Source organism: Styela clava, chromosome 13 (genome assembly GCF_964204865.1).
Source record: "Styela clava chromosome 13, kaStyClav1.hap1.2, whole genome shotgun sequence".
NCBI lineage: Eukaryota > Metazoa > Chordata > Ascidiacea > Stolidobranchia > Styelidae > Styela > Styela clava.
The window spans coordinates 18,441,637-18,502,688 of record NC_135262.1 but is presented as its reverse complement, the minus strand read 5'-3'; the positions used below and the strand labels follow the sequence as shown (position 1 = coordinate 18,502,688).

The window sequence follows — 61,052 nt, the reverse complement described above, 5'->3', positions numbered from 1 at the left end:
TATCATTGATCCTCATATGGGAATTCGATCAAAATAAGATTTGTTTAACTTCCTTCACGTTCGAATCATAGAGTGAGACATCGATGCAACAAAATGAGTAATAGACGGACATATGTAACGGACTAGCAGTTTTTTTTTATTCCTTGTAAAACTATTTGTCTAGTCAGTGATCGATCATCGGGAACGGTCTTATTAATTGAAGAATAGCTGAGGAAATTGTAATTTTTGACAATAATGGCATTTGTTATATAGGCGAACCCAGAGGGTCAGCCCCGACGTCGGACCCCCATTTCAAATTTGTATGGAAATCTAAAAACTCCCTAATAAGGCGTGCTATTGATTTTGCAGGGCTAATTTTATTCTAGTCTCCGAATGTTTTGATCAACTTGACGTTGTTAAATACGCGTTATCACCAATATTATATCGGTAAACTAATTTTTTGGGAATATCAAATGTAGCCCTTTGCAAACGAAAGTTTGGTGTCACAGAGACGTCGATAATTGTTTATTTCCTTACCGGAACTCTGCTTCCGGTGTGATAATCTCGGTATTATGCAATCATCGGCAACGCGACACTAAAAGTAATTAAATGGGTGAATCGGTAACTAAAATTTTCTGACGGAAAATGAGGGAGTGAATATCAATCCTGAAAATAATGTTATAAAATATTAACATAACTTATTATTATATTTGATGCAACGAAATATAGTTTTTATCCAAATAAGCATGGATAAAAATATAAATATGCAATATATACTTATTCGCCCAAACAACCACATTTTTTTAAGAACGATATTCTCATCGGACTCTAAACTTGAATACAGTTGTATTTGAATATCCAGAAAGTGTCGTATGTACCAGTGCAAATGGTCAGTCAAATACATAAAACAGTTGCTTTATCGAATAATATTGGAGATAAATTTTGCTGGGAAATCTGTAACAGCAAGACAATTTAGGGCAGTAGTTCCCAACCTTTTATGGCTCGTGGCCCCCTTCTGGCGGCTTTTTGCACCCGTGGCCCCCCTGTTCGCAATTTCGAAAAATTAGAAGTGTTGGATTGTTTTGCGACCTTTTATGGAATTCAAAAACAAACCACAGACAAAAAAAGTCCATGCTTTTTAGTATACAATCAATGAGAATCTTGCGCTTGGGACTGTCTGACGAGGTTTTTTCTATTAGACACCGTCTTTCACATAGCTTGACGAATGTACTGTCAACATCAAGACGGTCTATAGATTTTGTTTCCTCCGACAGAAACCCGATCTTGGCCAATGTTGCTTTTTTGTCAAATCTAATGTGCTTGGCAGCCAAGGAACCGATGTCAACGTCTTTCAGTTGGGGATGATTTTTGTCACGGTGTGTTTGGAGTTTAAATGAACGTATAATTCATTGCTCCTTACATACGAGCAATTCAGGCATTGCGCATATTCTCTCTCATCTCGATTTAACTGTCGTTCCATTTTTGAATTTTAGACATCGGGAATTTACATATGTGTTTTTATGTGCATAATACGATACTGCAGGTTAGACGGCACTATTAGAACTATTTTGATTGGTAGATTTTATATTTCATTGTGATCAAACAATTCACGCACAGCATATACCCTGAGATCGCAAATAACCTATTCAGGTAATGAAACTGCGGTAAACGTCTGAACGGGGAATTTTGTTTTAAAGGAGAGTATGCGAACGAAGTCGCTTTATGATCAATTAGTCTTGTGCCGTGGCCCCCCTTGAAGTGCTTCGTGAACCCCTTGGGGGGGCCCCGGTTGAGAACCACTGGTTTAAGGGTATAAAGGTTAGGGTTGCCATGCCGTTCGGACATGTCCGGAATTTAGGGTTAAATTTTGCGTTCGGGAAGAATTTAAAAAAATGCTCAAATGTCCGGAATTTTACTGTATTTGCAATCGTACTGTGCAAACTGCTAATACTACGAGGTTGTGTGGAATTATGATGTAACAGAGCGTTTTCCTTTTCAATGATGTTCAGCACTTAGAACTTTCTGATTATTATTCGCTGACTGTTTTACCCGTTTTGTTGAGCAGCAGCTAGTTCCTTGTTAAGTTGGCTGAATACAGAAGTTTTTCACCACAAAGCTTTACTTGTGGATTTTTCTATTTGAACAAGAAGCTAGTCAGGAATTCGGGATCGAAAGTGCTAGTCCCTGAAGCCTTTTGGTTCAGTTAGTCTGGTGGTAAATTACTTTGTTTTATAGAGTATGCATCTTTAGTTGGGTTTTATTTATTGTTAATAAAAATAAGATATTATATCAGATGGCTAATTCTAAACGAAAGTACACATTCACTAACGAGATGCCAGAAAAACATCCATGTTTTAGAAAAGGCTGGAATGATTATGAGGCAGAATGCTTGATTTGCAAATCAGGAACCTATATATCTGTCGTGCACAATGGTAATGCTGATTTAAACACACATCTGCAAAAAGGGACTGTTGTATCAACGAGAATGACAAATTATTTTGTTACAGCAGGAAGCAAATGCGAAGATGAAATCACTGCCGCAGAAGGCACTCTTGCATTTCACGCCGTTCAGCATCGTCATTGCTTTTTGTCCGTGGACTGTACATCTGTTTTACTTAAAAAGATTTTCCCTATATTCTAATGTAGTGAAGAAGTTTAGTAGTGGCCGCACAAAGACAAAAAAAGGTTACTAGCGTACTTAAAAGTTTTGAAGAAAACGATATCGCGTATTTTGGCGTTGCAACAGATGGCAGCAATCACAATGAACTGAAAATATTTCCTACAATTATTCAATATTTGGACTGGAGGAAAGATGGTTTGCAATCAAGATTGATTAAGTTTACAAACAAGGCAAACGAGACCGCCGACACAATTGCCACTTATGTAAGAAACACCTTAGAAAAAATAATGCTTTGGAAAAAATGTGTGGCACTTACAGGAGACAACTGCAAATGCCCTATTGAAGAGAATTAGATCTCCAGAAAAACATGCATGATCAGAAGAGTAAATTTGTAGTGACTTGACTTACAAGTGTGTCGGTAATTTGTTTTGAGCATGTAATTGCTGTTCTTCCTTTTTGGCACAACCTAATTCTCATTATTATTTTCCACTCTGAAGTTGAGATTTATTTAGAGAGTGCTTACCCGCCTGGTGTGAGATTCTGCTTGTGACTGAAGACAATACTTTTATTTCAATAGCTGGCGCTTTAGAATAAGTATCGTACAGCGTTTGCAGCCTTAGCATTTCGGTAGAGCATATATATGGTCTCATGAAAATATGGAGCTCCTGAAGTATGTGCACCAAGATGGCGCACAACCTGAACATGGTATAGGTTGTGCGCCATCTTGGTGCACATACTTCGGGAGCGCTAAAAATACTCATGCACTGTCCGGAATTTTGCTTTTTCAAATATGGTAACCCTAAATAGGTGCATTTGGGATCATAGACATTTGCGGGGCTAGTGTACGGCATTCTGAGATTAGTAAGTTCGACTCTGACTACCGCAACAATACTGATGTAGCTTTGTTAACTTTTGTGCGGATTCAGACTAAAACGCGCATATATATATACATGTGTGTTTCCGGGTTTGAACCTGAGAAGTGTGATTCCTATGTCGACAAAGACACCAGTTGGAGCATATTATGGCTGTGGAGCGCCATTCCTAATTGTCATAATGTCGCCAGTCGTATAGAAAAATACCTTTCTGGTCTATGATCCCCTTATGCAGGTAATAACTGGTGCTACCATCGAACAATGAATACGGAGAAATATTGTGTGATTCAATGTGCGAGTAACACCAGAAACCCTTAAGCAGCCCGATCCCAAAAGACCATCCAACTTGACTTCATTGCAGTAATGGACATCAGTGGGTCAGTTTCTTCCGGCAATTCACACACTGTAATCTATTTATATGACCGTCACTCTAAATATTAGCTGAATAAACAAGAGAGCTACGCCCAAATATATGGACACGAGTCACGACAGTACAGTACGGTTTTTTTCCGTCAGATCACAGTCAACAAATATATTCACACCAAGCGAAGCGTTACAGTCGGACACAAAATGGCCTATGAACACGTCACAAGATGTCGCTATTCTTCATTCTGACACATAAAAAACAAATCTCTTGAAGTCCACAGAAATTTTTGAAATGAGTGAAAGTAATAGCCTTCTGGCAAAAAAATCAATTTTTAACCACTGAAAATTTCAAAGCAATTGGTCCAGTATTCGAAGAGAAAAGCGATTTTTTATTGATAATGACGGAAAAAAATAACAATAAACAAGAGAGCTGTGCTCAAATATATGGACACGTTAACCAGAGCGAAGCAGTATTTGCCTTTACCGCCACCGGTACCCACAAAAAATTCCGAGTTTCGCGTAGAAATAATTTACAGAATCAAACCGGACAGCCAGTGTTCCCATGGATAAAATAATACAGCGAAATTTTAGACGAAATATCAGATTTCATGCGAAATTTAGAAATAAATAAAAGTAATAGCCTTCTGACAAAAAATCAATCTTTACTCACTGAAAATTTCAAAGCAATTGGTCCAGTATTTGAAGAAAAAAGCGATTTTTTAAAAATGATGGAGACAAATAATAACAATAACAACATAATATTGAAACGATCGTTATGTCCACTAAACGTGTCCAATAACAACATAATATTGAAACGATCGTTATGTCCACTAAACGTGTCCAAAAACAAGGCATGAAAATAGGCTTTTACAGAAAACGAGATTCCATAGCTCAATGGCTGCGGTGTGCTTCCTAACAACTCAGAACAGGGTTGCCAGATCCCAGCGATCATAAAAGGCCAAATCAAGACATAAAAAAGCCAACAATTTTACCAAGTACAAAAGACCCATGATTTGTCAGATTTTAAGCCCTTGGCACAATACTGATTTAGAGCCATCAGTTCATTTAGTGAGCCACACAAATGTCTTTTCCCGATCACTCGTTTCAACTACTTCATATATTTTTTTTTATTTTTTTTTAAAGACATGGTAATACTGACCGGGTATGGGGAAATTACTAGTATCAATGTATGACTAAAAATACCTGCATAGCAGCGACACCAATATAAAATAGAAGTATTTGTGATTATGCTTCAAATAGTATTTAATCTGAGCCTAGCAACCTTGTCCGCAAATTCCTGCCCATGTATGATTATTAGAAGAGCGGATAAAATGTTCATTGACTTCCAAAATCAAATTTCTTTTCCCTCCTGCGATTTGAGTCAATTTTAGCTCATTAAACCATGGCTCTGATGAAGAAATAGCAAGGACAAATACCTATTCATTCAAACAAAAAAAGAAAAAGCGCCTTTGTTAAATGTAAAGAACCTACCTTAGTCATTTTAACTAATACGATGCGGAAAAATATATTGTGATATTCACAAAACAATTTTTAATATTAGGTTTTATGATGAATTCTGCCAACAGAGCATAATAAAAAGTACACTGTCTTGGGAGGATTATGTTTTGTACAATTGAAATCATAATCTGGAATTTAGCTATTCTGCCAATATCCAAAGAGTTTTTTGTCCGCGGCGGCGAAGGCGTTACCATGGGTTAGCATAGCCAAACCTTGCATTAGGATCCAATGAGAAATGACTATAGTCTATTGTCATAAAGTGGAACCACGTAGAATTTTCATATCGATGTGACAGGTTCGGGGTTTTAACTCCATGCAACGAATACGTATTGATTTTGTGGTATTTTCCTTTGACAAAACAAAACTTACAACAGCTCCGCTTTCTCGTAATTTCCTCGAAGCTTCAAAAACATCATCATCAAATTTTCCTGAAGATATTACAAAAACTAAGTCCTGTTCATCCATGCGATTACCAGATTCCTGGTTCATCATGTTATTGACAAGGTACCGAATTGCTTTGCCAGTATTTGATCCTGAATATATATAAACCACGGCATTCAAATTAGTATAACTTTGAGCTGAGTTGCGCGAGATTATATCTTCCGCTATGCCTCTATGCTAGTGGATCTGTATGCGTATACTGCAAAGATGTTGTAGCTGGAATAAACATGACTATTCTATCAAAATGAAGAGTCCAGCTACACACTAACACAAATGTATTTCTGTAACGTTTCGTCTGACCAAAGTCAGACTTCCTCAGACAAGCAGTTTACAACAATCAATTAGTATAGTGAAAATAAATTGTGAGCAAATATATTTATAAATATATTTTCAAAATGATACAATAAAATGAATTCAATTACTTCATGATCCTTACTTATATGATTTTTGTATAAGCTAATATTTTGTTCCCGGATTTTGATTGCTGTATAAGTAAGAAAGAATGTAAGAAAAACATGTATTCACGGATATTTAATTTACATACCATTATATTGCTAAATTACTAACTACATATTAAAACTACATTATACCTTTTCCACCATGAGGCAGTCTATCAAATTTATACCAGAATTCCGATTTTTTATTCAGATAGTCATCCATATGAATAATATTGTCGGTGTCTACATCCTTATTAAATCGCATTGCAGAAATCTTCATTGATTCCGAAGATATGTCGTATTTCCTAAATTCGTTTGTAAAATAATACTATTATATCCAAAACAGTCTTCAATATTTATTTGTATAAAAACGATGTGAGACACAGATGCTCCCACAAAAAGTGTTTCATAACGATCAACTTTTAAACTGATAAAGACTGTATTAACAATTTTTGGTTTATATTATGTATTGTAAAAATATATATACTATTTCGTATAGCTGTGACAATAACAATATTTATAAAATATTATTTCCAATTGTATTTAGACCGTCATGAGTTAAATGTTCGCACTCCAATACATCCTTGATTAATTTCTTCATTTCAACCCAAGTATTCACTCCAATGTATTCAGAAGATTCCAAAATTATATAAACATCCATATTTATGAACAGATTGCAAGAACCTTGAAAAAGAGATGTTAGCACGTTGCAAATATATTTGAAGTTATTGCAGATTCGGTCAATCTAAAAATCAATTCTATAAATGAGTGTTGTTAATGAAAACTTAAATATATATATTGTCAATTCAAAATCATCGATTTTTTTATATGGCGGAACGAGAATATAGCCATAGACAGGTTTTGAAAAATTTACGCTTATCGCGAATCAAAATTTTGCTACTGCATCACCGACAAAACTATTTAAAAATAACAGAGTCATGATTCTCCTAATTAGCATTATATTCAATCCAGACTGGTTTGTGAAAATACTCAAAATGTTCCCAACGCTTGGCTTCATTCTGATGGCCGATTCATTAGAACAAGAATTATACATTATGTATTACTTACGACCACAACATGGAATATTCCCGCTCCATTGTTGGTTCGGTAAGCATCTAATTGTCCTAGTGGGAGATACCGTGTATCCTGGTTTTAAACATTTGAAATGACATACAGAAGTGACCTCATTTGTTTTTGAACAAGTCACAAATTTGCCCGGGACATGCATGTCAATCTCTGGTTTGCAACGATTGACTGTAAATTTAAATTATATATTCAGTATTACAGTATGAGATTGTTGGTGAAATTAGATGTTTATCATACACATAAAAGTTTTTTTAGATCACACGGAATGTATACCAAATATACTTACGTTTGCATAAAACCACAGTTGAATTCGACCATTTCAATCCAGATGACGTTTGTAAACATTTGATTTTACTTGATCCAACTAACGAATGATAAGGCTCACATGCAAATGCACATTCAGAACCAACGATGTTGTCATTGCTACAATATATTTTTCCATTCTCTGGGGTTGAAATTGGATAACATCTTGTTTCTTGTTAGTGCGAAAAGATAGACAAAAATAAGTATTGCGATAACAATTATTAAACATAATTCCCGTCACTACCATGATCCTTTTAAAATACTTTCTATCTCAGGTAACTTAAATTTGGCTTTTCAAATTTATATGATTGATGCTGCATTATTTATTATGTGATAATAAGAAAAAAAATAAAACAACTAATATAATATGATGTATCGAATTACCTTCGGCATTTTGTTCACATTTTGAAGCTTCTTGACATGCATGAATGATATACAAGCAAATGTAGAGGTATTTTTTCAACTGTCCTTGAAGCATTACTGCTGCAATATGATCAGCATCATTTTTAAAATTATAAACCGTTATATATGACACATTTCCAAGGAGTAACTTTCAGTATAACACTCTTGGCAATTATAGAATATCAACTCAATTTACCTCTGATTACGTATGCAATCGAACGAGAATAAGCGGATCAGTTTAAAATTAACGGCAAAACTTAACGTATAATAAACGAATACTCAAACTATTAATTTTTGAACTTGCTTAACAACAACCGGAAACTGGATCAATACTTATTCATACCGAACTTCATACATGAGAGTAACGATAGATTGTAGCTTGAATTCCATTGCGGTATGCAATGTGTCTTTTTTTATTATTGATCTACTTGGTACGAATCATTCAAATATTATATATTATTGCAGCATGGCTATGCATGCCACAATTTGATTGGTTATAGGGTATATATGTTCGATCTCATTTTATTATGTGGAAAACATATTATTATCATTGATCTTCATATAGGAAATCAATCAAAATAAGATTTGTTTAACTTCCTTCACGTTCGAATCATGGAGTGAGACATCGATTCAACAAAATGAGTAATAGACGGACATATGTAACGGACGTGGGAATTTGATTTTTTTATTCCTTGTAAAACTATTCGTCTATAGTCAGTAAGCGATCATCGGGAACGGTCTTATTAGAGAATAGCTGAGGAAATTGTAATTTTTGGCAATAATGGCATTTTTTATATATGTTTGGATCAACACGACGTTCTTAAATAAACCGTTATCACCAATATTATATCGGTAAACTACATTTTTGGAAATATCAAATGTATCCCTTTGCAAACGAAAGTTTTGTGTCACAGAGACGTCGATAATTGTTTTTTTCTCTACCGGAACTCTGCTGCCGGTGTGATAAACTCATTCGGCAACGCGACAACGAGACGTGATTTTCTGACTTAAAATGAGGGAGTGAATATCAAGCCTGAAAATGATGTTATAAAACTCGAACATTACTTAATTTGCGGTAAAACACACATCCCAACACGACAGCATGCGGTCGTACGACCGCAGCTTGTACATCCCTGCCCTCGGCATTCCGTTTCATGCTCCCAGCTACGCTACTCTCCAGCCTATCTTGTTGACAAAAATTACAGCATTGATCTCCTGGAAATGAAATACATGGAGTAATCAATTTGAAGATCTTTAATCTTCTGCCTACTAAAGTTACACCCACTGAATTTTAACAAAAATTGAACTACGACGTCTTTTTCAATTTATATCTTCAAGTTTTCCAATTTTACCTAGATAATAAATAATAGGATACAATAATAAATTTTATGTTCAAAAATCAGGATCAATTATTAACGTGATAGGTGTTAATTGTTTGACTTACGTGTTAACGTTTTCACTTATACCCTATGCCTACTCACTTGGTTTTGTCTTCGGGTCTTCTCTGATTGCTTTCCTGGCTGTTGTCTTTGTCTCATCAACATTTGACAAACTGACATATCGTAACGATGAAACGATCGTGTAACTGTAGTTATAGTCCGGCAGAATCGTGGCCGAAGCTCGTTTTGAAACATAAAGTTTTGTTTTATTGTCAGATGAAATGTCGATGACATGATTAATGATACCCAGGTGGGCGGGGGAGTGGGTGATGTTGAGCAATTTGTCCTAAGTAGATTTTAAGGCGCTACGAAAGTATTCGTGCCAAGATGATCCTAAACCCTAACCTGGTACACATACAATGTTCAGGTTGTGCGCCATCTTGGTACGAATAATAACTACATGGATTAGTTTTGAATTCAAAGTAACATTGAATCTTATTACAATGTCAGAAATTCAATTTTAGCACGATAAAGGATATTTTATTTCACTAATATAAGCCAAAATCCATCGACAGCATCTAGCTTTCTTTTGCACTCTTCAACCAAATTTGTGTTGCCGCGGCCATTTCGTTTCCCTGCTTAAAGCTTCGGGTAACGTTTTTTTTTTTGGAAGAACCGGAACCTTTCAGGTTCAGCATTGACTTTGGCCAAATTAATATATCCTTGTGGAGATATACGGTATGCGAAACAAAAATGTGCACCTGCATGTTATGCCAACATAGCTGAGTCAAACATTTTGATCACTAGTACATCACACACATTTTTCTGAGTGTTTCGGTTGTACATGCGCTGGTAACGCGCAAATTTTTGCCCACATGCATCAAGTTCCACTTGTTTATTGACATATAGGTTTTTGACGAACTTTTGTGTATGATTTCATCTCATAGAATTCGTATGCTGTTTAAAAGAATACTAGTTTCAGCTTTTTCATTCATTCAAACCGCGTGTTGGAAGTAAGTTTTGTAATATATATTGCGTGTTGGTTTTTAACTGGTTTATTGATATCTATCATTTGACATATACTTAAATCGATGATACCAGTAAATCTTTAATACAGAAAGATCAGTATTATCTGCAATAAAAACAGCAGTACCCACCCAAATGACAGCTTGGGGATGGATAATCATCTTATGTGCTCCATCCCGTGGCGTTTCAACATGAAACCTACCTCTTACCATTACTAAAATTTACGACTTATATGTTTTTTCTCATTGCACTATTCCAGTATTCCTTTACTGTAGTGGTTCCCAACCAGTGTGTCGCGAAAAGATTTCATTTTTGAATTAATTTCAATCCTTCGAATTCCACAAGAATTACCCCACGGCTATTGCTAACAAACAGAAACGACAAATTGGAGGAGTCGTATTCCAGGTATTTGGGTATTGTTTTAATTCTCAGTTTTGCATAATGCGCGCCAACACAGTTTTGTAAAATTGAAAATGTCAACTAAGGTAACAAATTATTGTGCGAAATTTTCCCTCAAATTCGACCAAGGAATTATTATTTGACTAGTAGAATTGCCATTATTGCCGGTTTATTGAATTATTATTTAAACTAAAAATAACATTCAGGATTCACGCAATGACTTTGCAGGGTTTTTATTCCCCATTTAATACGAAAACGAAACAGGCACAATAGGAAAGTAAAATAATAAGAAGGTCAACTATCGTCCATATAAACATCCGCATTCCGACGTCAGAAATGATAATATTGTTAGCTTAAAATTGGAACAGTTAATTTACACTTTCATTTATTTCGCCAATACAGAATAGTTCAAGCTTTTCTAGAACCTTGTTGATATCTTTCTTGTCTCCTTCAGAATCAAATTTGAATCCATCATATATTTCAATCGCATCAGCGCCAATTATAGCCAATAGAGTTGCAGTACGCAGGATATTGGATTCTTTATCAACTTGCAGGCAATTTTATAGTAGTCCCATGACCTTTCAAGTGGCTTCGAATTTTGAGATAAACTGCAACTTTTAACATTCAATGGCGCAATTTTATGTAGGCGTAATTCGTATCCTCGCTATTTCACAAAGAATAGAACCACTTCTGACACCATGTTTCGTTTCTTAATTGCTATATGCTCAGAATAGAAACTCGTATAAAACTGAACTCTGATTATTGAGAACAGCGGCACAACTTGAACAATACAACAAAACAGCGATCATGAACAAACGTCTACAAGTTAACACAACTGTGTATCGACTGGCGAGCCAGACGAGTAGATGAGATGCATTGCGCCGCAACAATTAAGAGTTGTCGCGCTACTCATCATTTGAGTAATCACATTACGTCACACATGTTGTATGTGTATTAAAAATATCCGATATTCGCCAATTCGGTAAAAATATTCGAATTATTCGATTCGATAAAAATATTTTATTTTGCCCATCCTTGTGATCTGTAATCATGTCAGAAATCAGGCGAAACGCGTGGTAGCACAAACACTGATGCAATGAAACCTAATAATAAAACCTTCATTAAATTTAGTAAATTGCACTATTTCACGAAAGCGTGGTGAAACTGACAATTATTTCATATCTCGAACACAGAAACTGTTATTATTCGGATAGTTTCTGCGGTCTGAAAAGTCGAATAAGCGTTTCGACATAGTAAATGCTACGATCTTTACCATCAAATTATGCTCGGGCCTTGCACGAAATTCATAACGTGAAAAGATTTGTTCATCGGTGAAAATCGTTTATAACAACTTTAAACTATTTAGTGTTTTTAGCGATAATAATTAATTGTGGTAATGAAATACGGTTTGTTTGTCTCTTTCATTTCTTTCGCTAGTACCGACAATTACACCGTTGAATGATTTTGGCAATAGGAGAAACATTAAATTGTAACAATAATGAATTACGGTAGGTTGTGCAAAAGTGAGAACACCTGTGATAATAATAGGACTACACCCAGGGAAAGTGAAAAACTAAAGCGTATTTGCGCCACGTATTACCCGTGTGGCCGCGCAACTTTTACAATAATGTGAGGTGCCCCGAAAGTGGGTCTCGTGTACAGTATTGTAAATAAACAGTAATAATATCGGTAACTATTAACCATCCATTTTAAATACAGGATATGTTTTACCTTATCTGATCTCTTATGTTTTTTATTATTTTATAGCTAAATGGCTTCAAGTGTAGGAAATTTTCCCGTTTTGTGATAGGTGTGCCGCAAATATGTAAATAGCTCAATAGTGTTCCGCGACATAAAAAAGATATTCTGATAAAAGATAAAACTGATATTCGATAATATGACGCTCATCTGACATGTTTTTTCAAGTGTGTAGATAGGTATAATAATCTTTTCCACGCAGTTCAGATGGGAATGCGCGAATATATCTAGGAATCGCTAATACCGGTTTGCAATGCGATGAAATCCCATCTTGGCATTCCTGCATCTCGCAATTGCTCCGTATATTTATAGGAGAAGTTCTGTGCGTGGTTATCAAATGAAGAAAAAATGGGAGTATTTTTCTACTTCGCTACTACTCTCAAATCTTGACGTTTTGTGAAAACTTTCTTCCATTAAACCTTTTTTGAAACATCCCCAACAATCACAATTGATTCTGTCATTAAACTTCCGAAACAAACACATGAAATCATCAACAAATGCATATCACCAAGTCCTAAGTAGATATTGCTAAATTGATCTTTGTTGTACCATTTTACATGTAATGGTTTTTGGTAAAGCTGTTATCTATCGTAAATACAGCACATTTGACTATGTTGTAGTGTACCTTTTTTGGCCTCACTTTTTTGATATTTGTAGTTAGATTTCTTGGGGCTCTGTTAAACAAAGTTACATACAAAGTATTCAGGCTTGTCCATGGGACATTTTTTTCGTCCCACTCTCATCCCATGGGATTCCCATTGGAATACAATTCAATAAAAGTAGTTAAATTTAGGTTTAGCGTCCACTAAATGGTACGAAGAACATGTACGAAAAGACATACAAAACAACAAAATTTACGGACTTCGTTAACTTTATATTCATAAATATATATCATAAATGTGTCCATCCGCCCTTCACAAAGTATATTGTTAATGCTGAATGTATTTTGCCCTTTATAGCTAAGAAGAGCGATATCAGATATGCTCAAATATATGGATAAGAAGTCCATAACGAAATGTTTTACCATCATTTCCCCGAAAATCATACGATTTTTGTGTCCCATGGGAAATACAAATTTGTGCTGTCCCATCCCATGGACAAGCCTGAAAATATTGGTTGTAAGTTGCAAAACATGGCGTTCTACCACCCATTATCTGGGAGCATAGTTACTCCATAGTGACACCTTGTGTCCCATCACTAATTAATTAATAACTCGCTAATTATACGACATAATTCGCCCAACATCATTAGGCTTCTGGTCCGAGATATGATGAATGCACATGGAAAATCTGGAGCAGATGCAATCTCGTTTTCGTGAGATATCGCGTGCATCTAACAGACAGACAGACAAATACCTATCAACATACTTACCGATTAAAATCGATAAGTAACAATGATTCGCTACTTTCAAAACAAAAATACACAATAATAAACCTTTAAAACGTGTACAGACAGATTCATTATTCGGAAAAATATCGGTCCGACAAATAAATTTGATTACTTTTCTCATTCGATATCAGTGAGACTTCTGCTGCTGAATTACCGCTGATGGAGATTTCCCACTGGGTTTATATCCTGTAACTTTCAGAAAAATACACGAACTTACTGGTTTCATCTTTCAGGATACTTCTATTACGAGACTTATAACTGTACAGAGATTCACAAGCATATGTGGATGAGAACATGGCGAGTAATGCAGTTGCAAAATTTTTTGTGGAAATTTTTTGTGGGAATGGTATCCCAATCACGCAATAGTTCGTTGTCTGCACTCTCTTGTATTCCAGTCACTAACCTTATACAGTCACTATCACTAACCTTATAAACGAAAATATCGGTCGAAGACCGAAGACTTATCGGTCGAAACTGCGGTTCCGATTCATGACTCTATAGTGAAACCACGTGTCCCTTCACTAATTAATTAATAACTCGCTAATTATATGACCTTATTCATCCAAAATCAATAGGCTTCTGGTCCGAGATATGATGATTGTACATGCATTCATCATTTGGAGCAGATTCAACCCCGCTTTCGTGAGATATCGCGTGCATCTAACAGACAGACAAATACCAATCAACATACTTACCGATCAAGATCGATAAGTAATTAAGCAGAAATGAAGAAAAAGAGTGGCGCAGACGAACTATATTACGTAAGAATGAAGCCAAATGAATGCTACGCTCTTTTGCCGATAGCTCACTCAGTTGTTACGTCATAATATTTTTTTTTTGTAGCCATATGTCATGAAAAGTCAAATAACAGATTGTTAACAAACGATAATGAATAAACTAATTCCTAGTCCCATCAGATAATTCATTTGGAACTTTTTATCTGAAGAAAATAATCTCGTTTTGCGTGCCCAATAAATGGGCTCGCGTGCCAAGTTTAACACGCGTGTCCGTGCCCTGCCGTATATGATAATGTGGTGCTGATTTCATATCGTTATATGGAAATTAAAGGGTATGCAGACACACGGTTCTACTGACTTCGATAAGATAAAATATAATTGCGCCAATATGAAATAATACGATATCGTGGGAACAGGAAACGTTTAGATGTTTCCATACATTATATCGTCTAAAATTCATGGCATACAGTGTAATTATGGCATACAGACCCAAATACATGCTTACCCGTAATAAGTGACTAGTAAGGTGTCCAATTCCTATGCAATGAGGTCTTATACACTTCAATGTTCCCATGTCGTGTGACTAAATTCCGTCTTCAATAGAGCGGAAATTCATGTTAAAATTAACAGTATGGACTTCAAATAGCAAGGCTGTATAAACACTTGTAGACATTATCATAAAGTCGGCAGCACAGCAGATAGGATTTCTGATGCAAGTAGGGGAAGGTGGGACATGGAGCACAGTGGAAAATCGCACACTCGTACTGTATTCAGAATCTGGTCTGCGGTTCGTTGTATGTTTTTGATATTTTTAGCTTTATTTCACTGAAAAATATTCATAACGTTGGCGAGTAGATGTGCCTTCTTAATCTGGGACAGTCTGAAAATATTTGTTTCCTATGGGGAATAATAGACCGGGTTTCAGTGGGACATTTTACACTGGGCACAATTCGATAGTGTTTTGTCCATTGAGTGCTTAGAAGTCTAGAGATGCGTTATGTTTTGTGTAATGTGTTATGTTTTGATTCAAAAATATGTTTAAGCTTCGTTAATTAAAGTAAATAATTTACCTTTGATCGGAATTAGAAATTTCACTCGATTTAATATATAAATGTTGGCTTTGTTTTGGTGGAAGCAATGAACAGTTTAGTGATTGAATAAATTACACCATCGTTTTTTGTTTTTTTCGAACGGCACTCAAATCCCATATTTGTTTGATGTTTATGGCCTTTTTATCAAAAATTTTTACCGTTGAGAATGAAAGAATACATTTTCAATTGGTTGAAATTAGGAATAATCCAGGTCATATGTTGCCAATGCATAAAATTAGTTTGAAATTTTTTTTGACAAAATAACTGAAATATTTTGGTTAAACATTGATTTCAAATATACTAAATCTCCAAATTTAAATTCCCTCCTATCTTTAGATAATAATGCCGATTCTTTGCTTAATTTTATGGGCATAAATCGTTGAATTAACAGAATTTAACAGAACCATATTGTGGCTCAGGGTCTGTCCGAATGTACCCCACAAGGGTACAGTAGGACATTTGACAAACGTTTTTCAAAACATTTTGGTGGTGAGATGTGTGTCGCGAGGGAATTTCTTAGTCGCTAAATAAAAACATACCTTTAACCCTCTCTGCGGTAGCCCCGCAAAGTGAAATTAATGTGCAGAATATAGGGCTCAAAATATGCAAACGAAAAAAGTGACTAGGAAAAAAGAGAAGGCCTATTTTTACGTCATTTTTTGCACTTTGCTGATTGGCCCATGTTACGAAATGAGCAAGGAAGTCGATGCCCGGGGAAATATCCCTTGAAAAAAATTTCCATTTTTTACGTGTTATTGCGGGCCAGATGAAAGGACGCCAAGGGCCGGTCTGGTCCGCGTGTCGTAGTTTGGTGCCCCCGGCTTTAGGACATTGATAGGTCCGTCTTATGTGATAAATAAAAGTAGTTTAAACAGTTATTTCATTGATAGGAAGATGAAAACTCGCCTTGGGTTTCGTTATCGGGTCATACACTTTTTCAGGTTGTGTGAAAAACACTCGACTGTCCAATTTTTAACATTCTGTGATGAAATATTGCAAGTTTACAGAAAATAATTTATATTTACAATGTTGCAGTTAACAATGCACACTTTTCTGCGCTATAGAAATGGGTTAGATTGGTATAATAATAACAAAAAAATTTCAAACTGAGAATGGTACTCATTTATCAATCTACTAGCCATAAATGTGTGCATCAGTTAAAAATATTAGGTTGCATTTTATATTTAAAGTTGTCGTATGAAAGTTGTCTTAGGTATTAATATATAACATAATTTTGATTTGAGTTGCAATAGTTTGCTATAAATATCTTTAAAATCTTATATGAATAGAGCATATTGCTATGATTGAATCCTAAACCTAAAATTTTGCTTTTCACTAGTAGTTTAGTTAGTAGGTTTGCTGGTTAAAACCGTTTTCACTCACCCTGTGTCTACTGATGTATTTTTGTCGTCTAAGCTTCTCTGGTTAGATGAACGCGATATCTCACAAAGGCGAGGTTGAATCTGCTCCAAATTTTGCATGTGCATTCATCATATCTGGAACCAGAAGCCTATTGATTTTGGATGAATTGTGTCGTATAATTAGCGAGTTATTAATTAATTAGTCGCTATAAGGTCATGAATCGAAACCGCAGTTTCAATCGATAAGTCTCCTATATTTTTTTTTATTAATTTATTATTATTTGATAATAATGTTTCATGCATGACGAAATAAAATATCTCAATCTCCGACCGATATTCTCGTTTTTGTCTCATCAACATTCGACAAACTGACATATCATAGCGATGAAACGATCGTGCTTCATACGACTTCGCGCCATTCCCTGTGCCCTCGGTTACGCCCTGTCAGGTTGAGAACCATTGTTTTATGAAAATTATCCAATCAATTAGCGAGGCAATAAATCCGAAACTTATGATACTCAACCACTGAATACCGGCGTTGCCTGCTTGACTCTACGACACGCATATCTAACCAAATGAAAGGATTCAAAATAAATAAATGCTCCGCGCTATTGTGCGTATAAAAGTGTATTGTTTTCGATTTTTACACAGCTAACAATTAACTAAGTCCCAGTTTGGCTTGCTTGACTGCTTATTTATTATTACCTTCTATTCAATCATAGCAGAAAAAAAAACAATATATAGTTGAAATTCTCGCCCGTTATTTTACGTCGAGCGTGGTGGTGATTCGCTCACCATGAATTGAAAACATAGCGTTGATGTTGGTTACGAACTTGTATATTTTTTATTTGCAATACTCCTTTTCTACTATGTATTGATCTGTACCAGAGTTGCAAGATCCCAGCAATCAAAAAAAAAAAAATCAAGACATAAAAAAGACAAAAAAAGCCAAGTACAAAAGACCCATGATTTGTCAGATTTTAAGCCCTTGGCACAATACTGATGTAGAGGCTAGGCTTGCACGTAATTTACGGATTTACGGAATTACGGAATTATTTCGAGTTACGGAAGGGAAGTTACGAATTACGTAAAGTCGTAAATATTTGTCGAGCTCTTTCACGATTGAAACGAGCTCTCTTCAAATCAGTCAATTCTGTCGATTGTAAAAAATGAAAGTTTAATAAGTAGAGTTGCGTCAATCTCAGCCGTTTTTCTCTCTTTTGTTACGGAGGTGGGGTAAGGCATGACGCGTTGCCACCCCCGTTTGAAAGAAAATTTTAATGTGCAATTTCATCTATAAAAAAGCAGCAGCGTCGTTTTACGATTGCGCATCTTGGTTTCCCGGTCAAAACGATATTATTCTCTGCATTATCACGCAATTAACACCGCCAGACTTTTTTGTCTTCACGATATGGTATCTTTTCGGCGCTGATAATGAATGATAAATAAGAATGTGTGATTGTTGATTGCAATTCCGGAAGTCGTATTTTTCTTTCTCTTCATGAAACAGACATGAAACGAATTTTACCGCCGTTATGGGCGCACAAAAGGAGAGAATGTGATCAACTGTCTTTACCAAATGCGGCAACTTATTTTTATTTATCGCGGACTCGAATACCACCGCCACTCGACCAAACTTGTGTCAATTTTGGGCGATAGCATCTTCGATTTGAGTTAGAAAAACGAGTTAATTTTTTCGTTAGTGCAAAATAAATGTCACAAAATGCATTGTTTTGCGATATAACTTTGTATTTTCGGTAAAGGCATGTCATATAAGTACGGCATTTAAATTATGCGCAAATAATTAATATTTGATACAAATTTATCGCAAATAATGTTATAACATTTAGGACGCGGAATGATTTAATGTAAAATGAGGCATGGTAATCGGAATATCGTCAATAAGTCGGCATCAATAATTATTATAAAATGCTAACTAGGTGGTGAAGTGGGATAATGTAAAAAACGGTGCAATGAGAAGTCTTTGTCGCGAGGCAAGCGCAAGTATAATCAAACGAGAGAATACGCTCGTCGTAGATTTAATAAATTGGAATCCCGAAATTTTTATTTAATACGAAACTCGATTTAAAAAAAAAGTCAACTATCGTTTCATAAATATCCGTATACCAGTGTCGGTAATGACAAAATTGATCGCATAAAATTGGGACGGTTAATTTGCGAAGGTGATAAAGGAAAATCAAAGCTAACACAAAAGTTAAAAATCAAAATAAAATTAATTTGAATATACTCTTTGATATTTGTCTTTAACATATTTCGCCGACGAGTAGTACTGCCAGGAATATGAAAATCGAGCTTCGATGTCCCATTCGGAAAAGAAGTGGATTCAAATGGTTGTTATGATAGGTTTTTATATGTGTGAAAAAATATCGCAATTACGGGGTCATTACGTAATCGATTTTGACGTAATTACGGAATTGATTTTTGTCAATTACGTGCAAGCCTATGTAGAGCCATCAGTTCATTTAGTGAGCCACACAAATGTCTTTTCACATTAAAAGATGTATTTTCGGTTGCTATCATGGCAATAGTACTTCAGCAGGATGAAGAGTTTAAAAGTAAAAAGGGTTAATTGAATGACAGCGCCAGAATCTACATACGACACAATACAGTCAAGCTGACATCTATATAAAATAGTTATCATAAATATCAAAAAATCAAATAAAAAGAAACAGGGTGCCGCTTCAGTATGTGATATACCTATATGTTTCTACTTAAACTTGTGATATATCTTAAAAATTCTCCCTATATCGTAGGCTACTTTACTATTGAAATTTTTTTCATTTTTAAATTTTGAAACCATCAATGTTATCAAAAAATTATCTAACCACGTGCCGCTTACAGGTGGACCACCGATAGCTAATTCAGTAATTTCAACGTAGTCACTTACATCGTTCGTGAGACTAAATTTTGATTTCTGCAATTAAAGTAAAGTTCCACATCAGGCATATTGAAAATTAAGTTATACAACTATTTTTTGGAAACAGAACTAAAAACTGACAAATACCACGCAAAACTATAAAAACGAGGTAATATTTACAACCCTGCTTGAACATCTGTCTGAGCGGCTGCAGAAACTGCAACTATTTCTTATTGGGTATGGTTAAGCGTTAAGGTAATAAACGAGAATATCGGTCAGAGACCGTAGACTTATCGATCGAAATTTAGGGGATCCCCAAAACAGCGCACTTACTCCATAGTGAAACTTTGTGTCTCATCACTAAAAAATTATTACCTCGCTAATTATACGACATAATTCATCCAAAATCAATAATCTTCTGGTCCGACATATGATGAATGCACATGCAAAATCTGGAGCAGATTCAATCGCGCTTTCGTGAGGCGCGGCGTTGTGGCTCATGGCGCGGCGGTGTGGCTCATCGTGCTAAGCGTGAGGAATACGCTCGCCACCGCACCTCTAATTACTCTGCGTGGGTTCGCAGGTTCAAATCCCAGCGGGGTGGTTATGTGCGAGAGGATTGCTGGACTCCTCGCCGCCGTTGGGTGGTTCACGTAACCGCTGGTCGGTTACGGCATCCTCCACCATCAAGTCCATGCTTCGGAAAACAAATACCTTACTAATCCTATACCTGACATGGAGTGGTAACCAGACGAGAGGCCGTGGTTCGCCATATGGTTAAGCCGTCAAATCGGCTTTCCTCTTCCCCGGGATAAATATGTAAATCTTATCTTATATCGCGTGCATCTAACAGACAGACAGACAAATACCTATCAACATACTTATCGATTAAATGGTTAAGTACCGTAACAAGGAAATCGATGCTCGGGGAAATTCAAATGTTAAGTAGCTAAGTACCGGTAATATGCTATTGTTACACACAAAATATTGATTTTCATATGATTCTAATAATAGACACTAGAATAGACTCAAAAAAAAGCCAAAGAAAAAGCCAAACGGAAATTCTGAAGCCAAACGAGTTTGAAAAAAGCCAAAAATGGCAAATTTGGCCTTAAAAAAGCCAATATGGCAACCCTGATCTGTACAGATAAGTACATTTCACGGTGATTCTTTGTCCTAGATTTTAATCTGATTTGAGTTTTACTCCATGCTATGTTTGATATTATGTCGAAATGGATTCATCCAAAACACGCATTGTATAATATTACAACCGAACGTTTATAGACGAGAACAAATACGTCGCCCCTGCACTGCGTATAGTATCCAGCATCTCATTTGCTACCAGATTTTTGTTCGATGCTGCAAGATATAGAACAACCCATAAAAATCGCAGAAGATACCGGTATCAAGATCGCCCTGGGTCACGCGTTTTCTTATTAAGGTCAAGGATCTCGCAAATGTTCTCAATTTTCTATCCCTTTCGCAGTGTTACCGGTGTTACGGTATCAGCTGATTCTCTCGTTTCGTTGTGGGCATGTTTGGGTGTCTGCCTGAGATTACTCGATCGCACAGCAGCCGACAGGACAGCCAGACACACCAGATAAAAAGAATTTTATCTTATGACGGTACAGCAGTATGGGACTGTAGAATCTTTTTCGGAAGTTGCTAATTTCTGAAGTATTTTAATTGCTCTAAACCCCAGTCTGCAGCCCGGGTACGGTACTGCAGTACCTACTGAACTACAGAATTTGCAAAACTGCAAAAGCACCAACGTCATGGCGACTGGATATAAAAAACAAACACCAGGACAAAGAAAACATATTCCATGTATTCTGAATACATTAATGAATATTTTCAAACACAAACAATTTAGAAGCGACTTACAGAGGAATGCGATTGAAACAATTTGTAAAGGTAATACAGTAATACCATTTTTCGTTATCGGTACGGCAGTACGGTAGGCCTATAGCTGTATAGGAAGGAAGGATTTACATATTTATCCCGGGAGAGGAAAGTTGATAAGACGAGTTGATCGTATGGCGAACCTCGGCCTCTGGTCCGGTTACCGGTCCAGGTCGGGTAGGGGATTAGTTAGCCAGGTATTTGTTTTCAGAAGCATGGACTTGATGGCGGAGGAAGCCGTAACCGACCAGCGGTTGCGTAAACCACCCTACGGCGGCGAGGAGTCCAGCAATCCTCTCGCACATGATCATCCCTGCATGCAGGCATGGGATTCGAACCGCATGGGATTCGAACCCACGAAGGGTAATCAGAGATGCAGTGGCGAGCGTATTCCTAACGCTTTGCACGATGCGCCACACCTGATTGCCCGATTCTGTGATTATTACAGTATTACAAATAGGCTACTTAGATTTTAGGATTTATGTTAACTAGTTAATTGCTCGTTCTAAATAACTAGTTAATTTATAGGGTAACATATTTTTTACTGGTTATTTCATGTTTATCATAGTACAGTAGTATACCTGTATACTGTAGACCAGTGTTTCTCAAACTGTGTTCTGCGGAACACTCAGACACTGCTGTTCCGATATCTTCTTAGAAAGTTCCGCAGAACAGGGATCAAAATTGTGACTTTATTGTTTGCCATGGCGATCTCGGCTGTACTTTGCCGACTTTGGGTCGCAAATTTATCTCCCAAATGGCAAAAACAAGTGAAAAGGCTTTGCTAAACAGGCGGACAGGCCTCGGGCCAGTTCGAAAAGTATGGCGTTATTGTTAACCGCCACCCATCAATTTCTTGGTGTTCTGCGAGGCGAGATAAAAAGCGTAGGTGTTCCGGGGCAAAAAGGTTTTGAGAAACGCTGCTATGAAATAAAAATTATGGCAAGCATGATTTTTTTTTCAAGCTTTTATTCAAATTTACTACTGAGAAATTTCAGTCTGCCCGCTCAATCTGTCAATAGCATTGAAAAAACTTGATTGGAAAAGGCACAAACATACTGGCGTACGCAAAGGGGCTTCAAGGCTTGGGCCAGGCCATAAACAAAATACAAAAATATGGCAATGTCTGCAGTGCTTAGAATCATGTCAACCAAAACCATGTTGACGCTCATTCATGGACACTAGCAAACACAATCAAAGGGGATAAATAACATAGAAACAGGTTTTTGTTTGTTGAGACATGCACACCAAACAATAGCATATCATAAAATGCATTAACACAAGCATTGCATATGGAGAGTCAAGCTTATTATGTTACATTACAACTGTGATTGTATATGTACTGTCAAAGTTAGTTTTTCATTTAAATATTCATTCACTACTTTGTATGTAGTGTACATAACATTTGCAGTATCTAGGTGAAAGTTTGAATTCCATTCCAATTTTCAAATTGAAGATATTTTGATTTTACATTTTCTTAATGTCGTTTTCAATTGTCTGTAATAGTTCACTGTGTCTTTATTGCACCTATTACTCATTCAAAGTTTAGCTAGTTTGACCTCCATCGCCTGAATAATGAGAAAAATGTCTTCTAGCTACTTCTTCCATCTGCTATGTGTCCCTTTTTTCAGAACGACAACAATCCTATTTTGTGTCCAATAATCCCCCCCCCCCCCCAAATCCCGGGTAAATATGTGATTCCCATCCTACTATAATCTGTCAGATTTTGTATAAAATCAGTATTTAAATTGAAATAAGCTCAACAGCCACTTTGTTTATCTCTTTACCTACAGCTGTTGATTGGCTTTGAAAATTGTCATATATATTACTGTTGTTTTTGTCAGAGAGATTTGTAATAGAAATTTCTGCTTATTTGCTATTTTGTATACAGTAGAGAACAAAATACAAATTTATTTTTTCACATCTTGTTGAAAGAATGCATGCTTGTTTTTCCAGGAAATCAAGATGCATTTGTTTCCATGCCAACAGGAGCAGGGAAGTCGTTATGTTTTCAGTTACCTGCTATTTATCTGGGTGGAGTCACCATAGTAATATCACCTTTGATTGCTCTAATGCAAGATCAACTGGAACATATGAGGAAGTTGAAAATTCCAGCGGAAACGCTCAATTCTAAACAAACTCAGGTAATAAAGGATGAATAATCCAAGATTTAGGAATTTTTAATTCTTAATTATTCAATCCATGGGCATAAGGAATTAAGTCTGCTCAAACTGTATCCAATCGAGTCCTTTGTGAACCATTCTTTTGCACATAATCCATCCCCCATGAGATTCAATTCATTAAACACACAAAGGCTGATTGATTATGGCGCATTAATAACATTAATTACTTACTGAGCATGTAGGGTTACCTGAAGTCCTATTATACAATTAACGGTGAAAGATTATATATCAACATTATAATATATTTTTAAACTATTGTTTTTGATTTTTCAGGCTGATAGAAAAAAAACAATGGCTGACCTAATGAGTGATTCCCCGAAAACCCGCTTGCTTTATATAACACCTGAGCAAGCAAATACAACAACATTTCTTGATATTATAAAGCATTTGAAACTTGAAAAACAATTATCATTATTCGTGATTGATGAAGCTCATTGTGTATCCCATTGGGGTCATGACTTCAGGTAAATAATATCATTCTCCTGTCACAGGCTCATATTAATATGTACAAATTGATTTTTTATCATCGTATTTATATGTCTTCCGCTGTGATTGAGGCAGCACTGCCAAATAAGGCGCTACTATAGTTTGAAAATACCGACTTTTTCAAATTATTACGCCTTGGTTAATGTAGTGGGCATGGGATTTGGATTAAGGTTTTAACATACAATAACATCATAGTTAACTTCAACTCTTCACCATTAGGCCACCCCTCTCACCAAATTAGACAAAAAAAGTTTTCTTGGCATGTTTTTTTTCATATTGAAACCGTTATCTAGTTCATTTGTTGTATTTGACGAATATCCTTATTGCTTCTAAATATTTATAAAGAACAGGCTATCATAGTTTATTTTTATGTGACAAAGTTTTAAAATTGTTGTTCCTGTAGAAATATTACCCAACTCGAATTCTCAGTTAAAATTTGGACAGTACTCTCTCATAACGATACCATTCATCAAAGCAGCCAATTCTGAACTAATCATATCATGCCATATTCATGTCTTTCGCTCTGAACAAAATACTGTACATGTAGCTACTGACAATATTTAAGAAGCTACTATTTTTGTAAGGGATCTCCTTTTGGCTTTGCCTACCTTATTTATAACACTTTGCATGAGGTGGTCGGCATAAGATTTGAATGAGGATGTGTAACGCTTCAACTGCCTGGCCATCTATTTTCTGGTATGTCTTAAGTATCAGGTATTATTAAATTTCTTATACCGTTTTAGACCAGATTATATGAAGCTTGGATCACTTAGATCAAAACTAGGAGATGTTCCTTTTATTGCATTGACTGCAACTGCTTCTCCAAAAGTTGAAAAAGATATCATAAGTTCACTGCAGGTATATTTTTGCTTTCTATTTTTTAATCCATGCATCCCCAAGCACATAATCAAATACAAAATATTGTTGAGAGAAAAAAATTACTGACTGTTGATGATTGATATAACTCAATATTGATCAAGAATGATATTCTTTTTCTTTCAGTTGCGGAAACCTCTTGCTACTTTTAAAAGTGGAGTGTTCAGACCAAATTTATTTTATTCGCTAAAATATAAAGACATTCTGAAAGATCCATATTTGGATTTGAAGACTTTAGCACTCAAGGCAATGGGACCAAAATCTTTTGATGGAGTAAGTACTCTTATAAATATCAAGAAGATCTAGCATGAATTTATGTGTAATACTGGATGACCCCAAAACACAGGAGCCAGGTTATTTAGAACATATTCTATAGCAGTGGTTCGCAAGCGGTGGGGCGTAGACAATTCTTTGAGGGGACGTGGAGGTAATTAAAATAAAAATATTTGTTACATTTGCCCTTGCCCGCCTTAATTTAGATATTTACATTTCAAAACTTTTCATTTGTTTCGTTATCTACAGTCCATTCACTTATTTTCAACGTGTTTTTTGAATAAAACATACTTTCGCCTCACCATCTGTTATTTGTAGCTCATTGTTAGTTACCGGTAGTTATTTTTGAGGTGGGGCGCGAGACTTGACAAATTCTAAAAAGGGAGTGCGGCTTAAAAAGTTTGAGATCACTGTTCTAAAGAGAACAGATCTTTTCTGCAAGCGTCTCACTATACTGAAACTTTTGGGTACAATCATACACACACAAAAGTTCAATGCAATGAATTTTCTTTGTATAAGTACCATAAATAAGAAATTAATGGGTTCTGTTTATTTGGGTCACCCTGTGAGTTATGCAAAATTATGTTCATATGTTGCAAGTGTTTTTTATATCTGTTTCAGACTCATGAAGGATGTGGAATTGTGTATTGTCATAAAAGAGATGATTGTACATTAGTTGCTGGGCAACTCCTACGTAGAGGACTCATGGCTAGAGCGTATCACGCAGGTATGCAAAGTGTCTAACAGACAAACAGACAAATACCTATCAACATACTTATCGATGTAATAACTATTCTAAGTAATTCAACAGTCTTGCTGCACACTAACACAAATATATTTCTGTCTGACCAAGGTCAGACTTCCTCAGACAAAGGTACATAGTTCAACGTTACAGAAATATATTTATGATAGTGTGCACTGTGCAGCAAGACTATTGAATCACTATATAAATTCAACTTGAAACTTTCAAATCAATATTATATATAAATTGAAGTTTATAGAAATTTATGAGCTAAAAAGGATAACTTTGATTATCGACGGTATATAGCGTATTACAAAATTATAAATGTGAAAAAATAATAACATGGTTAGGAGCTCGAGCCACTGAATTTTCTTGTAGCTCTAGCTCTGACATGGTAAGCTTGGCTCCAGCTCCGGCTTCACCAAAATGTTGAAGCTCTCGGCTCCGGACTCCAGCCCGGGCTCTCCAACCCTGCCTATAATATAGTACTGTTGTCACCGACTCACCATATATCATTTATCATCATTTCACAGGTCTTAAAGACAAAGATAGAACACAAGTACAAGAAGATTGGATGAATGGAAAAATATCAATCATTGTTGCAACTATTAGTTTTGGAATGGGTGTCGACAAAGCTAATGTTAGGTAATAACAAGTACCGTAGTTGACTTCTTTACTCTTTATTTCAAATGCAAAACTGTTTCAAAAACTGGGAATAATGAAATATTTCTTTTTGTTACCCTGGATTTAGATTTGTTGCGCACTGGACAATGCCAAAATCAATGGCAAATTATTATCAAGAATCAGGTAGAGCAGGAAGAGATAATAAAACTGCATATTGTTGTTTGTACTATTCCAGGTAAGATGATATTTAATTTCTTATATTTGAAACCCATATAATAAAGTTTAATTCAGTCAAAGTTCAGTCTAGTTGTGAACATCAGCATCCAATGATGAGCTATACCTGGTAAACCGTCTTTATGATATGTGTTGTTTCGGAATGTTTTCAAGTATAATTATTGTTTCAAATTTGTTGTGCAATTAATATCTTCCTTAACTTCAGAAAAGATCGAGATCTGATGTCTTTTCTGATGCGAAATGAAGTCCAGAGAAAAAAAAATAAGGTTGGTTGATCACATGATAGGTCAATTGCATTACTTGAATTTTTTGTCGAACATGACGCCACCAAAAGGGCAAAATTCACTAAATTGTCTCAAAACAATTATTGGCATTTGTTGATTTCAAATTTGGTACATGTTCAGCACAGCTGAAGCTGAACTTACTTCCCCTAACCCCAAGGATTTTTATAATTAGGTAGTACTCACTGTAGTTAAGGCTGGGCAAAATATTCAAATAGCGAATGGAGTATTAAATTATTCGAATGGCATTTCACTATTCGAATATCGGGACCACGTGATCTGCGTCGCCTCGCTTAGACACAGAACGTCTCTGAACCGATCGTGAATTGCGCGAGAATTCACCTACAACGCTCGCTAACAGACAAAAGCGCTAAATTTGAAAAATTGTCTTCGCGTTGTGGGGTTATTTGTTTTCTTTGCGTTTCAATCGTTCATTTCAATTCCCTATTTTGCAAAACAAGGTACCGACACCGTTCCCTAAATTTAGAAACGTCCAATCAGATGAGATATTTAAAATAAATTTTAAACTCCGTATGATTGCCGTTGCATGCATGAACCAAACATAAATTTGTTTAACGAAAATTAAAAGTTGAAATAACTTTCACATTAAACCATACATAGTATAACACGAACAAGCTATGACCAGTAAAGAAATGGCAGGACATAATTCTTTTAATGTACTTTCAAATTAATTCTTCAGTGATCCCTTTCATTCTTGACCAAGTAATGTTTCGAAAATGTAAACAATTCACTCGGATATGCATGGCGGATGGAGTGTAGAAATCATAACGTGAAATCGATCGTGAATTTCGATGTAACAACGCGCACTGTCTCGTTCATGAATTGTTGTATCATCGGAAATGATTACATTCGTTATATTTTGAGCATATTTGCACCAATAAATAGGGCGTGACATTATCAAAATCGTCAAGAGAAGTAAAATTGAACTCGCAAATTCCTTAAATAAAATTATGTATTACTCGGTAACGATATTAGATATAATGATCGCGGGGTTTCTTGAAAGAAAACGTCGGAACTTGGAAGAGTTAGTTATAATTAGCGCCTGGCCATCTATTAGGCACAAAAGTACAAAAGCGCAATTTTTTTCATCAATAGGTCGCATATGTAAATTATTATTCAAGAAGCGCTGTTTATTAACGTCATCTCGTCGTATGGCCATGCAGAAATGCCTTTATTGTCGAATTATTTAGTCACTATTTTAAATCAACATTCGGGATTGACGCAATCGCAGCTTTGCGAGGTTTATCTGTAAAGTAACATAGACACCATAGAAAAGCATAGCAAAGTTAATTACGGTATTGTCTTAATAAATATCTGCATCCCGTTATTGATAATACAATTACCGTTTGCTTAATATTGTGACGGTAAATTTACAAACGTTGATAAGTGATATGAAAGCCAACGCAAATGATAAAAATTAGAATAATATTAATTTGGGTTTGAAATCAATCCTCAATGGTTTTAACAGCTGTTGCCGACGTGAACGCACGGGTAAACCCGAAATATATACTTCGATGTCCGCCGACCCGAAAGAATTAATACTTGCAAAAAACAGAAAGGACGGTAATATAGATTATATATCGCCGCAAAAACGGTCACGGTGACAAAAACAATCAGCGATTATGACGAAATTAACCAGTAAAAAAACGCTTTGTATCCGATTTTTCAATGTCTTTAATAATTTCCCAAGGGAGTATGGACTTCCCGTTGTGTATAAAAAATATTCGTTATTCGACTATTCGGTATTTGTTAAAAATATTCGAATTATTCGATTCGAAATAAATATTCGATTTTGCCCACCCTTTAACTGTGGTTGCTCACTTTGCCAGTAAAACTTCTATACCAAAACTTATTTTCCATGACCTTCCTCTTTGTGGAATTACCTATTTTCTATCTCTTTCTGTAACATGTAACAACAACCTCTATCTACCAACATCTATGTCGTGGGGGTCAGAGTATTGGTTGGTTGGTTCATTTGGTGAAAAGATGTTTTCAGTAAATCGTTCAAGAATAGAGCAAAATGGAGTTAGAAAAGGCGCAAGAATTTATGTCTCACTGCAAATGCCATGAAATCGCATTGAAAATAATGTTGAAATATTTTTTTTTTTGGGGGGGGGGGCATGGCCCTTCAGGCACCTCCCTGGCAACGCCTATGGTGTCATGAACTTCACCCTGGCTACGCCTATGGTGTCATGAAATTCACTATATTTTAATTCTTTCACTTTTCTAGTTAGGAGACTCAGCATACAAAAGATACTCTGCTACTGTGACAGGACATTTCCAATCGATGGTTAAATATTGTGAAAATATCAAGTAAGACTTTTTTCATTCAAATGTATTACATTATAAGGTTAGCTTTTCAATATGACAAAAGTGAGTAATGAGCAAAAATGAGTAATCATACAAAGCATTACAACAATAAAATAAAATCTTCACTCTCGCTACAACATTCTTTCATTATATGCATGTGAATCTACGGGTGCAGAAGCATAGAACAAGCATAAGTTGGCCCAGCAGAAACCGCAAATTAAAATTAAAATTGAATTTCATATTGATTTAGATAATTTTACCTCACAAAAGCAATTATCAAAGTTGTAGTCAATCATCATTGCAATTACAATTAGAATTTTCAACCTGTGCTTAGCAAGTTGTATCAATGTAATCGTTTACTTTATATGGTCACGATTTTTAGAGTGACTCACACTTTTTCGATTAAATAAAATACTCAAAAGGTTTTACAATTACTTTATTATAAAACTTTCAAGTATCAATGTTATATTATTACAAGTTGCAAGTTATTTATCCAATATTAAACTTGTTATACATATTTCTGCGATGCATCCCTTGTAGACATAGCTCGGAAATTTTAAATGTGAAAAATAATTAGATTGTTAGGTGCTGGAGTTTCTGATAATCCAGACTCCAGCTCCATGCTCTGACTACCAACCCTTGTTATAATAAACATAATCTCATTTAGAAATATTCAAATCGGAGTATTCTGATTCAAATCAGTTGAAACAAAAACATTCAACGCTTTTATCACTAGGTTTGAATTTTGCTGAGCTATTGATAGAAATGCTCATTGCATACACGTAGAGAACAAAATAAAAGGTTGAAAGCACCTTACAGGTGAATGACAAAAAGTAATAGAAATGTCGGAGGAGGTTCACTAACACAGTATTTGATTCTGTGTATCATCTTGTCTATAGTCTTAAACAGTTTTTCATTAGATTTCCTCAAACCTTTCATCAGATATTTTACCAATCATATTTTCATAGTTTTGTTTCAATTACATCTGTCTGGTTTGATCGTGGTGGCTTCTTTCTGGATGAACTGCAAGAAAAATAAATTTCAGATTTCAGTGATTTGGTACTGAAAAGTGGGCAAGATTTTGTGCTTGTTTTCACAATTTTAAATGATGGTCAAACAATAAGGTATATGTTTTTCATAACCTAACTCCATTATTCATGGTTGCTTTGAGTAATTGTTTCAAGAAGAGCGTTGTCATTACAGTAGAATACTGCAGGAAAAACTAGGGTACTACACAGGTTCTTTATTATTAATTTCATGCCAAGTCGTTAACATTAATGTTATAATATGGTATTAATTTTCCACTTACCTCATCCAACAGCATTCAAAAAATCCAAAGATAAATGTGAAACCAATTAGAAATATTATTGTAATGATAAATACAATTATAATAACAAAGAATCCAGTGCTGAAATCATCTTTGAAAGGTTTTATATTCTGAATATCTTCAATTGAGATTCCTGCAACATCCGTTAGTATGTTTTTACTGGACATCTTTGATCTCTGCAGGATTTCCTAGATGTGTCTGAGTTCTTGCTGTGGCAAGCTTCTATGTTCTAAATTTTATCACTATTATCTTGTTGTACTACTGTAAAGAAGAAAAGAATTCATTACATCTGCATTTATGGTTTGAATCTTTCAATCATGGTTTTGCTTCTGGCAAAAATGCTTGTTACTTTTCCTACATACACACTATATAGTTATATAGTACTATATAGTTTCTCTGCGTGCCCTTTCTGGAGCAACTAGTCCCCTAATGTGTGAGTAAAAAGCATGTTATTGTAGTTTTAAAATCTCAATGTTCTTGGCCTAAATATAGATAATTTGGAACTTGTAAATCTGTGAGCTTTAACTTTTAGAAAACTTGTCAGGTATTGTGTAGAATTTAGAAGTAATTTAGTTAGTGGATTTATTACACCACTTAGGAGTGGCCTATTCACTTTTTATATACTGAAAGTCTAATCTATCTCTTCTTTTGTGCTTCAAAATGTGTAGAGAATTGGTAATGGCACTTTGATAACTCACACTTCCCAAGTTGTGCAGGCAGCATCTGTATCCCTAACTGCTTCTACTACAAGGGATATGGAAACATTCCTCTCTAAAACTATCGGTATTTCTATATGATGTAACTTTAAAATCCATATCGAATTTGTTTGATTTCTCAAAGCATAAATTGTTATGTTAACGATTGTACACTAGTTTTCAGCTAGCACTAATTCAACTGAATGAGCGGTAATTTTAATTATTTTGATCTCAATAAATTACTAATCCTGAAATCAACTTCTTTGCCGATCATACAAAACCCTGTTATGTTTCTGATTTCATATACTAAGCCTTTGTAACCATTGTCTCATTCTTCTTTGTTTATTGTTCTTAATTGATTTGATTATCATTTTCAACTTACATTCAATAACAAGGTTCTTTCTAAACAATGCTTTAGAGATATTCGATTGTCTGAGGATTGATGGATCCACTATTCAGCATTGACTGTTATTTTACCTTATGACAACGTTATTATTATGAAACCTTTCTTATTAAATTACGTCCCAACTATAGATTGCTTCATGTGCACAGATACCTTTTTATTGCGCTTGATTCTTCACTACTCTAGTACACAATGGTATTGAAGCAGTACTGATCAATCTACAAACTGATCTCATCCTGAATTATTAATTTTCACCCACACACAACCAGTCAGTCTTTTACTTAAAATATTTATATTGCCAAGCATTGGCCAAAAAAGGAAACGTAGTAATGCACACTACCTCGATCACTGTACATCTGAAAATAAGATTGTTACAATCCTACACAATAACATGAGAAATTACTATCAAAAGTATCCGAATACCTATAATTGATTGATAAAAATCAGAAGCTAACGAATTTGAAGTCTGAAGTTTTTTACGTACATGTAGGATTAAATACCTTTGTGCTGTGAGGCTAAAACAACAAGAAGTGTTTTCATGATCACCAATGCACTCGCCACTACGAGCTTACGTACTCATTGGAAGTATAGAACATTTAATGGCCTAGATCCAGCACACTATGACAACAAGAATTAGTTTCAAGTACTTCAACTTATGATTAATATTGGGGTGGTTTTGATTAAATGCAGATTGTTGTGGTTACCTTTTACACATGATTCGGTTTTTCAATTTCACCGATGAGTATTATTTCCAGTAATATGTTTACTGTAGTTTATATTTCATTATTCTGTGTTATTTTTTCATCTATTATTTTGCACGCATCGACACATGGCACCGTATTGTATTAAATAGATACCAGATTACGTTTAGAACATCTGGCATATTTAGAAATAATCATTTTCAGGTGCTCCCGAAGTATGCGAACCAAGATGGCGGACATCGGAACGTAACATGGGTAACAGGTTAGGGTTAGGCGATATTTTTTTTCCAATTTTCCCTATTTTAGTCCTATTATCAGTTTGAAGACTAGCCAAGAGCCTTCCGTAGTATTTATACCTAAAATTATGGCCTAACCCTAACCTAGTACACTTATTACATTCCGATGTCCGCCATCTTGGTTCGCATACTTCGGGAGCCCCCATTTTCATTTAAAAATGTTTTCTCATTGGGTGAAGAGGTGTCCTCCTGAAATTAAACTCGATTGTCGTAATTATTTTGTCAATAATCAGTAATAAGGAACATTCATATAAATAATATATATTAAAGTTGTATAGATGAAAAATTACCTTAGGAGTCTCATGAAGTACATTATTTTCATTCCTGAAGGTAGATAGATACCTAAACAACATGCAATGCACTGGCATTTTTAGGTGCTTCAGAAGTATGTGTACCACTATGAAGGTAATTAATTTCGTTTGCTTACTTTTCATCAAGTTGTTTATAGGGACTAAAGCCTATGGACAGGGGTATATTCACTTGGCTAACACAAACAGTCCTGAACTCGTAATAGAACTAAAATAAGGAAAATCGGAATGAAATTATGACCTAACCTAACCTGGTACACATACTACGAGAGTACCCATTTTTATGCAGTATTTATAGACCATTCGATAAGGTAACTATTCACATTTTAGACCTGAACTGTTAACTGGATTTGAGTTAGTGGTCACAGTCTGATTAAACCGTCTTATTGTTTTTTTTCTTTCTTACTTGATAAATATGAAGAATATGCTATATCCTGTACTAATTAAGAGCCAATCATCTATCCATACATTCAAAATAGGACTCCTATATTCATTCATTTATTCAATATATAGAAAAAGCAGACTCTTATTGAAAATAGCAGTATCAAAAATTAGTACGTGTCATATTTCATATATAATCATTCTCATGCTGTCAACGTACTAAACAACAAATATAGAAAATATGATGTTGATGATGACAGTAATTGATTGCAATAAATATGATGTAAATCTACAAAACTAGTTTTGTTTCAAATAATAGGTACTATATACATAGGTTGGTGTACACTAGTAAAATCAATGCTGTTAGAAATAGTGACAAGTGGCATACTGTAAATTTAATTTCAAGTTGTCATATTTTCCCTCGTTGACTTATTATATTTTATTTTTATTTGAAATGATTTTTCATGAACACGAAGATAATTGCAAATATCCCAATTCCCGAGAATAAAAGAAATTATTTGAAATGCATAATTATTTTTTCAAAACAGTGGCTGTATGGGCTTGTATGTATGCTATTGAAATGTCAAGTGATCCACAAAATGAATTTTTAATAATAATACGCTATTATTCAAAAATGACTTGATTTGACTATCGTTTAATTGTAGTCAATAAAGTTTTTATACTCATGTTCTCAAAATACTTCCTTTTGTAAAATTTAATTTTATTTCGAAATTCAACGACATTGATAAAGTAATCTATTTATATCTAAATTCAATGAAAAAAAAATCTAAATTCTAAAAAATTGCTACAAGAATTATGATTATAAACATGGTGATTGATTGTCTTCTAAGGTAACACTGCAATATCTGTCAATGTCTTTTTCTATCTAGTTCAATTTCTTCTTCTCCGTTTTTGATTCTATTTTTCTTCCTTCTTCCACAACTGAAAGAAAATGAATAATGATTTGATTAGTAATATGATCAGTGCATTTTGTTTGAATGAACTAAGACACTGTATTATTTTAAGAATTACCCTGAATTAAACAGCAATCAGGGAACAATTCGGAATATTTTCATATAATATAACTGTTGCTGGAATATGTTTGACTTTGTTTTGGCATTGAAGGCTTCCAAAAATATATGTATGTATGTCTGTGATTTTCTGAGTTAATCGAGGAAGTTATTGCCTCCATACATGGTATTTGGTTGGGAGCATTGAAAAATAATAAGATTCGCCTAACCCCAAAATATATCAATATTTCATTGGATCATATCACGTAGATACCCAGTGAAAAAGTATTTTGTACACCAATCTCATACAATGAAGGATTTGTGATGAAATATAGCATTGTTTAATTTCATTTGACTGAAAGAGCTAAATTGAAGTAATTATAAAAAAAACATCATTTCAGGCATAACGTGGTGACCCCAAAACCGAACCCAGGTTATTTTGGAACATATTCTAGAGCAGTGGTTCTTAAGCGGTGGTTCGCGTCCCACAAGGGAGCGTAGACAATTTTTTGAGGGGCAGTGTAAATTGAAATATTTGTTAGATTTGATCTTGCCCACCTTGTTTTGGATATTTCCATTTCTTGATCTTGGATATTTACGTTCATCCACATGTTTTCTACTTGTTTTTTGAACGCAACATACTTTCGCCTTACTATTTGTTATTTGTAGCTTTGTTAGCTAGTTAATTTTAAGGTGGGGCGCGAGACTTGACCCATTCTAAAAAGGCTTAAATAGTTTGAGAACCACTGTTTTAGAGAGAACGTAACTGTTGTGCAAAGTGTCCTAAATAATTGAAACTTCTGGGTGCAATCCTACATAAATTAAATAAATTCTCCCCTTCATTTTTCTATAATTAAGAAATTGTGGATTTTGTTTTTGGGGTCACTCTGTATTATAGCCCAGCTATCACCTACAAACTGGAAATCTCACTTATTTTGAGATTTAATTTTAAGTTCCTACCTTTGCTGTTAGAAGTATGTAAAACCACTCACCAACAGCAGAGACATTCCAAAAATGAGTAAAGAAATGCCCATGCCATGAGGAAAGCTACAGTTCCAATGAATGCCATGAAGATCACGAACCAGGCTATGCTATAGTTGTCTTTAAATGGCTCAATTTTGGCAATGTCATCAATTGAAAAGCCGACCACATCTTCAACTTGCTGTTGTATATTAGAACTCATTTTGTTAATTTTTAAATTTATCTGGATATATAAACAATATTGTCAAATACTCATAAAACAGAAACCTTCATTTTAACTGGCAATAATGTTGTAATTCAATGAACAAGGGACATGAAAAATTATGCTTTTTCCGAATTGAAAAAATGAAATCATTTTTTCAGTATTTCTAAACTAAATTTAATTTACCAAAATTCTGATACAGAAAAAATTTTCAAGAAATAATGTGAATCTTTCAAACTTTGGAATCTGTGACACAATTTATCCTTGGCCCTTGTGTACTACATGCGTCTCCATGCTCAGTTTTATCAGGTTCATATTTGTATAGTAAGGCAAGAAATGCAACAAACATCTAATCAACTCTAGAAATAATATAAATCCAATCAGCACAGTGGAAGGCATAATAGGATGGCTTATCCAGAAAACTGAAAATCAAACTATTGTGGAATTCGATTGGTAACTCAGACTTTGAAAAATGATAATAGGAATCATTTGAAAAAAAATTCCCTACACTAAATCGTGCTCAAAATAACAACATAAAAAGATAAGGCAAGCATATATTAGTCATTCAATGTAAACGATTGGAATATAAAAATTTTTGAATCACAGTACGAAGAAAATCTTGGAAATGCAACATAATCTGGCATAAACAGCACACAGTGGACATACTTTCTTTGGGGCTTGAAAAATTTCATCTGGCAATTTTGCCCTTATGAAGAGCTATCAAAAAATGAAGATTGCAACCTGCAATCTAATGTGAATCATATATTCCCTTCTGCATATACTAATGCACTACTATGTATTCTATTATATTTTATGGCTTGGGACTAGAAAAAGATATAAAGACACACAATAACCAGCCATACCATAACTTTCTAAATAATATATCAACTATACAAATATAATGCATTGTTTCTATCAATGTAGAATTTCAGGTACATCAGTTATATCAGTATACAATGAGTTTTTGATTATACAATATAGATAAGGTCATGTCAAAGGCACATAAAATAATGGTAGTCTCAGGACTCCAATATGAAAAAAGCTACAATTTGTTTACAAGATATTTTCGAATTTTTTTATCAAGCTGAATAAAACCAATGAACTGTAGGGTACTGTTCAGAAATAAAATGAATCGAATGTTTTATTACTAAGTGTTATTAAAATATACACCAATACAATACAATGAATTACATCAATCTGAATAGTTATAAAAAAAAATAAGGCATATAATGAAAAACGTGGCAAGTTGAACGCGACAAGATAAACAGCTTACATGCATGAAATGTGTGTGAGTGTAAGATTAGAGGCAAGATTTAACAATTCATACAAATATTTTATATATTGTCTGTACCATATATGGTTGAAAAGTACCAAATTGACAAAAAATTGTGTACATTACTCGAAAAGTTATGAAATAAAAACAGGGAAATATTGAAGTACGGTAGATAATTTAAAGTCAGATCCTCGTAGACTGTAGATTATACAATCAACGTGTCTAATTAAAGTTAAATGAAACTTTGTGTTTTCAAAAAATTCTCTTGATTTAAATTTTTTAGTTGCTAACGCTTGACAAATCTATATTTTTTATGAGCATATTTCTACCAGGCAAGATCTTCCATTTCCACTTTTTCTTTTCCAGATGGCTCCACTTTATTGTTTTTCTTCATCTTTGGTGATTTAGGTTTAGACTTTCTGGATGTTGCTAGAAAGAATTGATTCAATATTTATATTATTGTTTATTTACTTGTGTAATAATGTGCTGGCTTCATAATTTTATGCAGTTTTTCAATAAAGGATGTCTTTAAAAAACTTATCATTCGACTTTATAATAAATCTTTTCATCTTGTAAAGAGACTTGGACCAGCCCACAAGTAAGAGGTCTTATAGACTAGTGAGTCATGCACCTTGTCATATATAGGATATAGCAGGGTTTCCCAAACTTTTTGGGCCGCGGACCCCTATTTGTGAATCATAGTTTTGATGGACCCCCATCCTATGCAAAAGGCATTAAATTTTTTTTGCCTTTTCTGACAGCAATGGATATACGTCCGCAACGCTTAACAAAAAAGACGCGATGGCTTTTGGATTGAAATCAGTTATTATTAAAGATCGATCTGACTCTTTTCATATCGATACGACCCCAGTTTGAGACACTCTGGGCTATAGGGTGTAAAATGACCTGCTGTAGTGCTTGAATGGTTAGACTTACCTGTGATGGCATTGCAGGTCAAAATCTTTGGTTCAAATCTCATGCTAACTACGTTACCCAGGGTCTAACTCTACGCAATGCCGCATCTGAGTTTCAAATCTTCACAAAATAAAATATCTTCTCATGTATCAGTGTATGTGCAGAGCCTTGTTCAGAATGGAGGGCAAAATTTAAAATCAATAAAATGATTTAATGAATTTTTTAAATAGTCAAGGTTATTGGCTATTGCTATTTGTATTATTATTTAGTAAAAGCGAAAATATGTTTAAAAATTCAACTTACTTGTCAAGCATGGACAACAGCATTCGCAGAAAGAATACAAGAACGCAACCGCAATCAATATCAGAATAGTTGCCCCAAATGTTGCAAATATACTGAAAGATACAATGCTGTATATATCCGTGAATGGATCCGCATTGAGAAGGTCATCAAGATCAAATCCAACTATACTCTCAAAAGATGTCATGTTATATTTAATAATTTGTCGAAAATCTAAAATCTGTAATAAAATTTTTTTATAGTTATTCTAGCTAGGATTAGTTTTTTCTTGTGCTTTATTTTTACTATTCTTATTCAACCAATGACATTTCAAATCAAGTTTTTGATCTGGTGTAGCCAGTTTTATTCTTTGAAATTCCATCAACTGATATTTATGGACGATGTTTACTACTACCACTCTTTTTCTTTCTCACATTTGCTAAGCGGTTCCCAATTCAGTACACATTCAATCAGGTATACTAAACTAGTTAGTTGCTCAGCTTCTCATATTGCTTAGGACCTCTTGAGTATCGTTTTTGTATTGAGGACAACATTACAACCCAAATTTTCTGATTACTAACAAATGATCTTGTTCAAATCATAATGATTTGTTTAAATCACTTCCGGTTTCATAAATACTATTATGTGAAAAACTGTTCACAAACCTTGACTAGGTTCCCAACACTGATTCTTGTTTAAAAATTTGATATAACCACAATCTTTTTTTCTCTCTTCCCTTTGTTAAAATGTGGTTTTTGGCTGTATTGCTATTAAAGGTTGAAGTAAGGTAAAGTGTAGTCTAACTGAAGCTTAAGCAAATTGGTACCGTACAAAATCTTTGTATTTTACAAGTTTCACAGTTAGGCAATAGAGTGGTTATCTAAAGTAGTTGATGAAGTTTATATCGAGCCTAATATTCATTTATCCAATACATTTCAACATAATAAAATAATAACACCAAAAATATTAAGAATATGCTGATATGTTTGATAGAACAGAACCATATTTTTAATTGTGAACGTTCTTTTAATATTATGTTTATGAATCAATGTTTCGTCATTTTTGATGATATTATTTTAAGACATTAAGCTTGATTTCTGCCTGACCTTCCATCTTTCTGTCGAAACATATTCTGATTGTATATTAATTCATAGGCTCATCTTCTGACTACTGACTAGTACACTTTCTATAATTTTTAACATATTAATAATCATTTAAATTATGATTCCCATTTTGTTGATGAGCTATGGATTACCACTTGTCCACTTGATTATACCTTTATATTCACCCATCATAGCTCTTCAACGTAACTGAATGGAGAATGTTCGCATATTACAAAACACTCTTGTTTTGATATGTTTATCGAGCATACCATGGTATCTTTCACTATTTCCATACATTCAGAGAAAAGCCCTTTTTCATTCTTGACAAATTTTAACTGGTGGACCATCAATGTTCAATACTTTGTTGGTCATTTATTTCAGATCCATGCTTGGTTGACTATATCCTTCCTTAAACTAAAGCAAACAAGGCTTTGTTGTTAATACACTCGTAAAATGAATACTCTTCCTTCTCTCAATAAAGAGAGCAAATATTTCTCTTTTGATGAGAGAATGACGAACAATGAAAGATCTCCAATTGCTTTATTTTTGTTCCATTTCACCCATTGTCCTAGTTTAATGAAGGTTAACAAGTAGTCTTTGTCTTCTATATAATAGGGTCTTTTTCTATGTAGCCTAAACTGATAAGATATGATTTTTTTTAGGAATGAGGAATTTTACGGCGTTGGGGCAATGGCCTTAGTGGTTAAACTGTTAGACTTAACTATGTAGGTATTGGAGTTTTATTAAAAAATCTTTTGTTCAAATCTCATACCCTGTACCCAGGATGTACTGAATTGGATAGTTAATGTCCAACTGGGAAAATTTCCAACTTCCTAAATTTTATCATCTCTTTACTTATCAGTGCATTCTTATACCGTGGTGTATAAAATGTATTGTAAAAAAGAATGTGTAATAACAGTAATAGTACTCCGATAATCAAAAAACCTAAAAGGTATAATTAGATATTCGAACCTTGGGTGTCGCTGCTTCATAACCTGCTTCTGTTCCCCGCAGCTTCCCTTCCCCAGTGAAATTTGTATTCAACATTATTTCTTTAAACTTGGCATGTTATCTTTTTACTGGATGGAAAAAATAAACTTGACTGTGACTAAGTAAAACAATATGTACTAGCTCTGTAAATTAATATGAAGCAAATATTTGTTGCTTGTATAGCAACTTTTCACGTTGTTCCGATCTGTTTTCTACTTCTCATAAATTTTCTATTAAAAATAAGTTTCACATTGCTTCATCCCTGTTACCTTTAGCATTCAAATAAAAAGGAAAACTACTGGATTCCTGGTGAATCATAGTCTTGCGCTCTGAAACGTGCCTTTTCTGTTGAATATTTTTGTATCTTCGGAAAAGCATTTTCTAACACTCAAATCCTAATAATTTTGATACAAGCTTGTAGTAAATCAACATAAACATTTGTAGCATGTTGCACTAAAAATGTTGCTTGCATTCCGCTGAAACTTTATTGTCAGAAAGCAATCCCAGCCCAAAAACATTTTGTAGTAATCTAGATATTTTTGATTATATCTAGATCAGGGTGGTCCAAACCCAGGCCCGCGGGCCACATGTGGCCCTCAGTCTCATTACCTGTGACCCGCGTCGCATTCGAAGAAAGATCAATAAATCGCATTTGGTGTTGTTTCGTCGTAAAATTAACCAGAAAATTATTTCGACATATTGTTACATCACTAATGTCACTGAATTGACTAGTGTTATGGCTAGCTGAGGCAACTAGCGAAGTTTAATGATGTGCTTGGCTAGCCTAAATTGTTAACTGGCTTTTTATCTTTTTGGTAGGAAATATATTATGCTAACAATTTTGGCATCATATAGAACTAAAAATCAAATGCTGATTCTGTTAGCCTAGGTTGGCTTGATAAATGGCAAACACTGACCAATAAGTTTGCACAATAAAAGTGTTTGTTTTGTATTGCACTGTTTACCCATTCTTGGCACTATTGTGGCCCGCGAATATTGCAAAAATATTTTTGTGGCCCCCGGAAACCGACTACCTTGGACCACCCTGATCTAGATTTTACATAAATTGCTATAAACTGCGTTTGATGTCTTATTAACATTGTGAACATTTTTAAAGCATGAGAGCGAATCTTTATTAATAATAATAATTTACTTTTAGTTGTCGCCATGAATCGATTTCACTATTCTTTGGCAATAAAGCACCTGAATGTAATTCTATGTGTGATCATTGTCATGATTTGAAAGCATTCAAGAAACATCATGATGATTTTCAGAAGGTATAGAAGTTTTTGATCACCTTGTGCGCTTGTGTTCTTTATTTTGATTAAATTGAAAAACATGGCTGAATGAGGTTAACATGATGAAATATACGGAATTTTTATAACTAGATAACTTTGTGAAAGGTGACCCCAAAAAAACAGATTATTCCATAGTTACTTACGATAATCTATGAAAATGAAAGAAACTCATTAAACGCTTGAAGTTCTGTTTGTGTATGATGGTACCCTAAAGTTTCTGTAATCTAGGGCGCTTCGCACAAAACTCATGCTCTCTCTGGAACAGTGGTTTTCAAACGTTTTAAGCCTGCACCCCCTTTTTGGAATTTGTCAAGTCTCGTGCCCCTGCTCAAAATTAGCTAGCTAACAATAACAGATAGTAAGGCGAAAGTATGTTTTATTCAAAAAACACTTCGAAAATATGTGGATGGAACGTAAATATCCAAATTAAAGAAATGTGAATATTAAAAAAAAAGACGGGCAAACAAATATTTTTATTTTTAATGAGCTCCCCGTGAGGGGGGGTTTCCCACTGTTTGAGAACAACTGCTCTGGAATATGGTCCAAAATGACCAGAATTTTGTTTTTTTGGGTCACTGTGTTTTCACTTTATGCAGAATATTGAACATTTTTCGTGCAGTTATTTTTTTAATTTTTTGTTTGTTATATTCCAGACACAATTATCCAGTGTTGGTCGTACTCGCATGGGAGAAAAAACTGAAAAAATCGCATGTCCTACAGGAAATTTTGATCCAGATTTGTATGCAGGAGGAAAGAAAGGATTTGGCTTTGATAGGTTTGTAGATTTGGAATTGTTCATCCATTGCTAGTAATATTATGGTGATAATGGGATAGTTCAATGACATGTTTGTTGGGGACAATTTGTCACAAAGGTTGCATACCTAATATGGCTCTCAGATACCGGTACATATATGTAGTTGCTGATTAAATGCTTTCTATGTCACAATGTGAAATTTAAAAGACAGGGGTTATGGGGATAGTCTTAAATAGTCTGTAACTATCCGACACCACATAATTTTATGTCATTTTAGATCAGAACAAGGTCTGAGTTTGGATTAAACTTGCAAGCATTCATTAAATATAATCTAATGTTTTTTTGTTTATCAGCACATCAGTTTTTAGATCACTTTCATTTCGGCTTAGTTGTGTACTGTATTGTGAAAAATATGAGCTAGGCAATTTTTGATTATGGAATTTTTGGTAAATTTAATTGTTAATAGTTTACCACCAGTGATTCAGTTCTATAATACGGTCCAGGATTTTCATATTTATCCCAGGGGAGAGGAAAGCCGATAAGACGACCTAATCATATGGTGAACCACGGCCCTTGTCTGGTTACCATTTCATGTCAGGTTTGGGATTAGTTTGTTATGTGTTTTCGGAAGCATGGACATGATGGTGGAGGAAGTCGTAACTGACCAGCGGTTACGTGAACCACCCTACGGCGGCGAGGAGTTCAGCAATCCTCTTGCACATAACCATCACTGCATGGGATTCAAACCTGCGAACCCACGCAGAGTAATCAGAGGTGCGGTGGTGAGCGTATTCCCAACACTTAGCACGATGAGCCACACAGCCGCAAGTTTTACTTGTAATACAATGTTTTTGACTGTTTTTACAACTGCTTTTTATCTATATTCTATAGCTTTTTGGTTTTCAGTGGTCACTTACTTTTCACTTATTTATTTTTACGTTTCAAGCTGTCAAAGTCTGTTACATTTACAGAACAGTAGAAGATGACTGGGGAGAAGGAGGTTCTGGAGGTGGCAGTAATGATATTACTTCAAAGGATTGGTCTGAATTTTTCAAAGAACAGTTTTCCATGAGAAAGGTAAATAATAACTTTCTTTAACAGTGAGAGCAATTATTTTTTGAATTATAGCCAAGTCAAAATGTCATTATTTTGAATGTGGAAATAGAAGTGATTTTGTTGCTATTTCCTACAGCATGATTGTTATCTTGAACAATGATAGTAAAAACTATGCTATTTCATTATCATTTAAAACACTTCTGATTTCAAGTTCTATATGGTTTTACTGCTCTGTTCTCAATTCTTTTTATGGTTAAATTGCTCTCTTCTCAATTTTCAACAAATGGTAATTAATCGGAATGGATTGATATTTAGATTTGATATAGAATCATGTTATTTTCAACGAGTCCTTTTCAATTTTTTTTACATTATATACATTGACCTCTACAAAGTACAAACCATCTAGTTTGAATTATATAATTAGATTCCTCATATCCATGGCCATGGCTAAATTTTGACTTGACATGACTTGTCCCATCCCTAATAATTAATTAATAGTGTTTATTTTTATTTAGAGCGCTACACAAACCAAAACTCAAAGGAAACGTTCCAAAGAATCTGATGAAGACTGGCCTGATGATTGTCCACTGATTAAACCAGAAAGCAACAGACTTCCGAAATGTACCTGGAAGATTAGGAAAGGATGTTACGACAGACTTCACGTTACTTTGACGAGTAATTACGAAGCAACTCAAGGAAAGTCAGATGCAAGGTGATTTATTTTAGTTTCAAATAAAGAATGAGAATCAATATTGAAATACTGCTTTGTTCTAGGTCTGATATTTGTAAATTCTAGCGACATAATAGTGTGGATTTTGTACGGTATTGGAAATTTATCTTTTTGACAATTCTTACGAATGTGTCCTATTAAAAATATAATTTATTTGAATATGGCGTATTAAAACTATGTTATATAGAATTATATTGCAATATTTAGTTTTTAGGAATAACATAATCTCTTTCCACGAAATAATAAGTATAATATGAGCTTTCGTTAGATCATAGTCTAACTTCTTCAGACAAAAGAAGATATGGCTTGATAAACAGCGAATAAATGTTTGCTATGATCTAACGAAATCTCATAAATAAACTTACTATTTCGTGGAAAGAGATTATGTTATGCCTATTTAGTTTTTACTCAACTATTTTCCAAGTTTAAACAAGCAAGATTCAATTGGGACTGAAATCTCTAGGCACATTGACTTCGATATTAAGAAAATGATCGTTTTGTTATGGACCATAACTTTTTATGATATGTTTGTAAACACAGGATTTCATTGGATATTTAAATAATCTCAATAATCTGTATTTTAAGTGATTGGGAATCTCATTGTGCTGCAGCAGATCTGGAATTTGAAATATTTTCAACCGCTAAAAATTTGATGATTTATCGAGCTCATGTTGTAAGAAAAGTAAATGAAATTAGAAAGATGACAACAGAAAAGAAATTACACGAGTAATGCTTGTATATTGTTTCTCAATGTTTCTTCTCATTGTACAATGTACTGAATGTTTTTTTTTCAAATTGACAAAAGCAGTTTTGTATGACTCATCAATATGGTATTGTTCATTGCAATGAGTTTAAGATTTACAACATCTAATGAGAATATAGCATGCTTTTTCAAAACAAGGCCATGTACAACTCGACGATTTGTAAGGAGCTATTCTATTTTTGGAAGGACAGGATTTTTTTCGGCATTGCCTACCCAATTTATTACACCCTGGGTGATACGAGAGGCATGGGACTGTAACCATTGACACTAACATAGTTAAGTCTAATACTTGAACCACTAGTCTATCACACCTACTACTGTTACATTTTAAAGCTTAACCTATCGTCTTATGTCTGTATGCAGTCTTATATACTGTTAGTGATAGTCAAAATAAGTGAATTTCAATCGGTGTTCAGCGGAACATTGGTGTTTTGCAAATTACTTTCAGGCATTCTGTGTCAAATAGTTGTTTCCAATTTTATTTTAATATTTTGGCTTTTTTTATGATGCAAAAGTCAAGGAGCACACATTTGATTCTAAGAAAAGTATGTTACTTGATAATGAACATTTCCCCTGATACAGGTTTAAAAATAAATAAAAACTGATAAATGGCTCATAAAACTAAGCCAATGTTTATTTGTCTGGGCGACTGCTCGTATTTCCATTGATACATTATTCTTAGCTTGTCATTGTAATAAAGAAGAATGCTCGGTGGGTAATGTTATAAAACCTAGCACTGTCAGAATATGGGTTCTGCTCATCCAAGCAAGCTTATACATACGGTAATATTTAAATGGAAATACAATTTTTTCAGCAAACAGCCTGTCTTAGATAATTCATATTTATATTTTGGCAATTTGCGACATGCGAGTATAAAAATCTTACAATTATAATTTTGTTCCTTTTCGTTGGATGCTTGAAAATTAATGATGTAAAAATGTTCTATGGCTTAAAAAAGATCGAAAATCACTACTTTGAATGAAGATCAGAACTACATATTCCTATAGAATTTTATTTGCAACCAGGCAAAAGTTTTTATCATACATTTACCATATTCATTATTCAGACAATTTGAAAAGTCTAAAAACGGTGATTCCAAGTCCAGATCAAAACAGTCTTGTGACTCTGAAAAGGAAGATTTCCAGCAATCAACTACTCTAAAACGTAAAAGAGCAAGTCATATGTATTCTCTCTGTGGTGTGGATAACCCAACAGGAGATGCTTTTCAAACTGCTGCTAATTTGCTAAAGGATAACAAGATGAATCAGGAAGTAGGTTGTATTTCACCATTTTTGGTTTAGTTGAATTGAAATGCAGAATGAAAATAATGAGTGAATTCGGAAGAGAAAAGTTAAAAATATAGTTCAAAATTTTTGTCAGAATTCCTTGTACAGTAATAAAACAAAAAATTTAAAAATCACCAAACTACAATGAGGAAAGTTTTATATACCGGTATCTAGAATCTGCAATAATTTAGCGTTCAAATCAATTTTTAGTGGTGAACGTAAAAATAATTTTGTTTTTGATATTTGAAAAAAAAATCGAACTTGTCATCAAGCCAAAAATCTTTTTTTGAGTATGTGCTGTTATGTAAATTTACTTTTTCTCATCACAGGAAAATTCTACATTAGAAAAATCTGCTAAATGTGAACCACCATTGAAGAAAACAGCTATCACTTTTGATGATAAGGTAGGAATGCCCAAAATGAAGCAAATTTTTGCATTTTCCTGATAATTGTGAAGAAACTTGACATTTGTATTGTCTTGATATTACATATCATGGAAGTCAAACAATGTTTGTGATCAAGAGGGATTTGACGAATTCATATAGAACATCTTACAATCGCTGATCAAATAAAGATAATCTGACCACTGGTGTCAAGACTGTACTGGTTTAAACCCGATATTAATCTAGTGCAGAACTGTCAATGTAAAATACGTATTTGTCAATCATATTAATAGTAATCACCTTTGCTTTGGCTTTTCTTTATAATGTGTTTATAAACAATATTGGCTTTTTTCTATTTAGGTGCAATGCAAATCCATCGAGAGATATATCAAGCCCAATACATCGTACAAAAAATCTTCAAAAAAACTAACTAAATCGAACCAAAATAAGTGTGATACTGTGAAAATAGCAGAAGCTCAACAAAATGTTGCTAAAGATGAGTCAGAACCGCCTTCTAAGAAACGTTTGTCATCTTCTCAAAAGCCAACTCAAACACAGAAAACAGCAATTTTAAAAACATGTGATAAAAAATCAGATGTAAGCAACAATGAGAAAAAGTTCAGCATCAGAGATTGGTTCAACAGTTCTTCAGCTAAAAAACACGAAGTCTCTAATAAATCAGAAACGAAGGAAATTGTAGATCTTACACTTTCTGATTCAGATGACTCAGATGAAGAGGAACGATTATTTGGAAGATCCACTCCAAGTCCTGTGAGTCCCATTAATATAAAAACGGAAAAACCTGATAAATTGCCAAAACGAGAAATTGAAAAAATGAGTGATAGTAGCTCTGAAGATGAGAGTGATGAGGGCCCTGTTATTGTGTCAGCGTACAATCGGTACCAAACTGGGCCTCTGATCGATTTGTCAGACTCTGAAGATGAAATTGAAAAATCTCAGTCAGAAGAAACAGATAATTTATTTACTGGAATTACATCACTGGATAAAATGTCTTCTGCCTCTAATGAGGATAGGACACCTGAAAGGGATACACCTTCATTTCTGAAGTGTTCTGATAGTAAGGAGCTTGAAAACAATAAAAGTAAAAGTGATAAGACTATATTTGAACAGATTTTAAGTGGTGATGATGAAGATTTGCAGTTTAGCACATCGTTTGTGTCCAAATCTGAGGATTCTTCAAGTGATCCGATTGATTCATCAAATGTCACGCAACCTCTTTCTCAACAACGGAAGACGTCAAGTGAAAAATCTGAGCAGATCATCAATATCACCTCAGAAAATGTGAGCCAAATATCGCCATGCAGCTTTGTTTCTACCTCTGATGATCTAACAACCCCATTTGTGAGGCCAGTTTCTGGTGATGAGCCTAAAGCGACAATAGTTACTACATCTTCGAATGATAAATTGAAAATACATCCCTTTCATGACCAGCTGACACCGAAGGTTGAATCAGAAGTAAACAATGATTCACATCCTCATTTCCTTCACACACAGCAAGAGGATTCAAAAAAGTTCAATTTTAAAAGAGAACTGAATAATAACACAGAAAGAGTTGCAATAAAAAGCGAATCTCCAGTTTCTGACACTACCATTAATAAGCCCTCTGATGCCAAAACTAGGTTCAATCTGACAGTTAGTCTTGAATGCGGACAACAAAATCAAGAAACTGCTGTTGCGTCATTTCGTAAAGCAAGTAAAGAAATTCTCAAAATCGTTGATGGGTTACCCGCCTTAAAAGCAATCTGTGAAACATCATCAACGAATGTATTTCAAGATGTTGGTAACAGAAACGATTCATCGCCTTTGCTTAAAGTGCTTGAGCAACCTGAACCACGCGAAGACTTGTCGTTCCATGACAAAGATGATCGCTTATTATACAATTTGCCAATGAAGCAGTTAGACAGCAAGGTTGATGAGCAGAGCAAACCTAAGAATGTTCCAGAAATAAAGAATGACAAAAGATTGAAAGAAATTTCTGATATTGTCATCAGATATCTTTCACCTTTTTATAAAAGAGGGTTCATCAAAAATAAAGATTTGTTTAAAAGTTTTGCAAAGAAATTAACAAATTTAATGTTGATGGAAGCCTCAATGGTTGAAAAAGATGGTATGTAAAGTATCCATTTTTAGATTAGAGATTTGAAATTATAACCATGCATATCTGAAGCATAAGCTTTTGAATGAATTTAGAATTGATATTTATTCTATTTTTTTCCAATTTAGATAATCAAATTTATTATTATTATGGCATTGTGATTTAATCATAATTTCCTGATAATCCTGTTTCCAAACAACAGTTTGCACATGATTGTGCGATAACTTTTGAATTTCTAATAGATAGCATCTAACTTTTATTATTATTCTATTTTATCTTTGTACAGAAAAAAAAATCGCAAGAGATATTGTTGACAACTTTTTCAAGCATTGCACGAAGCTTAAATCCGAAAATGATTTGGTCAAATTGGAAAACATTTTCAAAAATTTCATGAAGAGTTATGGATAAAGCATTATCTATGTTTTCAACTTACCGCCGTTATTTTTGTAGCCATATCAATAGTGAATATATACAACATTAATCCATTAAGCTAATAATTAATTGTCCAGTAGTCGCACACACAAAAATTTCGTTTATTGATCTTGTGGCATACGTTGTTCGCTTTGCACAGGCTCAGATATTGGCATGGTAACGCAAAGGAATTAGAATTACTCACACATTCTAGATTAAATTAAAAACTCGTTTCGCTGGCCGCGCATCATTCAAAATTGGCGCTTCCCTGCGGGCCGCACAAGTTTTCCTTGTGGGTGCAGGTTGCGCACCCTCGTGGTACAACATAGGTTTAGTGGCAGCAGCATGTAGAGCTATTGAGAAATTATTTTCACCTTAACTCGCTAATACCAATTTTTCCATAATGCCACATTTAGGTGAGTAACAATAATTAAAGTCCCCAAACCGTTGTCAAGAAGCTTGTTCTCACTATATGTAGGAAGAAAATATTCAATGTACCACTGTCAGTATATTTTCACTTCTAAACTCTACCACAATGGTGCCTTATTGTTTTTAAATATTGATCACTGGTATTTAGTTCACACAGGTTTACATTATGTAAGTGGCAAAGCTGGTTGAATTTTAAATTAGTGAATAATACACTGCCAAGTGCCAAAAAAAATTCGTTTTAAAAAAATTGGCCTGTAGGTCAAGGACAGTTTGTGAAATGAGATATTTTCTGTAGTTTTTGCAATTCAATTTTTGTTATTTATTAAGCTAACGGTGTTATAGCCATACTCCATACTTGACCATTTTTTACTGGGTAAGATAGTTTCTTTCATTTCTTGATTCAAGTTAATTCTTCTATTTATATGATGAATATAACACTCTTTATTTTTCACTGTGCTTTTAGTTATTATATATTGGCAATATTTTTATGTTCTGCTTCTTGAATTAATTATATGTTCGCGTGTGCGGAATGGATAAAGGTTACGGTTTTTGGTGAAGCAGGGTTTTATTTGGTAATTTTTATTCCATGCTTCCACATTTTTGCTTTTCTCGAAATTAAATGAATTTCAGTCGATTATTGGAATGTCTTGATTCGAAAGCGAAAGTACATTTCTTCGCCTTGTGGGTATGGCTTTTTGTCGTCGCGCAGGTTCGAATCCTGTGGTTGGTTAAAAATCATATGTGCGCGAGGATTGCCGCCGCAGCGTGGTTCACACAACGCTTGTCGGTTACCGCTTCTTCCATCATCAAGTCCACGTATCACAAACAAACACCTGGCTAACTAGTACCATACTCGACATTATAGGTTGGTAGTCGTGCGAAAGACCCGGTAGCCATATAAATAAGGTATGTTTGGGCTGGTTCTCCCGGGGTAAATATGAAAATCTAACCATGTGAGTACATTCGAAAAACAATAAAGTGTTAGAAGGCGAGCCTATCTTTAGATGACTTTAAAACCGTTCAAAGATAAGCGAAAACACCGAACAAGATAAGTACAGGGCAGCACTTCTTACAACTAGTATTTACTAACTATATCTGCGGCCACGTTTGTAACATGTCATTGCACTGTTATTTGATGGATGTACGTATAATGCACAACCAAAATGCAAATACGACGAATGGCATTCAAGATTTGCATATTACATGCCAGTTGGTATCTTTCTGACAATGCCAAACAGAACAATAGTGCAACAAACAAAAAGTTTATACATATATATTTATGTCGCATGTATCACGCATTTAAATAGACCAATTAGCAGATCAGTAGCCGATTATATCGGAAGTACTGTAATGCGCATGAACACATAAAATGTGACAGTGGTAAATATTCTTTTTATTTGATATTAACACAAAATTGTTTTTTAACGGAGGCAGCCGATCTACCACTGATTTACAACTCACTTCACTAGTTCAGATAGAGAGAGAAATTGTTATTACATAGTTGGGATATGAAGTATGAACCATACGTTACTTTGACACCTAACTGCACTTTCGTGGAATCCCCAAAATACCAAAACAAAGTGCGGGTTTTTTAATTTGTTGGAATTTTCATCTATTATTTGAAACAAAGATCAATAGAGAATATTTTAATAAGATTTAAAGCTAAATTTGTTGCCCGTAATCTACCCGCAGTGATAAGGAATAAGTTCAAATTATTATTAAGCCTTGGAATCGAACCAAGGTTGGTTTGTCCAATCCACACTGTCCCTTTTCCTGCTTCGGATAAAGGGTAAGCCAAGATATACAATGCAAACCAGGAACGCCTACTAGCTCTTCCGAATATTTTCAGTTTCGTTTGGACACTCGCCCACACATTATTTGATAAACCAGGATTTACATACTGCCACCGAATAATAACATACCCAAGTCATTTGAAACGTGCCGTATTCCAAAGAGTGACATGAACATTATTATAGTATTTATTCAAAAACAAAGGAAACTAAATAAAAATATATATTATTATTAGAGAAATTATTTCATTTTCCCAAGATTTAATCATGTCCTGTGATACATGTAAGCGAAGAACTAGTGTAATAAAAATCCCATGCATAAATACTTGAAGTTTACTTTATTTTGTCATTCTGCTGTACATAAAAAATAAAAATTTACTTTTTCCACCGTCACAACCTGGTTGACCAAGTTTGCAAGTTCCTTGACATTTGCTTTAATCTGTATAATATTTTAACATATATATTATATTAGACTACTGTTTCGTTCTTTATTTGATGATTTAAACTATTTGTTTTTGCCGACTTTCTCCTTTTCTGTTTTCTCTGAAATGTAAACTGTATAAATGTCAGATATTAGCAACTTTCTTTCTTTATTATGCTATTCGTATATGTCGTCACTGATTCATTTAATATCCGAATTAAGTTTTTAGTAAGTCAAAATGATTTATAGGGTTATGTACAAATCACATTAAAACTACTTACATCCCTCGAGGTTCTTGTATCTGTTCCTCTGTGGAACCTTCAATGGTTTCAAGCATCTACTCTGAAATGAAGAATTTATATTTAATACGAATATAGACAACGACTGATTATTATGACTCATTTGTGATAACTCATGCAGGCAATAACATTTTAATGTACCCTTTCTTGCTTCGATGCATGATTGTATGTGCAGCTTCAAATCAGGAAGTTTACGATTAATGTGATAAATCTTGCATTGTTTTATATCGACAGGTGTCCAAAATGCCACCAACGGAAAATGTCTAGTCGCAGGTTCTCTTCTATTAGCGGGCGTTGTCATCGGCCTTCAAAGTCTTGCTTTGCCCCGAATTTTACAAATGACTTTTTCGTACATAACTAACAAACATATTGTTACAAATTGTATTTATATACCAAAAACAAAATTAATACTAAAAACTACGATAACATATCCTTTTGTGATATAAATTGTGAAAATCCATATTTATTTTCACCAATTTTTAAGAGAATAAAAATAAAAAAAAACCCTCGATTTTCGACACAACCAACTTCTTTTCCTCGACTACAGTGCCAGGTAAATTTTCTAAAATATGAGAATAATCAAAGTAACTTTAAAGCAAATAACAAACGAGAATATCGGTCGGAGACCGAAGACTTATCGATCGAAAGTAGGGAAAGCCCGAAACAGAAACTGCGGTTTCGATTCATCCACTCTTACTCCATAGCGATACCGTGTGTCCCATCACTAATTAATTAATAACTCGCTAATTATACAACATAATTAATTCAAAATCAATAGACTTCTGGTCCGAGATATGATGAATGCACATGCAAAATTTGACCTGCACCAAAAAACTTCGGAAAAATTCATCCCCGATTCCTCATCCTATCACGGCCTCCAGTCCGATCACCAGTCCATAATTAACCAGCCATTTGTATTTGCATTCATAGACTCGGATGTGGAAGAAGCCGTGACTGACTATCGGTTACGGCCCAGGGGTCGGCAAATTTTATGTCGCTCGCAGGACAAAATTCAGGGTTGCTAGTATTTTGCGGGTCGCATATATTTTTCGAAAGTTAAAAACGGAACAGCGCGCAAAAACTGCGACAATTCGTGAACTCAACTCAGTCGTCTTATTAAAAAAATATTACAAGGACATTTAATGTGACACTGTCTTGTTGCTGCATCACGCTGGAAAGCTTTACGACGCCAAGATTGAAACATTTTCTAAATGGGCCTCACCAAACCCACTTCTTTGCTTGTTCTTTGTAATGTTAATTTTCGAAAATAACGGTTTGCACAAATACGTACTTTCAAACATCGAAGTGAATATTTCCGCATGATTTGTGAAATTTTGATAAATTTTGTAAGATACATTCTTACAAAAATTAAGCAGTGATCAATCTCTCGAATAGGATATGAATTTTATTTCCTTATTGCTTTGCAATATATTCGAATATTTACTGCGCTATTGAACCCCTGCACTCAGCATCATCTTTTCTTCGTGTTTCCATTTGTCTAATTATAATTAAATTGTAGGCTCGTTAAACGAGTGGCTGTTCACTAAATTGTTAGGATATAGTATAATTCAGTATAAACGTGTCTCACGATAAATTCTGTTACGTAAAAAAATGTAATTTACTCCTCGAGCGTAGATTATAAATAAAAAAAATTTCATCGTCAAAACCGCCGTTTGGATATTTCCCCGGGCATAGACTTCCTTGTTTACTTCGTGACATTGGCCAATCAGCAGGATGCAAAAAACGTAACAATGCCCCCTTTCGCATCCGCTCAGACACTCTCACTCAGACAGATTTTCAGGCGTGGTCGTGAACATTACCTCATTTTCGCGTTTTTGAATTATATTCGTTAGTTTTTAGTTGTTTTTCGGAAATTTGAATATAAATCAAATAAGTCAATGATTACTTTGTCTTTCTATGAGTTTCAGTTTAAATACAGCAATAAAAAATTAGTGTAGAAATAGCTGTGATAGACTAGGCTAAAATTCTTTATCGGTACTTTTAAAAAACAGATTGTTAAATGGTGTGTATTAGAATGATAGTTTGAAACAAATACCCCATTTCACAGGCAACAACTCGCGAAACCACTCTTAAAATAAGTACCGAAAATTTTAAAATGGTTAAGTATGGGAAGAATTTTCCGCGGTCAAAGGTCGGGTTCATTCATCCATTCATTCAGTGAATCGTCCCAGGCCAGATTATTTTATTCCGGCCGTATTTTGCCGACCACTGGGATACGCAAACTACCTTGCCTTACTGCGAAGACGAGATCAAAAATCCTTTCGCGTGTGATAATCGCCCACGTGATTCAAGCCTGCGAATGCACACAGAGTACAGAATTAAGTGCGCCGAACATAAAACAGGTTTTGCAAAATCGCCCCCCTATCGCCCCCTTAGACTTTTTCGCCCCCCTCTGTATCGTTTTCGCCCACTGGGGGGCGATATCGCCCACTTTGGGAATCACTGGTTTAGCGTACAGAGCGAACATATTAATAAAACCATCATAGAATAGATTGGTTATAGCTACAGGTACCCTATGTTACGAATGAGAGAACCAACAGCATGAAAATATTGATACATTGACTACATCTCGTATCAGGAAGCCTGCGTTGGTTCAATGAAATCACAGATTCCCTGTGACGTGATAAGGATTATTTACGGCCTATATAACGCAACTATGGTAAGATGTCTAGGCAAATTCTCTAAAATGAAGGTTGCCATTTCGTTCAAAGCGATAATAATGTTTCATTTACGTTAAATTCCCAAGTACATTCAGAAAAGCTTTCCATTAATCTCGTGTATTTCAAGCGAAAATTCATCATAAAATTTGATTTAAGTTATTTAATTTTCAACTATTTTCGGAAACACAACTGAAAACTGACAAATGAAACGCAAAACTATAAAAACGATGCAATGTTTACAACCGTGTTTGAATATCTGCCTCAGCGTCGGAAGTGTCTGAGCGACTGCAGAAATTGTAATTGTTACGTCATTGTTGACTTATTGCTGATTGGTTATGGAAATAAACAAGGGAGTCGATGCTTGGGAAACATCCATTGCAACTGCTATCAGGGTTGCCATATTGGCTTTTTTAACGCCAATTTTGCCATTTTTCAAACGCGTTTGGCGTCAGAATTTCCATTTGGCTTTTTAGCGTTTTTTTGGCTTTTTTCAAGTCTGTTCTAGTGTCTATTATTAAAATCATATGAAATACAATATTTAGTGTGTAACAACTGAACAATAGCCTATTACCTGTACTTAGCTACTTAACATTAGGATTTCCTGGAGCATCGATTTCCTTGTTTGTTACATTAACTCTTAACCATACCCAATAAGAAATAATTGCAGTTTCTGCAGCTGCTCAGACAGATGTTCAAGCAGGGTTGTAAACATTGCCTCGTTTTTATAGTTTTGCGTGTTATTTGTCTGTTTTACGTTCTGTTTCCAAAAAAAAGAGTTGTATAACTTAATTTTCATTATGCCTGACATGGTGTATGTGAGCTTTAGTTTAATTCTGCAATTGCAGTAACGACGTGATTAACTACGCTAAAATTACTGAATTAGATATCAGTGGTCCACCTGTGAGCGGCAGGGGGTTAGATAATTTTTTAATAAAATTGATGGTTTATAAATTTTAAAAGTGAAAAAATTTTCAATAGTAAAGTAAGATAACGGGAGAATTTTTCAAGGTATATCACAAGTTTAACTAGAAACATGTAGGTATATTACATACTGACAGACTGAAGCAGCACCCTGTATTGTATATATTGATTGTATATATTGAATGGTAAAATAATGCTGTCCGCTTGATATTCATTTTACTTTCTACAGTTCTATAGGAACTTTACTTTCTATTTGAGTGCCTCACTGAATGAACTGATGGCTCTACATCATCATCATCATCATCATCATCATCATCAGTACGTTGCCAAGGGCTTAAAATCTGACAAATCATGGGGCTTTTGTACTTAGTAAAATTGTTGGCTTTTTCTGACTTTTTTTATGTCTTGATTTGGCTTTTTTGATCGCTGGGGTCTGGCAACCCTGACTGCTATTGACGGTTTTATCTTATTTCCCACCAGTTCATTGAAAACTCGTTGCATCGCTATAGGTGTCGCACGCTTTGTGTACTTCTGTATCATATCGTTTAAAGATTTTTACCGCTTATGGAAATATCTTAGGTTGTTGTGACAAACCTTGTGATATTTGCGTCAACGTTAACATTCATAATCTACTAGTAAAATGTAGCCTAGTTTTTTGCACAAGTTGAAAATTATAAAAATGCGGCTCACAAAGAGAAATTGTGCGGCCCGCGGAGAAGTGCCAATTTGAATGGTGTGCTCTCGAAACGAGTTTTCAGTTTAGTTAAGCTGGTGCATGATAGGAATTCCAATCTCGTGTCGCAAAGCCTATACCAGTACCTGAGTGTCATTGTCATATTAGCAAAACTAGCTAGCAATATATATACACAATCTTATAAAAACGTTTTTCTAACTGAATTCGTTTCAAGTCGATGTGACAATGAATTTGAATAGAAGTTTTCAGGTTATGCGTTTTAACTCAACATTTCTGAACTCAACTCGAGGACCCCTTCACAATGTCGTAAGATCAATAACAAAAAGAAATAATTTTTTGTGCGTGCAACCACAGTAGAAACAATATATACATACGAAATTAATTTGTACAGAAAGCTCCTTCGTAGGAAGAAAATTACGTAAGTATTGACGCATTTTATCTGTAAATAATCTAATCCGTTCTAAGCCCTCGCAAAAGTCGGACATGATATTTGTATAAATTATATATATATATAAATGGCAGTGGCGGCGCGTCAATAGGGCCAACCGGGGCAATGCCCCGGTTGTTTTTTCGGTATAATAAAAAATATTCGAAAAATACCTCAATATCGGTTGCACAGACTGTCTACACTAGCCATATTCTCCCGACATGGTTCATTTTTCGCTCGCAAAGCCTTCGCCGAACGTCGACGGGGCGACGCCGATTTTGCCCCGGTTGCTCATTGTATATCGTATTCTCTCTTTTATCTTCCACTCGCCGCGTTTGTCTCGTTTGTTTTCTGTTTCTTTTACTAAATCATCGGGGCTAGCCCCGAAATTATGACGACACAATGCCGACGCTTCTTACAACAACGTGTTGACATATTCACGCATTCCTTCTCGTTCGTTGGTTGCTTGAAGAGTTGATAGTTTCCTCGCCTTCGTTTTTGTCGCTTGTTTCGCTATTTGAATCAGTTAGAGACCTTTAGTCCATTTGCTTTCGATTTTCCACATTCCTTTTGAGCGCCTCACTTCTTTCCGGCTTCGCATTTCTTAGCCTTAGACCTCATAATGAATAAGGTTGATGCACTACTTCGCACTCCGTTTTCGCAGCTGCCGATGGAACAAAAATTAGAGGTACAACGTCTTGGGCCTTATCAACCAAAAAATTGTTCACTGGAACAATCCCATGACGGAGGAAAGCGTCGGCGTACATTCTGCGCAGAAACTTGGTATAAAAAACACGAATGGTTGTGTTACAGCGAGGACAAAAATGCACTTTTTTGTTTTTATTGCCTACTTTTTGCTACCGCCCGTGACTCACGTTGGTGTAAATTTGGTTTTAGAGATCTTAAACTTCTTTCCGAGCGTGCCAGGGATCATCAATCTTCTATGGAGCATCTGGACAATGCAGAAAAATACCGAACATTCGGAAATGTTAATATTGCAGCACAGTTGGATGAAGGACGCGCGGTTTCTATTCGTCGGCACAACCAAAACGTCGAGAAAAACCGCCATGTTCTCGGTCGATTGATAAATGTTTTGAATTTCATTGGTTGTCACGAGCTGTACCTCCGTGGGCACGATGAACGGGCTGGCTCTTCTAATAGAGGGGTATTTTTGGATATGGTGGAATACACCGCATCCCTAAATACAGTATTGAGAGATCATCTTGATGCCGCAACTGTTTCGAAAGGGACATCTAAGGATATCCAAAATGATTTGCTCGACTCAATGTATAAAAATTATTTACAACATTTGGCTCTGGAAATTGAGAATTGCCAGTTCCTTTCGATTCAGTCTGACGAGACAACTGACATCACGTGCGTTTCCCAACTGGCTGTGATTTTTCGGTTTGTGTAAGATGGTAAACCTACCGAGAGATTTCACAGCTTTGTACCAATCGTTGATCGCACGACTTGCAGGATATCGGCTGTACTGAAAGAAGTGTTACAGCCTTACAACGCGAAGTCAAAATTGATAGCTCAAACTCATGACGGCGCGGCAGTCATGAGTGGGTCGAAACATGGTGTTCAAGTTTATATAAAAGAAGATTTTCCTCATGCGCATTTTTTACATTGTTATGCACACCAATTTAACCTCGTTATTAAAAATATGTGTCTTGATACCCCTCTCGTCCGTATATTTTTTGCAAATGTTTCGGGGTTTTCTTCATTTTTTTCCGTTTCGCCGAAGCGCTCTGACCTGCTTCGCCAGATATGTAGCCGCCGTCTCCCAGCTTGTGCACCAACACGTTGGAACTTCCAATCACGCGTGGTGCAGGGCGTGTCCGAAATTAGGTCTGAGCTCATTGAGTGTTTCAATGGCATTCAGAGCTCTCCGGTTTGGGACGAACGCTCTGTGAGGGAGGTGGCAGGTCTAAAGCGTCTGCTAGAAGATGGTGAGTTTTCATTTTTTCTCACTTTTTTCTCCACAATATTCTATAACGTGGATGTATTATACGGCGCATTGCAGTCGAGGCTAATGGATGGAGCATCTGTGCAGTCGTGTATTTCAGACTTCTGCGATGCTTTATCTCGTATCCGGGAAACAATAAAATACGACGACACATGGAGTGCTTCTTTACGCCGCGGGCAAACAACGCAGCGTTTGATTTTGTCTGCAAAGGAATGCTGTGACATTCTGGTGAATCAAATAGGCGATCGTCTGCGCACTGAACACCTTGCCGCGTTCTCTTTGATGAACCCCAAAAATTTTTCAAAATTTGCACGTCAGTTTCCCATCCATTTGTTGGCTACTGTCTCCAAATTTTACCCCATGATAAATGTGGGTAAATTGGAAAATGAATTGCGATGTATATACACCAATCAAACTTTTTTGAACATCACATCAACTTGCGCGCTCTATGGGTAGATAACACTCTAGACAAGAGAGCTATGCTCAAATATATGGACACGTAGCGCCACCCAGTGGGAATAATTTTGATGACGTCATAGCGAGAAAAAAAGTAATAGCCTTCTGGAGAAAAATTTCATCTTCAGAGCAATGAGCAAAGAGAGCAATGCTCAAATATATGGACACGCAGAACAATTCCCCAAAAATCATATGCGGTGACCAACGACTAACATACCGGCGGTGACTTACCAGTACCTGTATCGGGGTACCGTGACGGTACAGGGACTGTCATAGATATTTTAGGTCCTGTGACAATTGAAACATCAGTTGAAATATCTCGTGATATGAGTCAATTATGTACCGTATTATCGGATCAGGTACCGAACCACAGTCAAACATTTCACATAAAAACGTTACTAAATAACATGCGTCAACTTAACACCACCCGAATCGGGGTACAATTTTTGGTACAGTGACTGTCATAGCCGTTTAGGGCTGATGGACAATTCGACTGCACGGACAACTCACCAGGCCTAGGGTGGTGTAGCCAGTCTGCGGACAATTTCATTCAAACCGCTATAAAACAAAAAACCAATATATCTAACCCGTTAATTTTTTCACCGTGGGTGCATTGCGGCATTTATTCTACACGCTAAACCTCGTATTAACTTTCTACGACAAAGGGTTAAAGCTATACAAATCCCCAAAGTACGGCACTCGAAAGACGTATTTGCGACCGAACGACCAGTGTGCGACCACGGATTTCAAGCCTTGATCATCGTTTCTGCTGCGTCGAGACTATCGCATACGCAGCCATACAGCAATCAAACAGACAAAACACGGTGGTCGCAAATTGGTTGACAAAGATATTATCGGCGTATTAGGATAGGATTTACATATTTATCCCGGGGGAGAGAAGTAACTATCAAAGATGGTTAACACAACTCTACCCACCTGCCAAGTTTCATCTTTTTATCTCTTATATTTGTATGGATTTTCAAGCTTTTGACAGCTACGAGTTAGTTCAGTGTCACCGCGCTGTGTTACGGTACCAGAACTACTCTATCTTTAGAAGTTCCTGTCTTGTGACAGCGTGAAAACATTGGGCTTCTAATTGCTATTCTGACCGTCATATATTTCAAGAACACGGTTATTTCGAACAAAACTCGTTAAATTATAAACAAAGCACCACATCACAGCAATCAAACAGACGAAAACATGGTGGTCGCAAATTGGTTGACAAAGATATTATCGACGTATCGGAAATGTACACCCCCTATTCCCCCTCCTTCAAATGTAGAAACGCGAAACCTTCAAATATGGTTAAAAGAAACACAACTCTATCCAC

General features: G+C 35.1%; 3 protein-coding genes and 1 long non-coding RNA gene across 5 annotated transcripts; 1 reads left to right on the top strand and 3 right to left on the bottom strand.

The window, feature by feature from the left end:
- Positions 1-5,111: 5,111 nt before the first annotated feature.
- Positions 5,112-8,249, bottom strand: LOC120333239 (collagen alpha-1(XII) chain-like). Its single transcript, XM_078119065.1, has 7 exons — positions 8,007-8,249; positions 7,606-7,764; positions 7,302-7,487; positions 6,806-6,917; positions 6,387-6,538; positions 5,725-5,888; positions 5,112-5,273 (listed from the first exon to the last, which is right to left on the bottom strand). Exons 1-7 carry the CDS (start codon positions 8,098-8,100, stop codon positions 5,112-5,114), a joined length of 1,029 nt encoding a protein of 342 aa, XP_077975191.1. The 5' UTR covers positions 8,101-8,249.
- Positions 8,250-21,454: 13,205 nt separating this feature from the next.
- On the top strand, positions 21,455-50,698 carry LOC120332328 (uncharacterized). Its single transcript, XM_039399552.2, has 19 exons — positions 21,455-21,956; positions 23,901-24,088; positions 24,401-24,591; positions 25,357-25,471; positions 25,616-25,762; positions 26,384-26,489; positions 27,038-27,149; positions 27,256-27,363; positions 27,568-27,628; positions 29,895-29,977; positions 41,998-42,115; positions 42,790-42,911; positions 43,862-43,967; positions 44,462-44,658; positions 45,262-45,402; positions 46,506-46,710; positions 47,055-47,129; positions 47,469-49,236; positions 49,511-50,698. The coding sequence occupies exons 1-19, from the start codon at positions 21,818-21,820 to the stop codon at positions 49,630-49,632; spliced, it is 4,104 nt and encodes a 1,367-aa protein (XP_039255486.2). The 5' UTR covers positions 21,455-21,817; the 3' UTR covers positions 49,633-50,698.
- Positions 29,984-31,558, bottom strand: LOC144431427 (uncharacterized). The gene is made up of 2 exons (XR_013479997.1): positions 31,284-31,558; positions 29,984-30,997 (listed from the first exon to the last, which is right to left on the bottom strand). It is a non-coding gene; the product is annotated as an uncharacterized LOC144431427 (long non-coding RNA).
- On the bottom strand, positions 34,166-39,108 carry LOC120332337 (small integral membrane protein 18-like). Of its 2 annotated transcripts, XM_078119544.1 has the most exons (3): positions 38,770-39,108; positions 36,088-37,980; positions 34,166-35,027 (listed from the first exon to the last, which is right to left on the bottom strand). In XM_078119544.1, exons 2-3 carry the CDS (start codon positions 36,276-36,278, stop codon positions 34,955-34,957), a joined length of 264 nt encoding a protein of 87 aa, XP_077975670.1. In that variant the 5' UTR covers positions 36,279-37,980; positions 38,770-39,108; the 3' UTR covers positions 34,166-34,954. The 2 variants fall into 2 exon arrangements, with proteins under 2 accessions (XP_077975670.1, XP_039255498.2); XM_039399564.2 differs by lacking the exon at positions 34,166-35,027 and having other exon boundaries at positions 36,299-37,980; positions 38,770-39,008.
- Positions 50,699-61,052: the final 10,354 nt, after the last annotated feature.

What these genes read in the sequence shown, in the direction of transcription:
- LOC120333239 (XM_078119065.1), bottom strand. Translation starts at nt 8,100, where the DNA reads ATGCTTCAAGGACAGTTGAAAAAATACCTCTACATTTGCTTGTATATC. An exon ending in ATGTGAACAAAATGCCGAAG is followed by an intron (nt 7,765 to 8,006) that starts GTAATTCGATAC and finishes TTTCAACCCCAG; the next exon opens with AGAATGGAAAAATATATTGT. An exon ending in AACTGTGGTTTTATGCAAAC is followed by an intron (nt 7,488 to 7,605) that starts GTAAGTATATTT and finishes TTAAATTTACAG; the next exon opens with TCAATCGTTGCAAACCAGAG.
- LOC120332328 (XM_039399552.2), top strand. Translation starts at nt 21,818, where the DNA reads ATGGCGACTGGATATAAAAAACAAACACCAGGACAAAGAAAACATATT. An exon ending in TGTTGTTTGTACTATTCCAG is followed by an intron (nt 27,364 to 27,567) that starts GTAAGATGATAT and finishes CCTTAACTTCAG; the next exon opens with AAAAGATCGAGATCTGATGT. An exon ending in CAAGGAAAGTCAGATGCAAG is followed by an intron (nt 44,659 to 45,261) that starts GTGATTTATTTT and finishes CTGTATTTTAAG; the next exon opens with TGATTGGGAATCTCATTGTG.
- LOC120332337 (XM_039399564.2), bottom strand. Translation starts at nt 38,953, where the DNA reads ATGACATCTTTTGAGAGTATAGTTGGATTTGATCTTGATGACCTTCTC. An exon ending in CTGTTGTCCATGCTTGACAA is followed by an intron (nt 37,981 to 38,769) that starts GTAAGTTGAATT and finishes AATTCTTTCTAG; the next exon opens with CAACATCCAGAAAGTCTAAA.